The sequence below is a fragment of the Carassius carassius genome, chromosome 18, assembly GCF_963082965.1.
Source record: "Carassius carassius chromosome 18, fCarCar2.1, whole genome shotgun sequence".
Classification (NCBI taxonomy): domain Eukaryota; kingdom Metazoa; phylum Chordata; class Actinopteri; order Cypriniformes; family Cyprinidae; genus Carassius; species Carassius carassius.
In genome coordinates, this window is record NC_081772.1 from 2,594,780 (window position 1) to 2,655,727 (window position 60,948).

The 60,948-nt window shown below is 36.2% G+C and overlaps 3 protein-coding genes across 11 annotated transcripts in view; 2 read left to right on the forward strand and 1 right to left on the reverse strand.

Moving 5' to 3' along the window:
* Positions 1 to 7,242, forward strand: part of LOC132092102 (kinesin-like protein KIF13B) — a 29,161-nt gene extending 21,919 nt beyond the window's left edge. For 3 of the 5 annotated variants that reach the window (XM_059498180.1, XM_059498181.1, XM_059498182.1), the window contains exons 32-43: positions 366 to 484; positions 561 to 737; positions 807 to 899; positions 1,473 to 1,622; positions 1,759 to 1,836; positions 1,928 to 1,981; positions 2,235 to 2,331; positions 2,895 to 3,028; positions 3,354 to 3,413; positions 3,755 to 3,901; positions 4,041 to 5,421; positions 6,411 to 7,242. In XM_059498180.1, coding sequence (XP_059354163.1) covers positions 366 to 484; positions 561 to 737; positions 807 to 899; positions 1,473 to 1,622; positions 1,759 to 1,836; positions 1,928 to 1,981; positions 2,235 to 2,331; positions 2,895 to 3,028; positions 3,354 to 3,413; positions 3,755 to 3,901; positions 4,041 to 5,421; positions 6,411 to 6,643 — 2,723 coding nt within the window. In that variant the 3' untranslated portion in view covers positions 6,644 to 7,242. The remainder of the gene's footprint in view (positions 1 to 365; positions 485 to 560; positions 738 to 806; positions 900 to 1,472; positions 1,623 to 1,758; positions 1,837 to 1,927; positions 1,982 to 2,234; positions 2,332 to 2,894; positions 3,029 to 3,353; positions 3,414 to 3,754; positions 3,902 to 4,040; positions 5,422 to 6,410) is intronic. The other 2 variants (XM_059498183.1, XM_059498184.1) reach the window with 2 other exon arrangements.
* Positions 7,243 to 11,581: 4,339 nt separating this feature from the next.
* LOC132092103 (homeobox-containing protein 1-like) lies at positions 11,582 to 25,558 on the reverse strand. Of its 3 annotated transcripts, none has more exons than XM_059498187.1 (10): positions 25,418 to 25,558; positions 19,606 to 20,118; positions 18,500 to 18,585; positions 16,591 to 16,701; positions 15,932 to 16,085; positions 15,674 to 15,756; positions 15,463 to 15,558; positions 13,034 to 13,125; positions 12,833 to 12,916; positions 11,582 to 12,491 (listed from the first exon to the last, which is right to left on the reverse strand). In XM_059498187.1, the coding sequence occupies exons 2-10, from the start codon at positions 20,115 to 20,117 to the stop codon at positions 12,348 to 12,350; spliced, it is 1,362 nt and encodes a 453-aa protein (XP_059354170.1). In that variant the 5' UTR covers position 20,118; positions 25,418 to 25,558; the 3' UTR covers positions 11,582 to 12,347. The 3 variants fall into 3 exon arrangements, with proteins under 3 accessions (XP_059354170.1, XP_059354169.1, XP_059354168.1); XM_059498186.1 differs by having other exon boundaries at positions 13,034 to 13,128; XM_059498185.1 differs by having other exon boundaries at positions 13,034 to 13,143.
* A 6,110-nt stretch (positions 25,559 to 31,668) lies between these two features.
* LOC132092105 (filamin-A-interacting protein 1-like) lies at positions 31,669 to 60,620 on the forward strand. Of its 3 annotated transcripts, XM_059498189.1 has the most exons (8): positions 31,669 to 32,087; positions 44,844 to 45,119; positions 46,252 to 46,425; positions 46,529 to 46,707; positions 52,687 to 55,459; positions 55,640 to 55,704; positions 56,551 to 56,608; positions 59,824 to 60,620. In XM_059498189.1, exons 2-8 carry the CDS (start codon positions 44,850 to 44,852, stop codon positions 59,842 to 59,844), a joined length of 3,540 nt encoding a protein of 1,179 aa, XP_059354172.1. In that variant the 5' UTR covers positions 31,669 to 32,087; positions 44,844 to 44,849; the 3' UTR covers positions 59,845 to 60,620. The 3 variants fall into 3 exon arrangements, with proteins under 3 accessions (XP_059354172.1, XP_059354173.1, XP_059354171.1); XM_059498190.1 differs by lacking the exon at positions 55,640 to 55,704; XM_059498188.1 differs by lacking the exons at positions 55,640 to 55,704; positions 59,824 to 60,620 and having other exon boundaries at positions 31,670 to 32,087; positions 56,551 to 56,967.
* Positions 60,621 to 60,948: the final 328 nt, after the last annotated feature.

Below are 60,948 nucleotides of genomic sequence, written 5' to 3' on the forward strand. Positions count from 1 at the left end.
TTTTAGTTATTTTAATGCTACAATTGATTGCTTCTGTTGTCCACGTTTGTAAGTCGCTTTGGATAAAAGCGTCTGATAAATGACTAAATAAATTTTATTTCAGCTTTATTAAGATAAATCTGATTTATTTATACCGCCATCTAATATACAGTATATAAAATACATACTTAAAATAAAACCAATCCAAAAATGTTTTTCATCTGAAATAATTGTTGCTAAATTATTGAAATACTAACTTAAAATCTTAGTGGGACTTTGAATAAATGTTACATTGGGTTCAGCTGATGAAAAAAAAGAAAAAGGTTGGGAATCCCTGTCGTATGAATAATTTCTGATCAACATTACTCTCTTCTGTCTGTCTGCAGCTGATGATTTCTATGATCATCTGTCCGCTCCTCTCGCTGGAGGTCTGGATGCTGCGCTCGACAGAGAAGATAAAGATGATTTCATGGACTTACAGATCGTCAAACACTATCAGAATCAGGTGAGGAGACTATCGGTAAAAACAAACAAATAACCAGGATATTCCATGTTACATGAAGTTGTCTCCCTTCCCACAGGTGAAGGCAGAGGCATCATGGGACTGCACCGTTCATGACAGCCCTGAGCTGAATCGAGCGACGGGGCCGGATCACAGGATTTACCTCACCATCCGTGCCATCGTTCTGCTCAGTCATCCCGCGCACATGCAGCTGGTGCTACGCAAGCGCATCTGTGTGAACCTCACCGGACGACAGGTGTGACTGGTGAAGATACCTCTTGTTTCTTATCGACTGCTCTTTTATTGATCGGATCTCTTCCTGCAGGGTTTTGCTCAAAGTCTGCTGAGGAGAATGTCTCACCGCAGCTCTGTTCACAGCTGTGGACTCACGTTTGAGATCGTCTCAAATATCCCAGGGGTACGTGAAAGAGCAACATGATCTATTCTTGTTTAGGCATGCGGTTCTTGTGTCGCAATGTGAGTTAGATAATATACACTAGTGTTCAGAAGTTTGGGGTTTGCAAGATGATTTGAAAGAAGTCTCTAATGCACACCAGGACTGCATTTATTTGATTAAAAATGTGATAAAATAAGAGTAAAATTGTGAAATATTATTACCATTTAAAATATTTGTTTTCATTTAAATATATCTTAAAATTAATTTTATTCCTGTGACGCAAAGCTGTATTTTCAGCATCATTACTCCAGTCTTGAGTGTCACATGATCTTCAGAAATCATTCTAATATGCTGATTTTCTGGTCAAGAAACATTGATGGTTCTTTGACGAGTACAAAGTTCAAAAGATCAGCATTCGTTTGAAATCGAAATGCATTGTAAAATTATAAATATCTTTAACTTTTGATAAATTGAATGCATCCTTGCTGAATAAAAGTACTAACTTCTTCTGAAAAGACCCTACAGTTTGTATGTCACTGTACATAAGTCTATGAGAAGCAGGTAACAGAAACAGGTGTGTGCATTTGTTGACAGGACATTCAGAGCTCTGAAGACCGAGAGATGCTCGCCCGACTGGCTGCCAGCACCGAAAACCCAGGAGCCGAGAGTGAAGCCGCCATCGAGAAATACCTGCGGAGTGTGTTAGCGGTGGACAACATCCTCACGCTGGACCGTCTCAGACAGGTCTGACATACCCCATGAGCTCCTGTAGATATGCAGTGTTGTATCTATTTTACATGTGCCAAATAATAATATAAATGCTTTGTTTTTTGCTATATGCACTAACATGTGTCATCTTTGTATTTTTTTGTGAATTCAGGAGGTTTCGGTGAGGGAGCATTTGAAAGATAAAGGAAAGCTTCCCAAACGCTGCCTCAGTTCATCCAGTGTACACCGGGTAAGACCCGAACAACATCTCTAAGCAAAAAATGCATCTAAATCAGCTTAAACTTAAACTAGAAATGAAATATAAGCTGTTTATTTTTCAGCTCTCTGGCAGTAGGAAAGATCTGTCCAGCAGCCAAGACTCAGAAGACAACAAAGTGAGAGAAAAAACACCTTAATTAGTGGCATAACAGTTCAGATTTCCAATAGTTTGGTTTGTGTTACTGTTCAGGACATACTTAGTATGTCACTGTTTTGGGAAACTATTAATAACAAGCAGTGATTTATTGCTGTGATACTCTGATTTGTACAGTATTTGTGTCTTTGTTTCATTTTATTACTTATTTGCTGTCCATCCAGATGTTGAGCTTGTTAACTGATGGTTTGTGTCCATGCTTTGACTTTCTGTAGAGTGGCTGGGACAGTCGGCAGGACATTTCTACACTAACATCAGCCACAAAGAGTCCATCTCACTCAGCGTCAGTAGAAAATCAAAAACCAGAGCCAGGTAACTGTCCTCATCCTCTTCTGCTGTCCACGTTTCCCTTCACAGGTGAGACAGAGCTTGCATTACCTGTTTGACTTTACTCCAGAGTTTTACATGCCAACAGCAACAAACCAGAAAAAACAACAGAACACCTTAGCAAACATACAAAACACTATAGCAACTTGTTAAAAGCACTGAGAACAACTTAGCAATACCCTAGCAAGCAAGTGGCACTTTACTTCAGATATCTTCAGATAAGTAGTTGAAAGTTGTTACTATATTTGACCCACTGGCCTATCCATTCACCAGCACTGCATGGCGCTTATTAAAGTTTGTGTTTGTTTGGTGCATGTCATCAAAATGCAAAATAGCTAATGCTAAATATAGTAAAACGGGTTGGTAAAAAGTGTTTGCGCTTCATTTGGCCACTGTGCTTTCATTGAAGGTGCTGATCTGTTTTTGCTTTATTCATGCTTTGTACTATGTTTTTACTCTCATGGGTTCCCTGCTCATTTCTCCTCTGCTTTTCTTCTGACTTTGCATCTTTCTCTCTTCTGTTGCTCCTAAAACCCATGTTCCTGCAGGTCTCTCAGGATTTGCTGCATCTTATTTCTCCCCAGTGAAAGCTATAGTATCTCCAGTACCCAAGATGTTCAAGACTCTGTTATCCAAAAAAGAGGAGAAGAAAGAGACGCCGCCTCCTGGTGTCTTTGAGCAGGTAGCAACACCTGCTGAGGCTCATACTTTAGGAAACATTTCTAGATTTAGAAGCAGTGATTACCACACAATGTCCTGTATTTTTTTAAAATATGCATTTTGAGTTCAGGGTTATGTTTCATTTGTATTTAAATGATGTAGCTTTTTATAAGTAATAATGAAAATAATATATAAAATATATTATTATATAATATATAAAATATATTATTATATATTATATATATATATATATATATATATATATATATATATATATATATATTACTAAACCAGTAAAATAATATTCATCGAGTTGGATAATATTTTCCCCCTTTAATTTCACCTAGAACGTGCCACGTATTATTGTGCAGTCTGCCAGTCTTGAAGACATCAACAGCTATGAACTGGTAAGTCTGTTCAGTTAGAACCTGAAAAATAAAATGTATATTTGATTGGTATGATATGTGTTTTTTTAAATAGTAATAATATTTTTATATTTTGTATTTATATAAACAATTTGTGTCTGAACTTGTGTAGTTGAAAACATTTGGATGCATTTTATGGTAGCACTTTTCGTTTCATGTGTACGTACTATGTACTTACTAAACCAATTACAATAACTGGGTAATAACTAACCCTTAATCTCCCCCTAACCTTTCTTTAACCCATTTGGTTATTTTATACTGCCCAGAATGGTACTGTAAAATACACGTATAGTAAAATAAAGTAAACCCATTTCATTTTGAAGGCTCCACAGGGTCCATCAAAAGAAACCACTCAAGACAGCCAATCAGAATCTGCTTCCTTTGTGCCCATTTTTCCGGTTATTCCTGATAAAGTAAAGACCACTAAAGCATCCACCATATCCTCAGAAAACCTGTCTGACATCCAGATAGTAAGTCTACATGTATTCAATGCAGCTGCTTATTAGTATGGTGAACAGTATCTGGTGATGTAGTATTGTGGGAAACTTAAAAGTTGCTTTTATTACTGTGTTATATTATTAATTAGCTTGATCTGTATGATCTCCTCAGAGCCATGCTATGGAAACTCCAAATTCAGAAAATGATGATGAGATTCTACTTCATCAAGAAGTTGAGGTTACACCTCTTTCTGTTCCTCCAGTGGTTGAGGAAGTTCTACCTTCTAATCTTTCTCCAGAGGTTGAGGTTCCACCTCTTAATTCTCCTTCAGATGCTGAGGAGGTTCTACCTCGATCTGTTCCTCCAGTAGATGAGGTTGAGTTTCTACTTACATCTGTTCCTCCAGAGGTTGAGGTTCCCCCTCCTAATTCTACCTTGGATGCTGAGGAGGTTCTACCTGCATTTGTTCCTCCAGTAGATGAGGAAGTTCCAGCTCCTAATCCTCCTTTAGAGGCTGAGGAGGTTCTACCGTTATCTGTTTCTCCAGAGGATGAGGAAGTTTTATCTCCACCTGTTTCTACAGAGGTCAGAGATGCTCCACCTCTTTCTGTTTCTCCAGGACTCAAAGAGTCTCTATCTCCTATTCCTCCATTGGAGATTAAGGAGATTTCACCTCCTGCTCCTATAGAGGTTGAAGAACCCAAGCAAAGTCCAGTTGGTGATTCAACAAACAGCTCCCTCAGCGATGTCTCAAGTGGATACATCTCCACAAGTCTCTCCATAGTGACTCTCTCAGAGGCCTTGAATGTTGATCCTCCTCTCATCGACAGCACAGAGGCCAAAATAGTCTCTTCTTCCAAAAAGAGTGAACCAAAAACAGAGTTTGTGCCAACAAGCAGCACATCCCCAGAGCATCAGTCAAAACTTGAACCAGTCGACCTAGAACTTGGAGAACAGCCACCTACAGAATCCCAGACATCAGAAGAACATGGTCAAGTGTCTCTTCTAGATACATCTCCTGAAAAACTCCTCAGTGTTTCTGATTCCTTACCTCAAGAAGCCTCTGGAGCCAACGTCTCTTCATCTGGCCAATCATCTTGTTCAGCCCCATTAGTACTATCTACACCATTAGCACCACCAGTTGCCTCAAAAACAGCTGATCCATCAGTACCAGTAAAGCAAGCTAAGCCATTAGTGCCTACCCAGCAATCAAGACCTGAACAAAATGTCAAACTCACTCCTGCTCCAACCTCCAACCCTTTCCAAATACACAGAGTCAAGACCTCTGGCTTAAAGTCTTTCAAAGGGATCCTGAATGAAGAAGATGAAGAGGGTAAAACTAAACAAATTAACTTTTCATCTGCACTGAGCGAGTCTCAAGAAAGACTGGAGATCATTTCTGATTCAGAGGAAAGCCTTGAGACTCCCGACTGGCTGAAGGAGGGGGAATACGTCACCGTGGGCACCAATAAAACTGGAACAGTCCGTTACGTAGGACCAACTGACTTTGCAAAGGGTGTTTGGGTTGGAGTGGAACTTGATGTTCCAGCAGGTTGGTAATGCTTTTTCACTTCAGTAGATCAATACATCAGTAGTCTGCAATAATACCGGCATGCATATCAGATTCCAGTCATTGGAAAGAACTTGCAACCCCTTGACCTGTGTTTCCTGGAGAATGGAATTGCAAATATTGTTTGTAAGGAGCTTTTGCATGCATAACTATAGTAGATCTAGAGAATAGTGTGTGCATTACCGCCTCCTTGCAGTACTTGCCAGGGATACATATCCCAAAAGCATCATTGGTGCCAATAGCTGCGTTTCCATTACAGATGTGCGAAATTTTATAAATATTATCCAAGCACTAATGGCAAGGAAAGCCCCTTATATCTTGGAGTGGCCTCATATGAAGTGTTTCTTGGAGGTTATATTACATTAAAGAATGATCATGTGTTTTAACATACGCTGGGTGACCTGTAAATTGCAAAAATGGTTTCCATTGCAGTTTTGTGAAATATTCCTTTTTCAAATTGCCTGAAAAATAACCTCATGTGAGCGTGTTTCCATTGCAGCTAATGTCTTCTACGATCTGCTTAAGCTTATTATGGTTTTGGGAAATGCAGCTCTGGTGCAAGGTATTATATGTTGTGGACTTGGGGTTTTGTAGGACTTAAAATGGTGCTCACTAGTGCCTAGTTTACACTTGCATAGACAGCGGTCCACTAACTAACTATTCCAGTTATTAGAAATGACTTCTAATTGTATGATCAAAGGACCAGTGATTCGCATGGTTATCTTCTCGTATCCACCACCAAACATTTCTAGGTGAAAATGATGGTTTTGACTCGTAGTTGTGTATGATTGAAAATGGTGCTCGCTAGTGCTTTCTTACGAAATTTACACTTGCATAAACTACACAGTGGTCCACTTACCAACTTTTCCAAGTATTAGAAATGATGTCTAATGGCAAGATCATTGGACTGTTAATTTTCAGATGTTCTTCTCTTGTATGCACGAAATAATTATGCTTTTCTTCATGTCCAGGTAAAAACGATGGTTCGGTTGGGGGTCGCCATTACTTCCACTGCAACCCTGGTTATGGTGTTCTTGTGAGAGCAAATCGGGTCGTAAAAGCGTCTGGTACCGCTAAACGGTTGAGGCAGAAACACAAGCAGAACCTCTCGGGATCTAGTCCCAATCTGGCAGCCCTTACAGCGATGGCCAAAGGAGAAGCTGGAGCACGCAAGGGTGAAAACAGGAAGTCTTGGGTTAGCTGAGGGAAATGCATCATTGTTGATGGACGTGTACGGAGGACAGTATTGGTATGGCACTAAAACACTACACTGATACTTGCAGGGATGTAACTGCCACCTGATTTACTCAAATCTACACTACATAGTGCCTTCCTAGTGTTCGAAAAGCCCATTTTAGAGATGTATTTTCAGCCTCGGTAAGCAGTATTTTTGGTATTATTCGTTTTTTTATGGTTTTAATATCACAAAGTGCCCTGTTTATCTGAACCCAATGTCAGGGAGTATGTGCATGTGGTTGTTCCTTAGAAAAATCAGGACACTGATGGATTCATTTCATGATTTTATATACGGTAGGAAGGCGAGATGGGTTTTACTCATGGAGATTAAAAGCTCCAGACTGTTTTATTCATAAAGGATTGTTTTTAGTGTTATTATGGTGAGTTAGTTCTGTATTTTCTCTTGGTTTGGTACCTTTGTATTATTATTCTTTTCTTCTTTTTGCAACGAGTAATTTATGATCAAATTGTTATTTGTTTATTTATTTTGCAGATCAAAGTAATGACAAAAATGAATGATGAAGATTTTATATTGCAATGGTGAGAGTAATAAACTTTATTATTTTATTATCTTGCCCTTTAAATGTCTGCATGAAATCGTAGAAGATCTTGTATACAATCTTCAAACTCTTTGAAGAATAAAATCACATGGCTGGTCATCAATATACCTTTATTTTCCAGAAGATAAAATACTAAAATAAACACAAGTTTTAAAAAAAAGTCATTTTAAACAAAGAAACTGTACAAAAAGTTATATATACTATAATATACTTACAGAACAGTCTACTGTCCAAAAAAGGCACTAAATTCTTAAATGGGAGATACAGATGATTCACAACAGAATGCTTTGAAATCATGGAATTATTTGATTCAAACAATCTTTAAATTCATAGTTACTGTCTTCTGTTTATTTATACAGTTGCTTTTATAGGCCTATAGATTTTTTGTTTATAGACATATGAAAATGCATTCTGGGGAACTAAATGAAAAACACCCCTTTTAAACCAGCAGTGTTACCGTTCGTTGCTCTGGAATAAAATACTTGAGGCAACAGAACGAGTCATTGGTAGTACTGTATCTGTCTGTCACTGTGAGATCATGTAAATGTAAATACTTGACGTCATACTGCAGTTTGGCACATTCTGTCATTTTTACAAAGAGGCTCTAATGACACACAGACGAGTCGTTTCCTTAGTTTGAAATACAACTGTAAAAGCACATTTGAACATTATAGCATTAGAAAATGACCTGCAACAAACTTACAGTACAAAAAATGTGGCAAATAAAGTAGTGTTTCTTGAGAGAAGGGGGTGCTTGATCTGAATCAGACACGCTTCAGGAGACTGCTCGGAACATAAAACAAAAACAGTGTAAAACAATGAAATAAAAGAATCTTGAATTATTATTAAGCAAAATGTCATTTTATAAATATAAATTGTACACAATAGAGGAAGGATGCATAAAAAACTGGGCTTCATTATTCATGACACAAACAGAACTAATTTCTACTAGCTGTTTGTAAAACCATTCTCATGTAGTTTGTCGCGTTATGCAAGTGATGCTTTGAGTTTGTGATCGTTTATGTAAGAATGGCTCTACGAATGAGTCGTTCTGCTTGTTTCAATGAATGAAGCCCAGCGAGTGAATTGTTATTTTAGAACAATTTTGAATTAAAAAAAAGCTACATTTTGGAACCAAGCTTATGTTAGATGAGTTAGACTCTCAGAGCTGTGTGGCAGCAGAACAAACATTTGTCATTCAGTCTCTCGTGAAAGATTAACACAGTGAAATTCTGATATCATTTCATAATAATAATAATAAAGCTTCGTGGGAGTTTGCACGTTATAATTCTGACTGCTGTCGGCTTGAGCCAATATTTCACATTGACGTATTTAATTATAAACATCATACGAGCAGATGCTTCGGTCTTGACTCTTTGTGTGTGAGTAAAAACGTAAAAGCTAAATAAATACAAACATAAGAATAGCGCTTTAATGCATATTTACTTTGGGTAATGCTGGACACTTAAATGTGGGGTAAGTGATTTTTCAAAAATGCTTTAGAAAACAGGCCGAGTAGCAAAACAAACTTGTAGCCAATCAGCATTAAGGGGTGTGTCTACTCATGATGTGGAGGAGAGAGCGCTTTCCATTACAGCTGTTGTCAGGCTTCTTTGGTGATTTCAAATATGACATGTAATAGGAAGTTTAGTGAACAGTTTTGGAGCATTTGATATTTCCCCATTCAAAGAGATAGGAGTAGCACTTGCGCCCCCGAGAGGGGTTTTAAAGATGGCCGCCGAGTGACATGACTCATCTTAAAAGGACTTTGCATGGACATGACGCATAGGCGGAAATCACGGGGGGGTTGGGGGGGTCCGGACCCCCCCTATCTGAGGGTTGTCCCCCCCTAAAATATAATTGAAATATGTGTATTGTAAATAATATAATGATATATAGTTAAACTAATTGTGTAAGTAGTAAAACAATACAAATGCAAACAAGCAACAACAAAAAAAGTTTTAAACATCTCGAGTTCCCCCTGCTTTGCCTCACATTGCTTTGGTCCACTGCCTGCTCCCCTTTTACCTCACCACACACACACACACACACACACAGTCCGGTGCGAGAAAACAACGTGTCGTGTTTCAGTAGTTGTGGAGCTTACTTTATTCACATTAAACATCGGATGACGTGATTATTTTCTCTTTAATATAGATGATGCGTTCACTATGATTTAGTCGGTTTCAGTGGCGGCTCGTCGGGTGAGGCAGGGGGAAGCACAGTTTCCCCCAAATTTTGAGGTGAAAATGAGGAAGATTTAATGTTAATAAAATTCACTATTCATTTCAGTTCATGTCTCAGAATGTATATTTTTGTTTGTAATTTCACAGTTGTAATACCATTACATGAAAGCTCCGCTTTTCTATCGCGAATGTGCCGAATCTGCTGATGGAATTACAACCGCTAAGTGAAAGAGAAGGGGAGGGGGAGGCCAGGGGAACCAATCAGCATCGAGTATTCTCTTTCAGCGCTGAGGAGTGCTGAGAAAAGTAACATCATAGAGGAGGCTAGCCTCTCTTCTGGAATATCAACCAACCATCATAGAGACATAAATTAGGTGCTATTAGTTTGAACCTGTTTTTATACAGTCTATGGTTCGAACTTCTCCCGGAGCGGCTGGGCTGATAATTTACCAACTATTTATAATGAGTAGCGATATTGAATATATTTTCTTTACGGTTTCTGACTAAAAGCCCCCAAAAAAGTCATTTTAAAGTGGTTAAGCAAATAATAATAATAACAATCGGCAGGGATCCCCAGACCAATACAATTAGTTTGCCTCCTCTATTTTAAAATCCACGAGCCGCCACTGGTCGGTTTATTTCATTTTATATAGTTAATCTAATATAACATCATACTAAGAGTGCAGTTGTTCTCCAGATATTAGAATAACAAATGTGATTTTGATTTTTATAAAAATTGAATAAACGAGAAGTTAATATTAAGTGCATTTTAGGCACCATATTGCCTGTTAGCTCTATTTCACAGACGAAAAAAAAGTTGAAAACTAAGCTACAGCAGTAACAGCACTAATTGCGTCTTTGAGAAACACACTGAGAAGGTGTTTCCTAACTGAATGAATCCACTTTTTGAACAAATCAGTCATTGACGTAATAAATAATTATTTTTTGTTTTTCCCCCACTTTCACGTCTATACCGATCTCACTATACAGTTGTGTGAGGGTGTATGTCTAAGAGTGTGTATGCCTTCATTTTGCTAGGCATGGCAAATGTTTTTATATATGCATGTTTTAATTATAACTGTGAAGCAACAACATTGCTATTAAATGTGCTATATAAATAAATAAAAGTTGAAGTTAAGTTCAAATTCCATTGTATTTTGGTGGCTTGATTGTGTAAAAAACTTCAAAAACATTGCAACGAAAAAAAAAATGTTTTGAAGAATGTTTTGGTCAATTTAGTCAGCTTTTTCATTGAACCAGAAAGAAACTTTGAGAAGAATGATAATGGAACGGTCTCCATGCAATGGTAAGGCTTTCCTCTCTGTACACATATCCTTAACTACAATTTTGCCTGTTTTATTGGTGTCCCCTTCAAAACTTGCTCGTGAGAAATGTTATGTTTATTGTCCCCCCCAACATTTACATGAGATTTTCGCCCCTGAAAGCGACCATTGAAAACCATTTGAAATTTGTGTCAGTACATTATAAAAAGAACGCAGCAGAAGTTTTCTGTCGGGATTTGTGGTGTCATGTCGCATCCTGTGTATACCATAGATGTGTAGGCTATATACATCTAGGGTGTAGACAGCATCACTGATTATGATGAGTTCGCTCACATCTGGTGTACACATGGTGTAATATTGGTTTTGCTTTGTTTCACAGAAGTAATCGTTGCATGGGGTGTGTACATATGTGAGGGGCGGAGCTATCAAAATAGGGGCAAGACCCTTTTCGGGGGAGGGGTGTGTTTGTTTTGGTGATTTTAAGTGTCAACATTGGCTACCAGAAATCACTTACCCCACCTTTAACGTTTTAAAATAAAGAAAGCTAGCTGTCTGCCCACTGAAGCCTCACTTTGCAGGTTCATTAAGTGTCCTGGAGACTTGAGCTTTAACGCAGATTAACTTGCGCTTTGGCGGTTGTGTACTCACATCTTTCAAGTTTCACTACAGTTATATTTCACCCTCCCCCGCCCCATTTGAACATAATTCAAATCAAAGTACAGTGTAATGCAATTGAATGAATCTCTACAAAAAAAAAAAATTATATAAATATTCTGGTTTAATGTCTCCCGCAAACCGGAAAGAAATTATATTTTGCATTATGGCAATAATGCACATTTTCCGTTAAACAAACAAACAAACAAAAAAAAACGTTTTAATATTTTTTAATGATTCTTTTTCTAGTCAGCATAGGGTGTCAAATGCTTTAAAATTTAAATAAAGAACGTAAATTTATGCATTTAGCAGATGCTTTAATCCAAAGCGACTTACAGTGCATTCAGACTATCGATTTTAACCTATCATGTGTTCCCGGGGAATCGAACCCCCAACCTTGCGCTTCATAAAGCAATGCTCTACCAATTTAAAATTGTTTTTCTATTTAATTTATGCAAAATATATTTATCTCTCTTTCATTTTGTGTTGAGACACATTTTTGACAGTTTTCATGAGATTCACCCAATTGCAGTTTAACGAAATATCGTACAAAAAAGTAAAGTAGAGGCATTAAACCTGTTAACTGAGAGCATCTGTCATGGGAATGGAGGGGATCATGGATTCAAAGCAGAAATTTGCTATCAGACTCTCTCTTAAAATCTCTGCCTTTAGCTTATCTATGAGAATGAGGGTCACTGGAGCACACAGACAGGAAGCACACCAAGCATTATACAAGTTACTGGAATGAGGTACGAGGTTTGGGTCAGCCAGGGTTCAGGAGGCTTAAATAAGATCTGTTGGCCGAACATAGTCACACTTGTCAGTTCCTGTCGAGAGAGTGTGTCGTTGACTCTGGGCTTGTTTAGTAGTGTCGATAGCAGGTGGTATTAGATTCTAAAACCTTGAGACAGAGCGTTGATTTGGTCATTGAACACTTCTGGAGACATCCACACACACACTCATTGATCCTCTTTGTCCCGCAGTCTTCTTCAGTCATCATCCAGTGACTCTGTTTTGATTTCACTGGCCACGCCTCCCGGGCGGGACAGGGCGAGGATGCTGTGATTGACAGCTGCCATCTCCACAGCGAGAGAGATGGGGTCCTGGTGGTCTGCGTGATTACTGGTGTCATCCTTAATAAGACGTGTCAGTCAGTGAAACATTTGATATCAAGTCACAAAAAAGGGATTGTGAACTGCCTTTTTTATTATTTTGTACTGTTCTCTGAAGGCCAGTTACATGAATTATGTCATAAAGTGGCTCATTACACAAGTTTTGGCAGATTGGCTTCAATATAAGCTTGTTTTAGAAGAGTTCTGAAACTTATGTTTTTATAGTACAATGACCTGTTAAAAAAGGTCAAGAGAATAGTTTTCTCAGTTTATAACCCCTTTCACGTTAACTTCAGCTTGAGCTTGGATTATCTGCATGTATAAAGTGTGTGTGCTTTTTATTTTTGTTTTCCATGTGATACCTGTGTTGGTGAGGTGGGCTCCAGACGGTAGTAACCAAAAGGTCTGTTCATGCCTCTCTTTTCAAAATAGGAAACATCACAACCCTGTAATGAAATCACTGAGATCAGCTCTAGCAGTAGTGTTAAACGTCCCATGTTCAACAGATCTGAAAAATAAGACTAGGGATCATTTAGTTCGAATGAGTCATTGGATTCTCTCACCTGCTCGTTGTAGTCGTTCGTGTCGACGTCGTCACTGTTGGAGTGTCCTCCAGGACTCTGCACATCGATCCCGTGACTCTCCAAGATTGTGGCTTCTTGGAAAAAAGACCCTGTCATGAAACATCTGAAACCCTTAAAAAAACACTACCACAACAAACGAAAAATAGCAAATGATTTACTACTAGTCACCAAACCAGTAAAATCCTGACTGATTTTGAAAATGTTTCCTCATCAAGATAAAGTCATGACTATATATTAGAGGTCTACACGGGTCCAAAAATTCATGAACTACCCCAACCCGAAGAGACCTGTAAATGTACTACCCAGAAACGGAGCGGACCGTCAATAATTTGAAAGCTGGACCCGAACCCAGCCGGGAAGACACAGACTAGACTGGACCCGATCGGTACATATTCCACAGGAAATTGCTATTAACAATATCTTGTACCTGACTTTGATCAAACGGGTGCCCTAGCAGGATTGTATTGTTGTGCCCCCTTCCTCAAATATTATGATGAAAAAAAAAAACCTACTATATGGGTAAAAACAGAACTTTAATTAAAGTAAATTTAAAAAAAATATTGTTTACAAATTACAATTGTAGCTCTTGACAGTTACCTATGGATATGACTTTATTAATACAATTGTCGAATTGATTTTATAGTCTCAAGCATTCAGAAATCATGCAAAAGAGAATTAAGGAGTTTTACTATGATAAAACCATGGTTTATTTTTTTAAGTGTTGTGATGTCCACATGTTTTTTGTTAAAGAAACTATAGAGGCTGTGTCATCTATATCAAAAAGCTGGCCAAAAATGGAAGATTAAGTGAATATTTGAATTAAATGTTTAACCAACAGCCTAAACAAGGATTTGATCGTCCTGTAAGTGTAACAGCAGCAATTACATGGCCTTTGGCTCCCTTTGCAGGCATTTGTAATAACATGTAATGTACATAAATTGTTTATTTTGTATTTGCCTACATTATGTATTTTAACAGTGTAATTATTAACCAATCATTATTGCCTCATTGTTTTTTGTATAATGCATTTTAAGTCATTTTAAAGACTATTGATGGCTTAGGTCTGTCTTTATAACAAAAAAAAGATCTTAATACTTTTTTGTAAATTATTAATTGAAGAAACAAAGCCATGCTTAATTTGTGGTTACCATGGCTACAAGAACCCTGATTTTTGGTGTTATTCGTGTTAAAACATGGCTAATTTTTGAAAGGGAACATGGAAACTCAGAGAATATTAGATGACATTTCTGACATTTAAAACTTATTAACATCAACAGCCAAAAACATTTCAAAGGATTATGAATGTGCCTGAAAGTGATGCACGGGCTTCGTTTTCAACTTTAAAAAATGATTTACAATTTATTTAAAAAAATGTATAAGATGTGCATTGTAGTTGACACCTAGATGAACAGTTTACCGTTGTTTCTATGACTGTCAAGTCATTCTCAAATGCTACTGATGTTAGAAAAGTGTATACCAATATTTCATTCAACTTAAGAGACGGTCCCTAAATTTGCAAATATTGTACACCCAACGTAAAGCCAACTTTATGCCTGTTTTTTTACCGTCTTTTGTTTTCTTTTCTCTGCACCGGATTGCTGATGTCTTTTCATGGTCATTGATGTCCATCCATCAATTATGATAATTTGCATTCAGCCGAAAACATGAGGTGCTAGCGGTCGCAAGCACGGACGCAGGAATGGTGCGTTGTTTTTTTCTCGTTTTTTTCTCTTCACGATCCATAAGCATGTTGTTCGAAATGCTTAATCCACTCATTATTCCAGCTTCAAAAGTCCACTTGCTGTCACTGTGACGAATGACAAATGTGACTTTGCAGTTTAGCATTTTTTGTATCTGGAGTCGACTTGCATAATAACTTAGACTCTTTGCACATTTGGAATATAATAACGACTGCTCGTCTAGTGCTGACGTTAACTTTATGATTTGCCATCATCTCTGTGCTCTCTGAACAGAGTCTGAGCAAAAATGTTCGATATAACAACCAGACGGTTCAATCATAATATTATTATAAAAATTGGAGAAACTGCAAAGTGCGTTATGGTGGATAAGTCCCGCCTTGCAGCAGCTCTAGTAGCCATAGAAACATGCGTGTTCGCTACATGGAGCAAATAAATATAATTTTTTTTAATGCAATTTTTGAGCATCATGGAAAACATTTATGCAACAGTTCATCAGATTTTGTTGCTGCTTTGAAATATTTAATTTAAATGTTAGTGCAAGTCTGCAAGCAGTTTTTGAAATTGCAAGTTTGTTTGCATTTATTGTTGCACGCCCGCCCTGCTTCTGATGATGTCACTCGTGTTGTTTTTATTGCTGTTGTTTTTTTCAATTTTATCTCAAAGATAATAAAAAAATAACAGTGGTATAAATCAACTAAAATATAGTACCAATATTGGCCCTCCTCTTGATCTCTTTGCGTCGGTTGGCAAACCAATTGTAGACTTTCAAGGACGTGACTCTTTCCAAGTCAGACAACTTCTTTCCTAGGCAGAAAAAACAAGATTTAAAGGTCAAAGGCGTTTGCAAAAATGCAATTTGTTATTTGTAGTTCAACAGATAAATCTCACTGTGCAGATTCAGACACAGCAGCATTTCTACCTGGTTTCTGAATAACAGCATTGCAGGCGTTTGCGATCTCCTCTCGTCTGGCTTCATCTGGATATTGATTATCACTGAAATAGCTGAGGAGTGAACAAAGAATAAACACTGCACAATTAGCAGGACTAGTGTGCTTCTGGTATGATTTGAACTAAAAAAGTGCATTTTATGAGAACATTTTATTCCTGATTTGAAAGGTTATTGAGATGAGATTCAGACATTTAAGTTTTTTCAGAAGGGGTGTAATCTCCGTCTCACCTCTCCATCACAGCGAGACATTCCTTCCTCCAGGTGAATCGACTGCCTCTGCGCAAACGGAAGCTTCCGGGGGCGGAGCTTATGGGGGGTGGAGTCTGACGCCACTCTATCTCATCCAGAGATACAGGGGTGGGACGCATATTTAATGTGGCACCTGAAAATATATATATACACACTACTGTTCAAAATTTTACTTTCTTTTTACCATGTTTTTAGCCTCTTATGCTCACTGAGGCTACATTTATTTAATTAAAAATGCAATAAAACTAATATTGTGAAATATTACTGCAATTTAAAATAGCTGTTTTCAATGGGAATATATAGTAAAATGTAATTTATTGCTGTGATGCGCAGCTGAATTTCCAGCATCATTCCTCCAGTCTTCAGTGTCACATGATCCTTCAGAAATCATTCTTATATGCTGATTTACTGCTCAAGGAACATTTCTGATTTCTTATTACAGTTGTGCTGCATCATATTTTGTGTAGAAATGTGATGCATTGTTTTTCAGGATGAATAGAAAGTTCAAAAGAACTAGAAATGTGACATTATAAAACATTTGATTGACAGTGTATTTAAACATTTTGATCTGTAACTGGGTTCAACCTGATCTTTGTACATTTTATCAACCTACAGTAAAACAAGCAAAGTTGGTTAACCTGGCGTTGTCTTCTCCAGCTGGTACCAGCGATAGAAAGCTCGTTTCTTCTGTTCGCTGAGATCTGAGCCCTGCTGGAGAAGCCAGTGAGAGATTCTGCTCTGACTAATGCCTGACACACAGAAACAGAAAACAAATCAACAACAAACGCATGCACTGGTCCGAGTCAAAGTGACAGACAGAACAATAAAGAAACAACAACCCATCATACATTCAGAATTTAGTAATTACGGTTTAATCTATTGTTTAGTTTATTAGGTAATCAGAACATATTGTTTAATAAAAATCTATGTGAAACCGGATTGTGAATAATTAACTGTATTTAGTGGCAAATGGCAAAATTGGAAACCAAACGGCCAAAAAAATAATCTATACACTTGATGCGGTTGTGAACAACAATTTAGAGATTTATCACTTGTCTCAAGGAATATTCCAGTTTCAAAACAGCATCTGTGACATGCTTTCGAGACATTTTGACTCTTGTGTAAATGCAAAAGTTTATTCTTGACAGAATCATTTACTTAACCACAGGTAGTTCATCTATCACACTACAGGACATTATTAAAGACAGGACATATAACACTGCAGTCTTCACTTTAGATTAATACTTACTGAAGCTATAAAAGTTGTTCAGTCGAGCAGTTTTCTCAGTCTATTGTTGTTTGATTTGACATTTACATCACAGATCGCAGCAGGTATATTAGGCTGCTGTCACTTTAAGATCTAACGCACAGATCCAACATATTTGACATGCATCCAATTTTTAGTTTATGTACACTTAAGGCAAAAAAACTGAGACACTGGTCAATGTTTGAGATTTTAATTTATTTTGCTGACATGTCTTCTTTCAGACTAGAGGAAAGAAAACAAAGACATGTATTTTATTACACATTATGTATTTGAGTCTGTATTTTCAATATCAATACATTTTCTCAACACGCATACATTACAATACATTCTCAACAATAAGTTTTCTCAAAATTATTTTTTCCCCTGAAGTCAGAAATCTTCACTTCAGTAGCACTTTCACTAGATTTTACCATTTTGTTCATAACTATATTCTGAGGGGTTTGTTAATATATCATTTGATATATATATATATATGTATATATTGGTATATATGTGTATATGTGTGTATGTGTATATATGTGTGTATGTGTGTATATATGTGTATATGTATATGTGTGTATGTGTATATATATGTGTGTATATGTGTGTATGTATGTGTGTATATGTGTATATATGTATGTATATGTGTATATATGTGTGTATGTGTATATGTGTATATGTATATATGTATGTATATATTTATATATGTGTATATGTTTGTATGTGTGTATATGTGTGCATATGTGTATGTGAATATGTGTGTATATGTGTGTATATATATGTATATATATATATGTATGTATGTATGTGTGTGTGTATGTGTGTATTATCCGATTTATGTAGTGATAAAAACATTCCCTCTGTAATAACCTTTGACTATAATATATCCAAAAAAGTACCTGGCTTTATCTAATGTTCAGATTTCTGTTCTGGAAATGTATGCAAATTAATGGATTCAGTACTGAGCCATGTAAATGTACCATATTTTTTAAAAATGAAATAAAATATTGATTACATTACAACTTGATCACTCATGTTAGTTCATTAACTCATGTTAACAGATAAAACTTTACAATTTAAAAATGTATTAGTAAATGTTGAAATTAACCTTCACTGACACTCTAGTAACAGACGCAACCCTGAAAAACATCTGCACTAAGAATCTTTCATGCACTGTGTATTTTATTAAAGTACAATGTCTTGCCTCATAGACTTGTATTGTAAGTACTTTTCTGAAATGATTGCTGATGATTGATTGAACATGATAAATGTTTTATGGATTGGGGTAATGACGGACTGACCTGTGACCTGAGCCACCACGGCCTGTGAGATGCGTCTGTTGCCCAAAAAGGCTTTGATTTCCTCCTTCACCAGGATGCTGTCTCTCCTGCACACATCACAGGACGCAAACATGACCGCTGCAATTCAACACCACAACAACATGACGTCTGTGAAGATTCAGTTATCGAACTCCTCGCAGAATGTCTCAGAGAAAAATATCCCTGCTTACACCCGGTAAACACACTCGCACATCAACAGCGCTATATTCAGGACAGGTTTAGAGTGAGTTTGAATCTGCTTTGATTTTCCCTTTTCATTTCATCTTAGTTTTTTTTTTTCGTTTGTATAGTTGTTTATTAATTTTTGTCTTCAGTTGCAGTTTTAGTTATTACATTAAGTTAAAATACGGGGAAATGAGAAATGTTTTGAGACTTTACTTTTTTTATATATATATATCTGTATAGTTGTTTATTCATTTTTATTTTTGGTTGTAGTTTTAATTACATCAAGTTCAAATACGGGAAAATTTTAAATGTTTTGACGATTTCTTTCTTTTTTTTTTTTTGGTCCGTTAATTCATCTCAAGGCTCCAAACTGCTAAACTGAACAGATTGCAAATATAATTTGAAAAAAAGAAAGAATAAATACATACAAAAATATTATTACTATAAAAATACAAATAAGAAATCTAAAAATATGCATGTATTATTTAAAAATAAATACTGGTCAACCAATAGTAAAACAAAACAAACTTGCAATTATTACTACATTTTTGCAAGACTGTGTGGCATTCAATTATTATCTTAGTTATTGTTTTCTTTTAATCTCTATATAGGTTTTAATTCATTTTTTCTTGTAAATAAAGTAACAAGTTATCAAGTTATACTAAATAAAAAAGATAAATGTTGCTTTGACAGCTAGCTGAAATTTTGTAATATATTTTTTTATTTTATCATTATTTTTATATACTTTCTGTAGATTTTAATTTATTTTATATTATACACTTTTATATTTTTCATTATATATTTTTTTTTTATGTCAGTATTTATATTTCAAGTAATGCACATTTTCTAAAGGTGTTTATCATATTAGTTGTAGTAAACTATAAGAACCCTGAGTGACTGACCTCATGAGCTCCTCCACCTTGTCATCTATATCCAGGTCCTCCTCTGACCCGTCCAGTCCGTACGACCTCACAGCTGTCGCAGTGTTCACTGGGTAATGGCTGGGCGACAATTTCCCATTGGGTGTCATCACCAAAGCGTCCCGCCCGTTCTGTGCCATGGCGACCAGAGAGATGGGCGAGGGTAAGACTGCGGGTGGAGACGTGGCGTAACTGTTGTTGGGCGACGGCGATAAATTACCGTGGAACTGTGTTTGCGTTGCTGTGGAAGTGGTGGAGGAGGTCAACATGGTGGAGTTGCTAGTGCTATTTGAGGTGGGTGTAGTGCTTGAGGTGGTGGCGTTGGAGTCCGACGGGCCGCGCCGGCTGTATTTGTCCCCGTGCTCACGGTCGAGTCGCTCCAGGGTGTCCAGCGCATGCACGATCTCAGGTTTGGTCATACCTGTACGCCGCAGTCTCTGGAGCAGGTCGATCTGTTCGATGGTGAAGCGTGGCTCATCTGTGTAGTGAGACATTCTGACAGCACACACAAACAAACACAATGTACATCAATCACATGTGCATTAACAGCTGTTATAGGAGAGCGTTCATGAATGCTGACAGAAGAAATAAACAGATGCTTCATTCAGAACTGAAGGTTTTCATACCGTGCAGCAGGCCTACATACTGAATCCTGTCTATTAACCAAAAATTATGCAATCGATATTTTGAACATTAACATGCAACATTTTTGACACGTGACCTCAAAATGCTGAATGATTAGGTGAATGGTATCCAGTTATCATCTTGATAAATTATAAAAACAAAAAAATTGGTCATCCAGTAGTTAAATAAATCCTAAAAACGTAAAGCATTCTGAACAAACAGTTAATCAAAAAGTTGAATTGAATTTAGGCTCCAGAATGTAACTAAACTGTTCACAAACTTATTAAAAAAATACATCTATAAAATAATAATTACTATTAAATGATTTTAAATTTTACAACAAAAAATACATGTAAAAATATCTGCGATATTGGTCAATCACTAGTAAAAGAAAGAAAGAAACAGAAAGATACTGTGCAGTACTATGTACTCCCTACAATTTAAAAAAGAAAGTAGAACAACAATATGCACCAATACATATTTCAAACATTATGCAACATTTCAACTCAGGTTTACACTTGATATTAAATTGCCATGAAATAACTCATGCCTCGTATTGTGCAACAAGCAGTAAATAACAAAAGTTTTAAGCATAGTCAAGAAAGTATGAATAATGGGTTGTTTCAAGTTTGTTCATAAAATTAAAAAAGGAAAAATGTTGTTGTTATAAGATTTTTTACTTTATAATAATATTATATGAATGAATATTTAAAAAACAATTTTGATAAAGTTTATAATAAGTGCCAAAAAATAAAAATAAACTAGTAGAACAAAATCCTAAGAATTCCCAACAAACAGTAAATCAAGGTATTAATAATAATGGATGATGTTCCTTTTGATATTAATCCCAGGGTTTGTTGTTATTATTATATAAAATGTGCAACTTTATGGTAAATATAAGCATATTTTAGTATAAATAATCTTTAACATCTAATAGCCATGATTATAGCCATGAGTCATTCTTCAATTAAATCTTTAGAGTTTAAGTCAGTGCAATGCAACAACAAACACTTCCATTTTTTAAGACTGGTTCTCCTTAATAAAAGACCTGGGCCCGTATTCATAAAGATTCTAAGAATCCTCTCAGAAAACTCTTAATTTAGCTTAAAAACTTTTACGTAGGAGTCTTAGCTTAACTTTCATCTTAGTGAGGAGGCGTGAAAAAAAAAAAGAGTGATTTGATAAGTATAGGGTCTATTCTAATTCTCACTTTGAATTAACATGCTTAATTTTTCCTATTTGACTGTTCTCTCTCTCTCTCTCACACACACACACATTATATGTGTGTATATAAATCCTTTTTTTTATTTACCTTTCTTTTAATTTCCTATAAGGTATTTGATTGGCTTAGAATGATAAAAATTGTTCCACTCTTTCCAATTACAGTGATTGCTGTCCTATTTAAGTGGCGGTTTGAATGTTGGTTTTAATGTATCAAATATGGAATCTAAACCAAGAAGGGCGAGAAAGCCAAACTGGACAGAGGAACAGTGTTTACTGTTAGCCCAGTTAGTGGATGAACACAAGGCCATTCTTAAAGGAAAATTCGGGCCGGGTGTCACAGCAAGGGACAAGAAGCAGACATGGGAGCGTATAGCACAAACTATTAACGGTTCATTCCCCCTGCTTCTGCGCACCTATAAGCCTGCTATATTCATAAATGCAGTTTTTTTTGAGCCTGCAAGGTGGGAATGTCCAGTGGAAACGAAATGAACTGCGACACAATAAGATGTTCTGAAAGTGCTGTAATTGTTTGTGTGATCACTCTGCTTACAGAAGGTTGTGACAGACCCAAATCATCACTATTGCATTGTTGCATTTTCCCAGTTGCCAAATATCGTAATGTAGTGATTAATTTCTGGCGCTATGGCATTTCTGTGCTGTGTCGGAGATGTTAGCACGTCTCTAATAAGATGATCCCTGCACGATCTAATCTATGGCGTCTTATTAACTCACTGTCATCCATTGTCTGCAACACATTTCTTCTGCCTCTTCGTCTTTCTGCCATTTTCTCCTCTGCTAAAGAAACTCTTAAGCCTCTTAAAAGTCCTCGTCTGTGCTCCTAACAAGTTTGACCTTAAGACCTCTTTTAAGGGATGCTTTCTGAATTACTTTTTTCTTTACTAGGATTTTTTTCTTTAATTTTAAGAGTAAACGCCCACATTTCTTAGAATTTTATTATTTTGTCACTAGGAGCTACTTTTTGCATTAAGATTCTTTATGAATACGGGCCCTGTTCTCTTTCATAAAAACTGACTCTAAGACGCATTAGTTAATGTTTCTACGGTTTGAATCAATCCAATGACTTGCTCACTGAACTGTTCAGAGCTTCTACTAAGTTAACAGCTCAGTTTAACAGTCGTTTGTTTTTAGTCTGGAACTGTGTGTCAGATTGTAAACAGAAGGTGGAGCGCATTGCATTGTGGGTTACAGGTTGTACATTTCCTTACTGTGCACAGCTTTCGAACACATATTTTCTATAAGAATAGAAGGAAAGAAATACTGCCAGAATTCACTCCCAACATGTCAAGACTCAAGACAAACGAATGAATTATCATAATTTCAAGTGCGCCGCCATCTCATGGCAGTCGAGTTATGATGATAAAAGCAGGATTCATCTGACCTACTTAAAATTCTGTTTATCCAAGATGCCTTTCATTAAAAACCATGAGCAATAACTGTCGTTGTCATCAAGGAAACTATCCCACCCAATGACTGATGGGAGTTTATGTAACTCCAGATTAAAGCGCAAAATGCAAATACAGAGCATGCTTTGTTTAACCTTCGAATCTAGAGCACATCAGTTTTATATTAAGCTAATGGTTAGACATATTAATACCAGGCAGTAATAGATGACTAGCAAGTTAATAAGTGACTAGACAAGTTAACCGCTAACCTTACACCGCTGGAGCCAAAGCACTCGCCGCTAAAAAAGGGCTCAGTGGGCTTTTATACAGCTTAATTGCTTCCACTAAGATCTCAGATGATCCTTATAAAAGTCTGTGATAGGAGCGCTGAGGGTTTCTAAAAATATATCACTGTGAGGCGTTGACTGAAGCAGAAATTGTGTGTGCGATGAAAGATACAAAATGCTGTCGTCGTCATGAAGAAGCCCTTTTGTCATGCATGCAATCCTTCTCTGACATCATGCACAGAGGATCTCACCCATAAACCCTGATCATGAGGCATTAAATACTGCAGGCGTTCACTGCAGGGCTCTTTATGAGGGCACAGCTGCAGAGACTGCAAGTCCTGCACCGCATGCACACGTGCATCAACTCATCTGACTGCATCCAGACACATCAGATGAGTTCACTGAAAGCTTTAAATAATAATAATCCACATGAGAATCCATGCACCCTTCTTTTCATTTAATAAGCACTGGTTATGTAGACGTGGGCATTTTGGAAAACAAAATTAGACTGAATTAGGCAGGATGGAAAATGTCTTTTTTTTTTTTTGCATTATTTGGTCATTTTTACAATGTTCTCCATGTTTCTAAGATTTACAACGAATATTAGTACATGGCATGCTATAGCAAACTTTGTGTAAATAATGATTAGAGTTGTGGTCTGGCACAGGTTTTATGACATGAATGTGTACATTAAACTACGGAGCACCTCTGGTCCCACTTTGTCAAAAAAAATATATATAACTAACTCGTGGCCTCAAGATAAGTTAACTCGTGGCCTCATTCGTGCAATATTATCTGTTTTAATATTAAGTGTAATATAGTTTGCTGCAGTTCTGCTTCTATTTATTTACTAGTGCTGTTCATCACAATCAATTCAATTCTGTTAATACAGTAATGTAAATCTTGTATTTACCAACTTCTATTATTATTTCTATTCCTTTAAATGTCTTGATGTGCACATCAACTGTGACACAAGAAAGTCTTATTAACAGAATTGAATTGATTGTGATGAACAGTACTAGTAAATAAATAGAAGCAGAACTGCAGCAAACTATATTACCCTGAATATTAAAACAGAAAATATTGCACAGAATGTGAAGTATTACATTGCACTACAGTACAGGGTCCAGTTTAATAACAAAGGGTCCATGTGTCAGACACTTCACTATCTTGAGGCCACGAGTTAACTTATCTTGAGGCCACTAATTAGTATCTTGAGGCCACGAGTTAGTTATATATATATATATTTTTTTTTTTTGACAAAGTGGGACCAGAGGGGCTCCGTATTAAACCTTTAAACCCCAACATGTAAAAGATCACAAGTTAATATACACTGAAGAACAAGATGCATTTTAACAGCTTACATACTTAGGAGTTGCAACAAGCTTTTATAAATAGGAGCGTGCATAAAAAAAGATGTATCCCAAGGGGAAATAAATCTTTTTTTTTTTTTATGCATTTAAACGCTCCTCACATCCTCAGACAGATACTGGAATCTCAAGTTATGAAAGCAAAATCCAAGCATGCAAACTCGTGATCAATGAGGATCATTAGCAAAGCACTTTCATTTAACTTCATCTGTGCATTACATCTGAAGGGCTTCGGTCGACCGGTCAAAGCCCAGACTGGAATTAAAATCTGGATATTTTCTAAATGCATGTCATATGATAACAATAATAAAAACACAGATACACGCCCATCATCTTTGTGCATATAAAAACTAACAGCATATCCAGCGTTAGAAAAAGACCGCCTGCGTGCATACGAAACATAAACATACATATAATACACTTATAAAACACTTATTAAATAACAATTCCAATGAGATACATTGGGTTTTTCAACCTATATAAACAAAAATAAGTTTTGCATGACTCATCTGTGTCCTGACCTTTGCAAAAAAAACACCAAAAGGGCTTAAAATTAACAGCACATATGCAAAAATAAATATCAACGAGTTATTCACATGACTGTTTATTAGTAAATATGAATAATATGCACAAATAAATACATGGGTTCAGCACTTTCAAACTAGAAAAACTGTCTACATAACTCATTAACTGGCAATTGTATTACTGTATAAACTATCTAGACGTGTATAGATTTAAACTAGATGCATATGTCGATTAAAAGTTCAATCACGAAGCGAGTTTTACAAAGATAAACAAAACGAGCTGAATTATCCAGGCGGCTAGTTAGCTTAGCACGAACCAGCACAAAACTGACTTTCCTCAGGGACAAAATTACGTTTCTTACCTGGAATCAGGAAAATACACAAAATCTCAGTGCAGCAGATCATTTAATGCGCTCTGTCAGACGACGAAGATTATATTTTATGTGATGTTGTGAAGAAGACTCGCCCTGATTGACTGACTGATCGTCTTTGTCTGACTGACAGCAGACGCGCTGACGTCATGACGCACGCTTTCCATGACTCGGGAAATGTAGTTCCAACGCGCCTCGATAGTGAATGCGATTGTGAGAGATAGACGTGTTCCTTCTTTTTTTATTTCAATCAGACTACAGAAAAGAAGTGGAGGAGACGTGAGTGAGTGTTAAAGACTCAGGTTTCCTTAAGTTAACTTTATAACACGTAAAGGTGCATTTAAAGTTAATTTAATTGTGATGGCATCTCAGGAGGATAAACATAGCATGGACATGATATATTCGGGTAGCCTACTTCAGTAGAACTTCAGGTTCTTCTTTCATTAAATGAAAAGAAACAAGAGAGAGTGTTATAAAAAGTTAAGGGCGTAGAATTTAGTAGAGACATGTCAATAAATTATACTGCTATAGCAATAATTTTGATCAGACAAATAAATATGCATACGTAACCACTGTTGTTGTAATGTCGGCCGAATGTAAAATAGGTCATACCATTTATATTGCCTGAGAATTTCAAGTAAATGCGTTAGAAAGGACTTCATTGAAAATTAGCTTTTCGAACCCCCGGGCCGCGGACCGGTACCGGTGTAGCAGTCGATTCTGTTCCCCTCGGAATGTCTGTTCCCCTTTAGGCAAACATACTACGATTCTTGCGTAGTTGTGGAGTTACTATAAGTACGATCCATAGACAGTAAAAGAAATGGACACAGCGACCCCATTGGAACTCAATTGAGACAAGTGAAGTCCGTTTTTAGCTATTTTTAGCACTTCCGTTTCTGACGCGCAGACTCAAACTAAGCTTGATGACGTCAGCAACATGTCTGACATTTGTAAATCTTCTAGTAGCTGTGCGTGCAAACTGCCATCGTTAATCTTGCAGAGACGGCGAGCTTGAGCGGGGAGTTCTTTGGCGTGAGAAGGAGTAAGTATTCTGATTAATTATTTTGTATAATAATTTAAAATGTAACGACAGTACGCCATATTAAGTTAATTGCCTGCGAGCTTCTCCTCCTGTCTGTACGGTAATGCGACAGGGAGTCGAGTGGTTATGACGCAATCGTTAGCCTATTTTTACAAAAACTGTTTCTACAGGGCCATAATGTAACATAGAAGGTAATGGAGCCCTTTATACATTGTCGTGTATCTTTAGAAATAAATAATGGACAAACGGAGTCTTTAAACGCCTCAGATGTAAAGTTATTCGCTGTCAAAGTGACGCCAAAGTGAATGGGAGGTCAATGGGATGCTAACGCAAGTGAAGTTCTGCTACAAGATGGCGGCACCCGGCCGACTTCAACTTCCGGTCGACTTCCTTGCCGCCTGGTACGATCAGAACTAGCGTGCGCAAGAAGCACGACTGGATGTACGGCAAGTCAAATGGTTCAAAATACCGTCCTAAATCCTAAACTTGAAAATAGTTTTAAGACGAGAGGTTTTTCAACTTGAAATTTATTTCCTTTTTTTTTAATTTTATTTATTAATAAAATAAATCGTTTAATTTATTAATGATTACAATGTGGTGTTTGAGGCTTTGGCTATTCTGTTTTATACTGTCGTATACTTATTTATTTATGCTCATTTATTTTGACTTTTTTATTATATGCCTTGCTGTTGTTGTATTTATGTATGCACTTAAAATATTTGTGTGTGGTGTGTGCAAAACATACATTAGAATAAGTATACAATGAACCATAAATGTTGTGTATAAATCAGAACCCTATGCACACATTAACATTTTAATTCATAGTGATCTTTTTCCCATTTATTCAATAAACTATAAACCTGGTTAACAGACTCTGTTCCTTGGTTAGAAAGAATTATCTTTGTTGCCTTTTTTAACCATTTATCAACGTCCACCCCCATTCCAGGCCAGTAGAATCTAGCTTAAATGGCAAGCTTGCTTGTTTCTAATTCTAAAAGAAGAATTGATGTATTGATGTATAGCTGTATTGTTAAAATCTAAACAAATAACCTGCAATGAGGTTCTAAAGGTCCAATTGAAGGAATACACCATTTAAACTGAAATTAGAAAACAGGTCATTGTCAATGTGCTAGTTGCTTAAGTCAGTTAAGTATAGTCTTGACAAGAACTGACTTTTTGTTTTGGTGTATAGCTCACTTTACTATGAGAAAACATTTCAGTGTAGAGAAGTTTTCACTTAACGTAATTTGCTTACCATCAACTTGGAAACTGGAGGAACATCTGCAAATGAAATATTTCTGCTCTTTTTTTAAGACAAATAGATAAACACCTTGAGTTTTGTAATTTAGAATTTCCTCATATAGTTTTGACATATATGAGGAACTATATTCCACTGTTATCATTAAGAAGGTAAACAGATTAATCAAATAGTATATTAGTTCAAATGTATTGTTGCTCTATATGAAAACAGTAATATAATACCCTGAGTTTGGACGTTAGCACGGACAGATTACACTAATTTGCAATGGAAAAATTAAACTGCAAAAACTTGGACATAAGACAAAAATAAAGGAACAATTGCAAGATGAATAAAAAACAATAGAACATAAACGGGATTGTGAGAATCATTTCACTATGTTGAAGTGTAAGAGATTTGTCCCTTTTTGCTTTCCTTACATCCAGGTGTGTTTGGTGTATTTGCATGCGCCAGTGTTGCCTAATTTAGTCTACTTTTGGGAAATGTTTGATTAACTATTTGGTTGGGTTTATTACACGGACCTGGCAACCCGAGGGGAAACAGTAATTCCAGAGGGGAACCGAATCGACTGCTACACCGGTCCGTGCGTCATTTAGTACCACACCAGAAGGGGCCACACAAGAAGGAATAAATAATTTAAATGAAGCTGCAGTTGGTAACTTTTGGCGCTAGCGTCTGGCGGAAGAACTTTGTAGCCGGAGCTACTTTACATCTATGGCGAGTCACGCAGGTACTGTGCTACTCTGCAGCGTTGCCGACCCCAACCAGAATAAAATAGTCTGAATATAAACACTTATTAGTGTGCCGTAGTGATTCAGGATAAGACAAAAACACGGTTTGGAAAATGGATTCATGATGTACTCGCTCATTATATATATATATTTTACATTTTCAACATAAAACAACACTGGCACAGCCCTGCGCTGACTGGACGAGCCGTGAGTGGTGGATTTTTGTAAAACAATAACAGAGGTGAAGGTAGAAGCAAGTGTGCTGAGCCATAAAGACCTTTTATTTTGAAAAAAGGCCGGATGCTCTTATTTTCATGGATTTTATATTCGTTTTTGTGGTGTATCTTATTTTTAAGGCATGTTTAAACGTCACCATAGCGACCAGAATCAGTGAAAAAAAGTGGGTTGGGGGCAGAGAGGATGTTATTCATGTTATGTTGTTGGCACGATATTACGAGGACGCTAATAAAGTTGCATACGTATACACAGTGGATTAATGTTTATTATTTTTACAATATGCCACAGTTTTTGTGCCAGTCGTATAATTTTTTTTGTTGTATTTATCCGTCACACCTTAAAGCCCGGCCCGTGAAAATATTGTCTGACATTAAACCGGTCCTTGGTGCTAAAAATTGCGGACCACTTTGTCGCAAAATGATTCAATGATTCGAACGCTCCAATCACATTGCGTTCCGCGAATCATTTGATTCAGATCGCGACTTCTGAATCGTATCGCGAATCTTTTTTTCTGCTTTTCATTTTTTCTTTCTTTTTTTTTTATAAAACAGTAAAAAACATCAAACCATCCAGGTAATACATTTATAAAAACAAAACAAAAAAAGGAAGAATACACGAATAAAAAAATGGTGGTTAAGAAAATTAACCTTGGTTTTAATATAGTAACAGTGCAGTAACCATGGTTTAGGATGAACAGAACTTTGGATAGTTTCCATATACTGTTCTAGATCATCTCTGAGTAAAGAAAAGTGATGTTTCGAGGCAGATTTTGTGAAATTTAGCTAGCAGGTCGCACAAATTAAGTTATATTTTATTCTGTTTTGAGTAGTTAAACAAGAAAAGAATAAAACTTCTTTAAAACTGCTGCTGTGATGTTTTTAGTTTTACATAATAAAAATGTTTTAATTATTGCCTGAATATGCTAACATAAAAAGCTATCTTTGTGAATTATGAGTATGTTAGTTACTATAGCTATAAATAAAGACTTTACACGGCATGAAACTGTGGTTAGAAGTCTATCATAAATGCAAAAAAAAAACCAAACAAAAAAAAACCTATGATCTATGTATTTAATAACCCCAAAATAACAATCATGACCTTTTTGTGTTTCATTTGTTAAAGCAGGAGGTAGAGTGCGCTGTTTTACACTGTTAACTATAAATGGATGGTCAAACAAATGACAATGACATCTCTGTCCAGATGAGCTCTGTATCTGATGGAGTCTTCTGTGTCCTTGCCACACATTTAATCTACATATTATATTTCTGTAAAATGAAATAATATGCAGGAATGTTTCAGTGCCGCCCACATTCAGAGCAGAACGTGATGTAAACTAGCATTGTGTTGTTGTTGTTGTTTATGATGTCTTGTTTTCTAGGTTAACAAAAAAAAGACATTATGTGACCAAGATTGAGAGATTTACATATGTGGGTGACACTGTGCATATTCTGAAGGTTTGTTGTAAATATATCACACCTTTTCTTGACAGTTTATGACGGTTCATTCAGGTTACACACACTCATGCATCACAGTTCACTCAGACATGGTTTCTGTACCTTTACTTACAGAAAAAGTACTGTGACCGTAATGATGATGGTAATACCAAGGGTTTTTCCAATTACCAGTGATTACTTTAGTCATGTACCATTTGGTATTTACCCTGCACTCAAATTTCCATTTGGTATTCACATGGTTCTTTGAAGAATAGCATAGTATTAACATAAGCAAGACAACAAGTGTTGTTTCCAAGCAGCTTTATAGAGACAGGACTGTAAACACAAGTGACATTTCTGACACTTCTATGTCAGTGTTTGTCATGACATGCTGTCGCGCTTGTGGCTAGAGTTTGCCAAAAGAAAGGCAATAACTTTGGCCTAGTTCTGCTGGCTTTGTCATTAAAGATGTTTGATTATTTTTATTTTGTTCACATGCTTCAGGTTAGGGGGTTTATCTCATAAAAACATGTATTGGTCACAGTTTACCCCTATTTTAAGATCAGGACCCCCTAAATTCTCATGATCATAAATCATAAAAATCTCACTCTGATTTCTTCAGAATATTTTATTGAGAATTATTTAATTTCCAATGCAAATACAAAAATACAAAAAAATATCAATATTTATATAAAAAAATATATCGGTCAATTTTTTAAATAATTTTATAATATATAATATAATATAATTTTTTAAATATTATACAATATTTAAATTGGCATGAATTCATTGAGAGCAGTGCTTAAATTAAGCTAAGCATGATCACTTTACAAAAATTAGCATTTTGCATTAAGTATATTTTTACAGTTTACATTTTTTAGATATATATAATATTTATATATATTATATATATATATATATATTAAGAATAAGTTAAATGCTGTACAGTACATTTTTCCAGGATGTATAAATATTTTATTCTGCATTATAGCAATGTATAGTAAGGTAAATTTTGTTTTATCCATATATATCCATACGTACATGTATGTATGCACAATGTATATATATATATATATATATATATATATATATATATATATATATATATATATAATTTTGTTTGGGACTACCATGGTGTACGTATATTCAAAAGAATGTGGTTATACACCACCTTTCAAAAGTTTGGAGTCAGTAAGGATCCTAAAGTTTATATTTTTTATTGAGCAAGGATGCATTTAATTGAAAAATGACAGTAAAGACATTTATAATGTTACAAAAGATAGGGTGAAATGTGACCTGGATATGTTCTTTGTCAGATTAATCCTGATATGCTCTCAGATATTAGTTTTCTTCCCTACACTGTTTCCCCTTCAGCTACTAATGTCTGATCTACCTGACACAGAAAGTTGATTTGAAGTTATGACAGTCTTTTCCTGATTTGGCAGAATACTGTGGTCCAGCTGTCAACAGGGGTCACAGACATCTGTTTCAACCCCCTCAGCTGCTAAACGCTATGAGAGACTGAGCGCATGAGTTAAAATTAGCTCTTAGTCGACACAGAGCTTCACGTCAGGACATAAAGGAGTGTGGGATCTCTTCAGACACACTAAACTGTTTCTTTACCTTGCCCAGGACGTTAAATAGGCATATCCAGATTGATATTAACCTGATCTGGCCGTCTCTACCTCCCTTCTTATTGGTCTCTCTCTCTCTCTCTCTCTCTCTCTCTCTCAGACTTGCATTGAGGACAGTACAGTTCTCACAGACCGCTAGTGCTCGGACAGTCTCAGTAGAAACAGAAGACCGAACCGCAAGAAGGAGCGCTTTTGTCATGCTTCATTCCAGGAACAGATGGACATTGAAGTGGACATTTCTTTTGACACATTTTTGAAGTCTTTGCTGACTTTGACACAAAGTCATCTGTGAACGGATACCCGTAACTTGGGACCATATCAAAAGGGTATGTTGTGCACTTCAAAAAAAAAAAAAAAAAAAAATCATATTATGTTTTTAATATTTTAAAGGAGAAACTGAGTGTTTTTGTAAACCTGTTGCTATATTGTATATGTAAAGTGATTGGTTTATGTGTGTGTGTGTGTGTGTGTGTGTATGTATTCAAACACACAAACATACATATATTTAAATGTATAATTAGTATACAATTTAAATATATATAAAATTGGACACATACACACATGTATATTGTAATTAATAAACTAAATTACATATACAGTAATAATTTTATAAATCTATATACATCTATATATGTAATTTGATAATTTTTAATTTATTAATTATAATTAAGTGATACTTTATTTTTGAATTTTTCTTCTTACATGTTTGGTTTATTATTTTGCTATAACCCGTTTAAAATTAGCTGAGAAGCTTATAATCGACAGGTTCCTTTTGTGCCAACTTACCCCATATAGTGTGATGACATCAGATTTATGATTTTTGCCTGGCGGATGATAGTATGGATAAAAACAATAATAATAAAAAAAAAACTTTGGATTTACATTGCAAGAGGCACTTGAGCCATATCTAGAGACTTGGGGGAGGGACTTGAGCCATATTTAACTTGGTCCAGTAAAAACCACCTGGCAAATACATAAATCAATTAAAACCAGACAGCAATGCCCACTCGCAAGTTATTTTTGCAGGAAGTATGACAATGTAGTTTTATTTCTGTTTATGTGCACGGTGTCCATGTAACTGAGATATTTCTCTGAATCACTGAGTAAGGGCAGCTTTCAGGAAGCGCTTCATCAGATTGCACTTAGCGATACTATTTCCTACTGAAGGAGTTCCTCTGAACGGGCTCACGGGAGACGGCTGGCAGCATTACAGCACTTTGAAGTCCTCAGTGACAGAGTTGATGTCTTAAATCAGCCTGTGTGACTCAATATTCTCTCTGGATTTAGGCTCTGTCTGAACAGTTCAGCTTTCTGGAGGAAGTCCACATGTGGATGAGTAGAAAGAGAAAAGCTGCTTGTGTTTAGGCTCACATTGCATTTTGCTAATAATGTTGGAATCTGAGCATGTGCATTGTCATATTGATGAGGCACCACACAGTAATGTTGTTCGTTATCATGGTCACTTGGAAACGGTATGGCCCAGTATAGAATCATCGGCTGGAGTTAGCAGCTGAACTAATGACCTGACGCGATGCGATAAGACACGGTACATGACATCAGCGCTCTAATTCTGCACCGCCATCTCAGAAACAACAAAGAGCTCGCACTCATACCATCAGTTCTCGCTGTCGTCATGACAACAAAACAGAGGCCGTTTGTTTAGATGGTTTGTTTAGTTCATTCAAATGTGTTTAGTTTATTTTTAACAAAAAGCACGTAGGTTCTAAATGTCAACTTACATCACTGTTTATTGAGTTTACTAAAACATGCACTTACCAAAAAGTACACGCTTAGGACATTTTTTTTTTGTGCTATGGCATATATTAACTGTGGTACTACCATAGTTTTGGACATGGAGGTACCATGGTATTCTTTGAAGTATGATATAAGTATGTGTATGGCACCATGGCATGACCAATGCACATTGTAATACCATGCTAATTGAAAAAAGCAATAACTGAGAAATATAGTATATATCAAAGTAAATGTGTTTGGGCTTGTACTCTATAACATGGTATTCTCTGCAGTTCCCTTGAGTACTATTTACTGTAGTTTGAGTATGATACACTACTGTTCAGTTTATTTCAAATATATTATTTTAAAGAAATTAATACTTTTCGTCAAGGATTCATTAAATTGATCAAAATTGACAGTAAAGATATTTATAATAATTATAATATTACAAAATATTTCTGTTTCAAATCAATGCTGTTATTTAAAAAAAAAAAAAAAAAAAAAAAAAAATATATATATATATATATATATATATATGTATGTATATGTATATATCATGGTTTCCACAAAAATATGCAGCAGCACAACTGTTTCCAACAATAATAAGAAATGTATTTGAGCAGCAAATCATCATATAAGAATGATTTCTGAAGATCATGTGACACTAAAGACTGGTGGAATGATGCTGAAATAATATTATTAATATTAATATTAATAATATTTCACAATCTCACAGTTTTTTGCTGTATTTTTGATCAAATAAATGCGTGTGTGTTTGTTTTTAAAGGAGCTGTTGCATCTGAGCTGTGACATCGGGTATGTGCCAAATGTTAAACTCTTCACCTGTTAGTACTCAAGGCTGTATAGCGTCAGTCTTCACTTCTTCGGGAATGGTGTGTGTCTCTAAAAATGACACAGACATAGAATTAACATTATATCACTTCAGTCAAAGCAGGCTCTGTGGTGAGGTCATCTCTCTGCGGCAGCCCACAGCTATTGTCAGGAAAAAAACAAGGCGGTGAGCCAAAAGCATTACTGCAGACGCTGAGAGATCTGGGGTCACTCGTGGCTTTGTGCTTTTCTGCAAAACTCTTCCAAAGCAGCAATCTTGGATATTATTATTTTTCTGATGGATTAGTTGTGACATAGTATTAATTACAAATTTGATGTTTAGTTTATTCTTTAATCCAAAGTGATTTGAGTACACTTAAAGAAACAGTTCACCCAAAAATGAAAATGTTGAAAATGTTGACGCCATCCAAGATGTAGATGATATGTTTCTTTATCAGATCTGGAGAAATGCAGCATTGCATTACTTGCTCACCAATGTATCCTCTGCAGTGAATGGGTGCCGTCAGAATGAGAGTCAGAACAGCTGATAAAAACATCACAATAATCCACACCACTCCAGTTCATCAGTTAATGTCTTGTGGAGCGAAAACCTGCGTTTGTAAGAAACAAATCAATCATTAAAAACTTCAAACAAGTCCTCTATCCATAGTATTACTTCCTCCAGTGAAAAATTAATTTTGTCTGAATCAGAATTGAATCACAGGTCAAGCACCCGTTTCCAAGTGTAAGCACTCCAAAATGATTCTAAACAAATATGTTGGTGGATTTTGATGTGAGAAACAACAGGGAAAGGACTTTTCACTGGAGGAAGTGTTATTATGAATTATGCATGGATATTTTGGCCAGTTTTTATCAGCTGTTTAAACTCTTAATCTGATGGCACCCATTCACTGCAGAGGATCCATTGGTGAGCAAGTGATGCAATGCTACATTTCTCCAAATCTGTTCCCATGAAAAACAAACTCATCTACATTTTGGATGGAATGAGGGTAAGAACATTAAAATTTTTGGGTGATCTGTTCCTTTAAATCTCCCAAATGCTATTAACTTTTGTCTTTCTGGTCTTTTTGTGGACAGTCATATATTATTTTTCCAGCATAAAAAAAACTATAGTACCATTATAAATTCTGTTAGTGTGATACGAGAGTTTAATCACTTCAACTTATTTCCTCCGTCCTCTCATTTACTGTATGAGGGAAATGACATCATCTTCCTTCCATCAGAAAGGCATCTGTTCATCTGGTCTTTTGTCCACTGTGACCGACGATCGGAGCAGATCCATGCAGCCATATAAAAACATGTTTATCAGGACCATTTGCTCATCAATCACATCCGTGCAGGACAAAGGAGATCGCTGTGATATAAATGACTCCCAAAGCGTGTATGAAGCTAACACTGAAGTCATTACACGTCGAGTGTTTCTCATTCTGGGTCAGCAGATGTCTTTCTGAAGGAGGTGATGTTGAAGGATTCGTTTGTGCAATGGAAAGGTAGCAGATAGCAGAGCTATTCCTGAGAAAAGGCAGGTAATTTTGCATCACAGCAGTCTTTGCTGACGGTAGGTCTTTCTTTCAGGATTTTTTGCTTTTATTATTATGATATTGACTTGACATGTTATTCCACAAATTTGGATTAGTATTCATTTCCAAATCCCTTTCCCGAGACCATTTCCAACTCTAAACCCCTCGTGGAGAGTTCAAGATATTTTCACTTAACTCAGCACATTTCTTTTCTTTTTTTTGCTGTCTGGACTGTTTTTTTTTGTTTTTTGTTTTTTTTTGTAGCAGATTGCAAAATATACAAATATTCCAAAAGTTCATGATTGCATCTTATCTATACATTTATATCTAGCCATCCATCCAGTATTCTATTGGTTCACCCATCTATCGATTCATCCATCTGTTGTTCTTCCATTCTGTCGTTCCATCCATCCACCCATCCATTCATCCATTGGATCCAGATTAGCGGTCAACAAATATGGGTTTTTGATGGTCAATTGTAAAACTATTGCCCCATAGATAAAGGGTGATACAGTTTTTCAAAGTAGCATAACTTAACATTACTAACCCCAAATTACTCTGAATTATTGTTCTGCATCTACCACTGAACGTTATATATTGCTGGACAGCGTTCTGGATACTTGATTCTGATTGGTCAGCTGCTGCATTCCGTTACATGTATTAATTGAATAAAGACCGTTCATATATATGATTATTATGAGATAATGACTGGCTGTATTTTACCTCTTAAGTGGTATTTAGGAGAGTGGGCTCTCTAATGTAAATCAGAGCGGCACAGAGGTGATGCAGATGAGAAAAGAGGCAAATTTCAATACAGTAGTACTGTGTGAACATCATAAAGTCCTCTTGAACTCTCACCTAAAGCACATCTCCACATTTTCATCATGTGCCATTTTAAACTAGGCTGTAGTTTATGATTCCTATTTTTATATGCTCTCTTCAACCTATCGGTGTCTCTCTCACTCTGTCCTTCCCCTGTGTGACATCAGGTCACATTTATTAGATTAAGGCTGTGGTCCTCATCATGCCAGCGCTGGACGGCTCATCATACACATGCTTGTTGAATGACAGTTTGTGCTCTGAATTAGTCTGAGCACTTACAATAGTCAGATGTGTTGTTTCATTTTTTTCATTTATGTTTTTATAGGACTATAAACAACTTAAAATGCATTTATGTATTTGTCAGATGCTTTATCAGCAACTGCATTGCATTCAAGGTGCACTTTTTTTTATCATATTCAATAGCCAGTTGAATAACGTGCACTCATGAATCATTCAGTCAGAACAGGAATGTGTGTTTAGATAGTGAATATAGTTAACTTGTTTTTTTATGCTGACTTTGACTTAAAGTGCATTCAGGCACAAATAGCTGGTGTGCACTTGTGATATGGCTATTTTTAGCGGCTCACACTACGGGAAGGTACAGGAGGAAATGGCAGATGGTCAGAGCTCGGTCTGATGCACGAATGTTGTAGGTAGTGTTGTATTTCTGATGAGAACATGACTGGAGCTGTATAAGGAAGATTGCATGGTGAACATGTTACAGAGGAGAATTCTCTGATGTTGGTCAAATTGCATTCTGCTACTCATTTCACTATCAACTTTTTCTCATGCATTAAGAGCAATGGACACCCTTAACAAGAATTTAGTCTAATTTTCCATTAGAACATCCAAAAATCCTTAACATAATTATGTTGCATTCAGTATTAAGACTTATTTTCAGCTATTTTTGTTACTGTACTTTTTGTTTTAAGTGTAAACTAAATCTGTCATCCAATCCAATCCAATCCAATCCAATCCACTTTATTTATATAGCACAATTTAAACAAACAAAGCACTACCAAAGTGCTACCAAAGTGCTTTACAGAGATGAAAATATAAAACAAACATCAACAGTAACAGCGATAACGAAGACCACAACAGCTCTTATGCTGAGTCAAAAGCCAGGGAATAAAAATGTGTTTTTAAACGAGATTTAAAAGTGTTTATCTGCTTGTCAAGCTTAAATTCACTATCAATTTTAATGCCTAAATTGGTCACTACTGGCTTTACATATTTCTGCAAGGACCCAAGGTTTATGGGAGTGGAGTCACAAACCCAGCTGGGTCCAAACACAATGATCTCAGGTTTTTCTTCGTTTAAATTAAAAAAATTAAAAGACATCCAGGTTTTAATATCCTTGAGACATTCAAGTAACGGAGTCAGAGAACCGTTTGCATCTCTTCTCAGTGGTAAATAGATTTGCGAGTCATGAGCATAAAAATGGTAAGAAATACCATGTCATATTTAAGATGCATTCCTAAAAAAACAAAAAATCTTAATGTGCATGCTACTTTTATTATTTTTAGACATTTTAGCTTAAAAAGGAGTCAAGATGATACATTTAAAATTAATGTAGCAATGTAAAGTTTTAAAATGAATTCCTTGTTTGGGAGCAATAAAAACACAGAAATTTGACTGTTGGTATACAACAAGTACAAATCCTATTTTAACAAGCATTTTAATCTAACGTGACGAGAAAATGAAAAACAAATCCTCAAAATGTAATTACACTGTACAATATTAAGGCATCAGAGCATTTATTTATTCTTACTGCACTGCAAAAAAAAAAAAAAATTCCACTCGTTTTAAGTATAAAATCTGCCATGTTTAAGATGCATTAGTCCTATTGTACTGGTATCTTGTTTTAAGGATTTGTGGACATTTCATCTGGAAAACAAATCCAAACAACTCATTAAAAATGAATTGCAGCATATATTGAAATGCATTAATGTGGACAGCAGTCTCAAAGTGCTCTGAGCTGCTACTGATCTGTGATCTGTACAGGAGACACATCTCGTTTTCTCTCCCTCAGAAGAAACATTTGAGAAGAAGGATGCACACGTTTTTAGCATTCAGCTGTAGATGTCACTGAGAAACAAATAAGATATTTAAGACATTGGTTTTCAATTCATCTGGGTTAATTTCAACTTTCCAGGAATTATTTCAGACATTTTCTAAAAAAAAAAGCAAGGTAAATCCTTCATAATAATAATGAATACAAACATATGCACCTAATTCTCTCTCACACAGAGGGCAGGAACAAACAGTTCTGTGTCTGATGTGATAAAATAATGACCCTGACCTTAATTCTGGCAATCATATGATCAACTCAAACACAGCGCGTCAGTTTGTGCCAGACAGATCGTCAGTGTGAGAGTTTGTCTGCCCTTATTTAGTCACAGTCCTCCAGCTTTCACACGGCTGAGACGAACTCGGACGTTTCCCTCAAGATCTGGAGATGTCTGTGTGTCTGAGTGGGTTCAGGACTGTCTCTCTGTTTGGTGGAGGATGGGGAGGAAATATTTGCACAAATGTCATCAACTTCCATTATGTCATGTAACTCTGGTTATCTAGTTGAGGTTGATGTTAGAAGTGGGTTGAAACCAATGCATGTATGTGTGTTTGCATTTCTATTTAATTCACTGTCGGTTTTACTAATGCATGCCAGTGTTGTTATGGTTAAAAAATAAATAAATAAATAATAGACAGATAGATAAATATTTTTTAAATTCAAAATCAAATAAAATATTCAATGAAAACCTAAATATTATGTGTTAAAACATAAAACCAAAATTAGAAATGATGCCTCGGCATTTAATTGAAATAAGTTTAAGTTAAAATATTACTAACTGAAATGGAGCTACAACTATAGTTGAAACTACAACTAAAAAAAAGAATTATAACTATAAAAAAATTAAATGAATAAAAATGACAAAAGCATTGTTGTTACTTTAGTGGCAGTTCCACTAGTGCAGGTCAGTTTTGTTATAGTTAACTAAAACTATGAAAAATATTTCTATTTAAAATAAAGCATGAAAAATGTAATGTAAATATTAGATGAAAAATGTAAACTAAAAAAAATTACAAGTGTTGCCTTGCCGTGTAACTGAAAGAAGTTTAAATTAAAATGTTAAAATCACTAACTGAAATAAAAATCAATAAAGTTGAAAAGTTGACAAAATCATATAACCAAAATTAAAATGAAAACAAAATAAGAATACAAACAAGTATATAAATAATACTTCAAAACCTTTATTTTTTTTTTTTGTCCCCTTGGAATTATAAGGTTCTATCTGATTTTTGTCAAAATTGATTTATTCCCATATTGTTATTCTGTGACAATTTATTTACATTATGTGTTAGATTCTTTTTATGTTGTATACATTATGGGATTTTTATTTAAAAAACAATAAGGTTCTATCTACACAGTCGAATGGAATGCAAAAACTTTGAAGCTCAATATCTCAAAACTACTCGGAATGCAGATAGAACCCTATAATTCCAAGGGGACGATTTGTAATAGATTATTTTTTATAGATAAATAGTTAATTTTATTCATTTATTGTGTTTAATCTTGTGAAATATGCATGCACCTAATAATATGCATGAGCCGGTTTTCATGAACCCAGATTAGCCGTACTGTTATACCAACAAAGAATGTGCCGGTGTTTGAGTGTGTATCCGTGTGCATCGAGCTCCAGCAGTATCCATTACTAAATATAAAGGAAGTGCCACAGATGCTTGCCCACCTCAGATGAATCTGAGCAATTAATTATCACCGGCGCTCATTCAGTTTAAATTTCCCAGGAGGCATGTGTGTAACAAAACCGATAGCTGTGATGTTAAACGGCCTCGAACAGACTGATGTTTCTGGTGTCTCCTGAGCACAAGTGTGTCTCTCGCTATAAATACTGCTCAATTTCAGCAAGGAGCAGCTGCGTGAAGCTCTTCAGGAGCGAGGTGCATATTCTCAGAGTAAATATAAGACAAACTCTCATTTATATCTCCCAGCTGCCTCCGTCTCCAATAATAACACAGCTAAGGTCACCCTGAAGCTCTCAAGCATAATCCAAGTTAAAAATATACCCGTCTCGAGTCAGAGAATAGAGGTTTGGGAAAAACTCCAGTAGTTTGAACTCTCATCTGAATTGCTGTTTGGGACGGCATCAGTCAACTCCCTGTCAACAGCTTCTGTACATTTTTTTGGATTCCATTATAGAGGGCATAATGAACGTCTGTGTGTATACAAGTTCTGTCAGTGCTATTTTGGACAGCGATTGAATGTCATAACAGAAGCACAACAAATCAAAGTCACCATTGAAATGAAAACACTCCCATGGCCACAACACGCTTCTATTAATAACACAAATACTTTCTGCAACAATTAGTCTGCCAGGAATTTCCCGTCTTTTCATCAGATTCACTTTGTCCAAAAGCCTGAGATCAACATATTGATTAGTAATGTTTATACAGTTTTTTTATTGGAATAATATAATATATATATATATTTATATAAGGAAATGTAAAAACATTTTCTTTTCTTTTTTTCTTCTCTTTTAGATAATTAAACACCGCATCACCAGAGTTGGTATTGTGGCTTTATATATGATCAGACACTTGCATGTGTTATTATTAACATTTTATGAAAATCAAGCTCAAATGAAGTTACAAGGTTTTTAACCAGCAAATGACAGTAGTATATGTTTTGTCATTAACGGCCGCATCAGAGGAAGTAAGTGCATTGCATTAAGTTTTTGTGAACTTACATGTTATAAAAAGTTTACAGTATCTACATGGGTGCTCAGTTTTTTGTTGTTAACTTATTTGGCCAAAATCTTGTGATTTAAAACATGATGTGCAATGCACAGGATGTATAAAACAGTATATTAACTACTCAGCAAATACTAAGACTCTTCTCCACTCTTCAAGCACAAAAAAACATGAACCTTTATTTATATATAAATATATATATATAAATATAGTGTTTCTTGAGTAAAGAAAACGCTATAATTTTTCAAACATCATTCCCCCCCCCCATCATTAATGAGTATTATTATAAAACACTTTATATTTAAAAATTATATAATAATAAAATACAAAAAATATTATAGAATTATATTTTTCATTTAATACTGTTAAAAGCTATACATAGTCAATGTGAAATAATTTTATATATTATATATATATATATATATATATATATATATATATATATATATATATATAAACAATAGAGATAGTATACATTATTAATTGTAAAACTGCAAAATATTTTATAATGTATAATACTATTTAAAATGTACTACCCGAATTCCGGAAAAGTTGGGACGTTTTTCAAATTTTAATAAAATGAAAACTAAAGGAATTTCAAATCACATGAGCCAATATTTTATTCACAATAGAACATAGATAACATAGCAAATGTTTAAACTGAGAAATTTTACACTTTTATCCACTTAATTAGCTCATTTAAAATTTAATGCCTGCTACAGGTCTCAAAAAAGTTGGCACGGGGGCAACAAATGGCTAAAAAAGCAAGCAGTTTTGAAAAGATTCAGCTGGGAGAACATCTAGTGATTAATTAAGTTAATTGATATCAGGTCTGTAACATGATTAGCTATAAAAGCTTTGTCTTAGAGAAGCAGAGTCTCTCAGAAGTAAAGATGGGCAGAGGCTCTCCAATCTGTGAAAGACTGCGTAAAAAAATTGTGGAAAACTTTAAAAACAATGTTCCTCAACGTCAAATTGCAAAGGCTTTGCAAATCTCATCATCTACAGTGCATAACATCATCAAAAGATTCAGAGAAACTGGAGAAATCTCTGTGCGTAAGGGACAAGGCCGGAGACCTTTATTGGATGCCCGTGGTCTTCGGGCTCTCAGACGACACTGCATCACTCATCGGCATGATTGTGTCAATGACATTACTAAATGGGCCCAGGAATACTTTCAGAAACCACTGTCGGTAAACACAATCCGCCGTGCCATCAGCAGATGCCAACTAAAGCTCTATCATGCAAAAAGGAAGCCATATGTGAACATGGTCCAGAAGCGCCGTCGTGTCCTGTGGGCCAAGGCTCATTTAAAATGGACTATTTCAAAGTGGAATAGTGTTTTATGGTCAGACGAGTCCAAATTTGACATTCTTGTTGGAAATCACGGACGCCGTGTCCTCCGGGCTAAAGAGGAGGGAGACCTTCCAGCATGTTATCAGCGTTCAGTTCAAAAGCCAGCATCTCTGATGGTATGGGGGTGCATAAGTGCATACGGTATGGGCAGCTTGCATGTTTTGGAAGGCTCTGTGAATGCTGAAAGGTATATAAAGGTTTTAGAGCAACATATGCTTCCCTCCAAACAACGTCTATTTCAGGGAAGGCCTTGTTTATTTCAGCAGGACAATGCAAAACCACATACTGCAGCTATAACAACAGCATGGCTTCGTCGTAGAAGAGTCCGGGTGCTAACCTGGCCTGCCTGCAGTCCAGATCTTTCACCTATAGAGAACATTTGGCGCATCATTAAACGAAAAATACGTCAAAGACGACCACGAACTCTTCAGCAGCTGGAAATCTATATAAGGCAAGAATGGGACCAAATTCCATCAGCAAAACTCCAGCAACTCATAGCCTCAATGCCCAGACGTCTTCAAACTGTTTTGAAAAGAAAAGGAGATGCTACACCATGGTAAACATGCCCCGTCCCAAATATTTTGAGACCTGTAGCAGAAATCAAAATTGAAATGAGCTCATTTTGTGCATAAAATTGTAAACTTTCTCAGTTTAAACATTTGCTATGTTATCTATGTTCTATTGTGAATAAAATATTGGCTCATGTGATTTGAAAGTCTTTTAGTTTTCATTTTATTAAAATTTAAAAAACGTCCCAACTTTTCCGGAATTCAAATAATAATTAATGTAGTTTTAAAAAAAGCTTGATTGTGATTAGACTAGTTCTCATACCGTTGCTCAAATGTGAGGCCATTATTATCTAATTCAGCTCCCTGAACGGAACATCTTGTTTTAATAAGACGTTTCAGTAAGTGCTCTTTCACAGCCTTTTGATGCAGACGCAGTTCTGATATAGGGAACGTGGAGGGTGTGCGATGTGTGGGATCTTTTAGAGATCTTCGGGGGGCAGTGCTGGATCAGGCCAGACATGAGGCAGCGCGTACACAGTTGATCAAAAATCCTGATGTCATAGTTGAGCCCAGCACTCATAACATCCATCTCTCTCTCTCTCTCTCTCTCTCTCTCTCTCTCTCTCTCTGCACACGGGAACGTGAGAAATGAGGCTGTTGCAGATTAGCTACAAGGACAAACTACATATTAAAATATCAAGAGTGGGCTCCAGACATTTGATAAGAGACTTGTAGAAAAAGGTCCAGTGGGTTGCTTTTTACTTCACTTGAAACATACTCTGTAAAAAGGTGTTAGCTGTTTAGCATTTCATCCCTTGCTCACCAATAGATCCTCTATAGTGAATGGGTGCCGAATGAGAGTCCAAACAGCTGATAAAAACATCACAATAATCCTCAAGTAATCCACAGCACTCCAGTCCATCAGTTAATGACTTGAGAAGTGAAAAGCTGTGTGCTTGTAAGAAACAAATCCATCATTGAGATGTTCTTAACTTCAAACTGTTGCTTCAAGCTAAAATTAGAGTCCATAATCTATAACAACAGCAGTGAAAAAGTCATCTGGTCTGAATCAGGAGAGAAATCTGCACAGACCAAGCACCATTTCAAGCCAAAACAGTCCAGAACAGCTTTAAATAAATGTGTGGGTGCATTTTGATGTGAAAGAGGAAGTGTTATTATGGAATATAGACTTATATTTTGGCCAGAAGGAATGGTTTAAAGTTAAAAAAATATTTTTTTTCTTATAACAAGTAGTTTTTGGTTCATAAGATGTTAACTGATGGACTGGAGTGATGTGGTTTATTGTGATGTTTTTATCAGCTGTTTGGACTCTCATTCTGACGGCACCCATTCACTGCAGAGCATCCATTGATGAGCAACTGATGCAAAGATCTTGGTTGACCTGAGAGTGAGTACATTTTCAGCAACTGAAACTTTGAGTGAACTGTTTTCAAAACATTTTCAGGAGATTGTCTCTGGTGTATCTGTGGATGATGTTCATCTTTGTTTGCACCTGCAGGTGAAGATGAGGTCCAGGACCAGCGATATGGAGGGGCCAGAGAACAGACCACTGAAGCCACTCGCTAAAATACTCAACACTGAGAAAGAGGGAAGCAAACAAGAGCTGATGAGGACGAACACCAGAGCTCGGGAGGAAAAAGAGAGCAGTGAGGAGAAGGCTGTTTCTGGGACTTTGAAAAAGCCTTGTGAGATGCAGCAGAGGAGAGCCAGACTGATGGACCTCTCCAAAGAAGATCTCATCCGTCTGCTGGGAGTCATGGAGGGAGAAGTTCAGGTGAGGTTTCACTGCATAATGCCAATCAGTTTTTCCATGGTACAGTAAGTTAGACTGTATTTTTTTTTCTGTTTCCAACATTGATAATAATCAGAAATGTTTCTTGAGCAGCAAATCATCATATTACAATGATTTCTGAAGATCATGTGACACTGAAGACTGTAGGAATGATGCTGAAAATACAGCTTTACATCACAGGAATAAATTACAGTTTACAATATATTCAAAGGGAAAACAGTTATTTAAAATTGTAATAATGTTTCACAATATTACTGTATTATTGATGGGGAAAATGCAGGCTTTGTGAGCAGAAGAGACTTATTTTAAAAACATTTAAACATTTTACCAACCCCAGACTCTTGAACAGTAGTGTAAGTAATTAGGAGATTGTGTGCATGCAGAAAATGTGCATACAGCACACAGTATAGGCTACATACGATACAGTGAAGACACTGTAAAAGAAGTACGATGTTCTTTACACAGATGATGTCATATGGGTTTATGGAAGCGTACAGCTCTCTCTGCTGGTGCACAAGGAGAATGGAACAGTTTGCTCCATGAGACATGATACAAAACCTTGGAAATTCCTTTAAAAGACTTCATTTTCATTTATATATATATATATATATATATATATATATATATTTTTTTTTTTATCCAAGCCAGTTATTTTTATCATGTTTTTAAACAGATTGAAAATTGATTCAGTAAACGACAAATGCTTAGGGAAGATTTTTTTTTTTTCTAAAGTTGTCAGTAAAACATTATTACTGACTGAGAAATTTAGATTGACAAGATTATTGAAGAATATTTTACAACAAAATATTTATAATTTAGTTTAATTCAATGTGTTCCAATTTTCTTTAATTGTGTTCTAAAATGTCTAAAATAGCTTCTACAGCAAAATTCTTCATTGCAGTATATATTCTTAAAACATAGGATACTATGCCATGCCTTGATTTTTTTTAAACGTGCTATGTTAGAACCAAAGTATTCTTAGTTTGTGGTTTCATGGAAATACTGTGGTATTTGAATATGATGAACATTCAGTACCGTGGTATGCTTTATATCTATGGTATATAAAGTTCTATGTACTATGGTACCACAGTAAAGCAGTGATCGTGTCCTTTAGGCCCGTGAAGACATTATCCACATGCTGCAGTCTGAGAGAACACGACCCGAGGTTCTGGAGGCTCATTACGGATCTGCGGTTCCGGTCAAACCTCTACAAGCTCTGCAGAGAGACAGTCTGATGACCAGTGGAGACTTGATCAGAGACGACGTCTATGAGATCCCGATGATAGAGGTGCCATATTCATCTCTAAACCTGAATTAACAATGCAGATTTGAACATATTGTTGTGCTAGTGCAAGCAGTTTATGATGGTGATAATCATTCTGTCTCTACAGCTGGACCGTTTGGAGGAGAAGCACCAGGAGACGTACAGACGGATGTTAGAGCAGCTGCTCTTAGCTGAGAAATGCCACCGACGCACCGTCACCGAACTGGACAATGAAAAGCGCAAACATGTCGACTTCATGAACAAAAGCGATGAATTCACCAACCTGCTGGAGCAGGAGAGAGAGAGGTGAGGAGACAAGCTTTACAATGGAATGAATCATGGTTTTCAGTAAAATGTGCTCAAAAAGTGGAAAAAAAATGCTAGAATAATTTTCTTACAGTGGCTAGAATGAAGTGTGACATTATAATTTTTTTCAATTTTTCTTTTACATATTTTATTTCTGAAAGTTTTAGTGTCATTGGGATAGTATTTTATTTTTTATTAAGATTTAGATTTTCATTTTAATGAGATTTTTGTTTTGTTATTTTGTAGCATTTTTGTAATTTTTATCTTGTAATTCTTTTTATATATATATACACACACACACACACACACACACACACACACACACATTTTTGTTTTATTTGTATTTATTTCAAGTAATAACAACAACAACTTTTTTATGGATTCAGTTTTAATTAAATATAATAACCATACTCTGAAATTGTTAAACTAAACATTAATGAGATTAAATACTCCATGGTATTTGGAGGATCATAATAGAAAACATAATTAAAAAATATATATTTTAACTGGTTTTATCACATTTTTAAACATTGACAATTTATTGAGCAAATGACGAATTAGTTTTTAAAAGGTAGTTTTCCACACCTTAAACATTTTTTTTCTTTGAAAGTTGTAAATAAAACAAAGATTATTGGAGAGCGTTTTAAAAGAAAATACTATTTCAGATTTTTTGCTTTTTAACTCAATATGTTACTTGCTGTTTCCTTGTATTTGGGAAATTTTAATTTTTTTATTTATTTGTTTTTATGTTGCATTTTAAACACACACACACACACACACACACACACACAAAGGGTATTGATTATATATATATATTTATATATATATATATATATATATATATTGATTCTAAAGAACATTTTTCTATTTGAATATAATTTCAAATGTTTTTTTGTGAGTCAAAGTTTTAGCATCATTACTCCATCAGTTGTGCTTCTTCATATATTTTAGATATCTTAAAGTGATAGTTCATCCATAAATAAAAAATTACCTCATGATTTACTCACCCTCCAACCATTCTAGGTGTATGAGTTTCTTCTTTCAGATGAATACAATCTGAATAATATTAAAAGATCCAGGCTTTTCCAAGCTTTAAACTAGCAATGAATGGTAGAGGAGTTTTTGAAGCCAAATAAAGTGCGTCCATCCATCATAAAAAGTGTCCCATATGGCTCCGGTGGGTTAATAAAGGCCTTCTGAAGTGAACTGATGCATTTGTGTGAGAAAATATACATATTTAAAACTTTATAAACCGTTATCTATTAAGTAGCTTTACAAGCTTCATCATCATGAGAGAGTGGCATTCCAGCAGATGATGTAGCACTTTATTTTGCTCAATTTAATGTGTCCTTGCTGAATAAAAGTATTTATTTAAAATAGATGTAAATCAACTGGCCCCAAGCTTTTGAATGGTAGTGTGTTTTATTTCTTGTTTAATATTATGAAAAGCTCTCATATGCTACATTCAGATTATTTATTTAAAAATATATTTATCTTTGGAAAATCAGGTGACTCATAACTGCAAATCCCAAACAATTCCTGACAGAGACAATGAGTTCATTCATATTCTGATAAGACCCCTATAGTGGTCGACCACAGTCACGGTCCCCTGACTTCCTGTTTACCATCCTGAGCTTGACTAGCAAATGATATTTAGTTTAAAACTTGGAACTTGGAAGCTTATTAAAACCTGGAAAATGCTCTGTTGTCTCCAAATGTAATTTTTTTTAATCTGGACTCTATGGTTCTGTGGACACGCATTTTAAAAGATTGTAAATATACTGTAAATATAGATTGAATCTTTTGTTTTGCATTTTAATTGCACTGCATTTTTAAAAAGTAGCTCATTTGTGTGATGCTTCATCAAAAAAGTCATGGCAAATCTATAAAAACGCAAATTCTAGTTGGTTGCAGTGGCACTGTTCAGTCACACTCAAATCCTTCCACATATCACGCTTATCTCCAGCCCGTGTGTTTGGACATTCCTTCATAATTCTCTCGTTTCAGAGATTGATAGCAGGTGAGGTCATGCCAGCGCCGCGCCAGCTGGGACTGAGGAATATAAAACTACTGTGTGCTGAGCATCTAGAGGCATCTGCAATGCCGTTCCTCCTCAAATTACACCTCTTTCTTTCACATGACAAAAACATTTTTTTTCTCTTGAAGTCCCATATTCAAGAAAGACCGTAATCTGATGAGGACAGCTAGTATTGTCCTTTGATTGGCGTATAGTTACTAATTATTTTACCATCAACAATATTGTTTCATCATGTCAAGTCAATATATATATACTGTATGTGTGTGTGTGTGTGTGTGTGTGTATTTAAAACTGTGGGCCACTTTTAATGATCCAGTCAATTTCTGATGGATACATTTCCTTTGTTAAAATTTAGTTTAAATTGCTAATGTCACATTATAGAAGGAAAATGCATTGTGAATGCTGTTTCATGTTTAATGCAAAATCCAGCATTTAAGTAAAACTTAAAATAAAGTGTGTGTGGTATTTATTAGGGTTTTCTAGATGGTTGCAAGGTGGATGCTAAGATAGTTGGGATCAATTAACACATCTAGGGGATTTTTTTCACCCGTTTTATCGTCTTCCAGGAAAATATAATGTCTGATCGCTTGAAGCAATTGTTGCACATCAAAGTCTTATTCTTACTGTAGGTGTGTTAGCAAACATCTCCAATTAAAAATACATCTGGAAGTTTCATGTGCTTTTGATATTAAGGCTGTAATTTAAATCACAAGCACATTTATACTAGACACCAAAAGATACTATTCACATGATTTATGATTTATAAATCTCTCAGTGCACATGTTTCAGTGGATCTGATGATTTCAGTAGATTTTCCCAAATGTTATCTTAAACCTTTGCCAGAAAATTACCAACTATCACTATAAACTTCCTGCAATGATTGAACCTTTTTCCTAATATTATTTGCTGAATAATGATCTTTTTACTTTTCATTCATTTAGTGTGTCAAATTTGCATTCTTGTTGCATTTCTGAGTGACAAGGTTTCATCTGACCTGAAACTGAGAGTGCAACATTGTTCTCTTATGAAACAAATCTTTTCCCTTGCATTGTTGTCTGTTCCCATGGGAACTATTGGTTGCATGTGAGAAACAAAATAATTGGGTCATTTTATTGTTTATATGAGATGGAAAGTGAACCCTAAAAATGATACAGAGGATTTAGTGCATTGACCACTGCTCTAATTTACTGTTTCTTAAAACAATGTTCGGTAAGACTTTATTTCGATAGTACACTTTAGACATTCTACTAACAGTAAGTAACTTTGCAACTACATGTCAACTAGCAATTAGTAGAGTATTAGTAGACTGTCTAAAGTGGATTATCGAAATAAAGTGTAACCCAATATTCTGACTTCAATCTCAGGGAAGAGAATAAGAGAGGAAACCTGAGAAAAGAGTGCAAGAAAAGCTCTCTGATGGCTCCGCCTCCTTTGCCCAAAAAAGGGCAGAACAGCTCTGTGTAAGTGGGATGATATCAGCAGCAAGTGGGGCAATGCCGTTTCACACAACATTCACCTTTCATTGCGTTCATGACATGGTTGGAATGTGATGGCTAATTCAGGGAACCGTTCAGTGATGCTTTGAGCAGAGTAACTTTAAAAACATATTAGGCAGGACCTACCTGGACTCCTTTTCAGCTAGATGGTGAGTTCAAAAACAGTTTGAAATGAATGCAAGTGGGCTGACAGTATTCATTCATGGATCTGTTTGGATATGTTATGTTGTCTAACTGCTGTAAAATTCTCAAAAATGCATAGTCTGGAAATTTAGATCATGGAATAATGAATGAAATTTAAATGAATTTTATGACGATTTCTTTTAATCGCACAGCCCTAGAATGGACTGGAAATGAACAGAAAATAATTGGCAGGCCCACCTGCAATACCACCGCGACCCACTAGGGGGCCGCGGACCACAGGTTGAAAACCACTGGACTAGAGCAATCAAATAGTGAGAGAGTGATCTGCTCACCTGGTTATGTTGGTGGATGTTTCGACGTGGAAAGCAGTTCGGAATTGAAATACTGATATTTTATTTGTTAACAACATACTTTTCATACCTTAATTTCGGGAGTTCGGAGCGGGTTCGCGAATCATTTGAGTCAGTTTGGGAGTCCGGAGCATGAATCATTTGAGTCAGTTTGGCAGTTCGGAGCGTGAATCATTTTAATCAGTTCGGGAGTTCGGAGCGGGTTTGCGAATCATTTGAGTCTGTTTGGGGATCGCGAATCATTTGAATCAGTTCGGGAGTTCGTAGCCGGATCGCGAATCATTTGAGTAAGTTTGGGGATTGCGAATCATTTGAATCAGTTCGGGAGTTCGGAGCGGGTTCGCGAATCATTTGAGTCAGTTTGGGAGTTCGGAGCGTGAATCATTTGAGTCAGTTCGGGAGTTCGGAGCAGGTTCGCGAATCATTTGAGTCCGTTTGGGGTACGCGAATCATTTGAGTCAGTTTGGGGATCGCGAATCATTTGAGTCAGTTTGGGAGTTCGGAGCGGCTTCGCGGATCAATTGAATCAGTTCGAGAGTTTGGAGCGGGATCGCGAATCATTTTAATCAGTTTGGGAGTTCGAAGCGGGTTCGCGAATCATTTGAGTCAGTTCGGGAGTTCAAAGCGGGTTCGCGAATTATTTGATTCAGTTTGGGAGTTCGGAAATCATTTGAATCAGATCGGGAGTTCGTAGCGGGTTCGCGAATCATTTGAGTCAGTTCGGGAGTTCAAAGCGGGTTCGCGAATCATTTGAGTCAGTTTGGAAGTTTGGAGCAGGTTCGCGAATCATTTGAGTCAGTTTGGGGTTCGCGAATCATATCTGTATATGGATAGGCATTTTTAACTAATTTAGTAGCTAGTTCTAATTACGTTTTCCACGTGTGTTTAGGTGTGATATGTGAACTCTTATTTTTTTTTAATTATGTGCCTTTTAACAGTGTCAAGTATATTCAAAAACTAAACAAATCTTGCCTAAAAAGTGCACGCATCTAGGCTAATGTATAGTTACATGATGAAGTCTTGTGCGCGTGGTGAGTTTTGAGTGCGTACTTTCACTGCATTATTCGGTGTATTTAAATGCATTTATGAATGCATGTGAATGATCACAAAATTCAATATATGGGGATTAGAAAATGTATATATTTATATCATTTTATGCAGTTAATCAATATCGCACGAAGAGTGCCATTTCAGTTTTTCTCCAAAAATCAGCATGATTAAAATGTGATATTAAGTTACTACAAACAATAATTGAATTACAAATACAAAATGTTGCAGAATAATGTAATATATGAATGAATAATAGCCTAAAGAACCTTTGTTCCAAAAGGGTTTTTTCTTGTCATTATAGAACCTTTTTAGCATAAAAGGTTCTTTGGAGTTGAGTAAAGAACTCTATGGTTCTATATAGAACCCCAGTGAACCCTTTTTTCTAAGAGTGTAGACTTTTCTTCAGGTTTCCTTGTTGGCACAAATTCCTGTTGTGATGTGCTAGTTCACTTTTTGTCAGGTTGGAATTTATTCCCGTTGACGTGCAAAGCTGCACATGAGCTGTTTCGATTCTGTGATCATGCAAGCATGAAATGTTCAGTAACTACTGTCAGAAAAAATCACTAAAGTATTCATACACTGTTCCTTTTCTCACAACGGTCATTTTTGTCTTCTTCACACATAGTTTTTCAGTCAATTCACACAATATTTTTATTATGATATTTCTCAATAATGTAATATATATATATGTATATGTGTGTGTGTGTGTGTGTGTGTGTGTGTGCGTGTGTGTGTGTGTGGATAAACAAATACATATTTTGTAAATAAAATATACACGATGGTTGACTCTCTCTTTGCTCTCGCTTTGTTGTTTCTGATTAACTTTAATAAAAAGGACTGTATAATTGGACCTTTATATGAATTATTAATTATGAATCTCTTTCTCTTTGATTTTCACCAGACTTAAGACACTGTTGGAGCAAGAGAAGGCATACCACGCTCGCAAGGACAAGGATCACAGCAAACGTCTTGAGAAAGTTCAGGAGGAGCTGGTAAAGTTGAAATCATTTGCCCTGATGCTGGTGGATGAAAGGCAGCTTCACGTTGAACATATTGAGCAGCAAATACAGAAGGTTAAGGATCTCAGCAAGAAGCTACATGAAAGAGAGCAGCAGTTGGAGCTCATCAACAGCAAAGCTAAAGAAGACAGTCAGAGGATGCAAAGGCTGGAGCTCGACCTAGAACATAAGACCTCCAGATTTTCACAGGAACATGAGGAGATGACCACCAAGCTGGCCAAGCAGGAGTTTGAAAGTCGACAGCTGCGTCTAAAGCTGGCCAGCCTGTCACGCAGGATTGAGGAGTTGGAGGAGGCCAATCGTATGTTGCAGAAGTCTGAGGGGGACCTTCAGGACCTGCGGGACAAAATAAGCAGAGGGGAGTGCGGGAACTCAGGCCTCATGGCTGAGCTGGAGAACCTTCGCAAGAGAGTTCTGGAAATTGAGGGCAAGGATGAGGAGATCACGAAAACAGAAGCGCAGTGCAAGGAGCTAAAGAGGAGGCTCCAAGATGAGGAAAATCACAGCCGTGAGCTGAAACTAGAGGTTGAAAAACTGCAAAAGAGGATGGTGGACCTGGAGAAACTGGAAGGAGCTTTCAATGTGAGCAAATCTGAATGTGCCCAGCTTCACAACAACCTGGAGAAAGAAAGAACCTTGACAAAGAGCTTGGTATGTGAGCTGGAAACAGTTAAACACCATATCAAAGAACTTGAGTGCTCAGAATCGAGGCTGGAAAATGCTGAGACAGGTTTAAAGGATGACTTGACCAAACTAAAGTCATTCACGGTGATCCTAATGGATGAGAGGAAGAACATGGCTGAACGAATAAAACAGGAAGAGCAGAAAAGTGAGGAGACTAACAAACTGTTTAAAGCTGAGCAATGCAAAGTCATGGAGGTCACAGAAAAGCTGATTGAGGAAAGTAAAAAGCTTCTTAAACTAAAGTCCGAAATGGAGATGAAAGTGTCCGCTCTTACCAAGGAAAAAGAAGACCTGAAATCTAAACTTGTAAGTGAAGAAGAGAAACGAAAGGATCTCAGTATAAAGCTATGTCAGATACAAAGTAAAGTGGATGAGCAGGAGGAAGCTGAGTGGGAATCTTCAAGAAACAGAGCTAATGTAGACAAAGTTGGGTATCCTGATGAGGACAACAAGGTTAAGGAGCTTACTATGGAGATTGAGAGACTAAGGAACCGACTTAAACAGCTTGAGGTTGTGGAGGGCGATTTGTTGAAGACAGAGGATGAGTACGACATGCTTGATAAGAAGTTCAGAACCGAGCAAGACAAAGCCAATGCCCTTTCCCAGCTCCTGGAGGAGATGAAGACGCAGATCACCAAGAACAAGGCCATAGAAAAAGGAGAGTTGGTATGCCAAGAAGCTGAGCTGAGACTACGCTGCAAGAAGGAAGAGGCCAAAACAAGAGATCTTCAGGTTGATGTCCAAGCTCTAAAGGAGAAGATTCATGAGCTCATGAACAAGGAGGATCAATTATCTCAGCTTCAGGTGAACTACACAGTTCTCCAGCAGCGGTTCATCGAAGAGGAGGATAAAAAGAAAAACATGAGTCAAGAAGTTCTCCAACTAACTAAAGAGTTAGAAGCTACTAAGCGTTACAGCCGTGCCCTTAGACCCAGCATGAATGGAAGGAGGATTGTGGACGTTCCTCTTGCTTCCACTGCAGTACAGACCGATGCAGACATGAACAAACGCATCGAAGACGAGACTCCGGCTGTGTTCATCCAGAAGTCTGTTCTAGAGGAAAATCAGATCATGAGTAATCTGAGGCAGAAAGGTCTCAAGAAGCCGACTGTGTTGGACCGTTACCCGCCGGCCGCTGCAGAGTTGGGGACGAGGAAGTCTTGGAACCCTTGGATGAAGAAGAAAGAAGCGGTTACTATCACTCATGGAGTTCCATCAACCAAGGAGGTCAATGGAACAACATCACGCTCATCACCAGAACTAATAATGTCTCAGAAACCCGGTCAGCCCCTTCATATTAAGGTGACTCCAGACCATCAGAGCAGCACTGCCACGTTGGAGATCACCAGTCCACGTGCTGAAGACTTCTTCTCCAGTACCACCATCATCCCAACTCTTGGGCTGCAGAAACCACGCATAACAATCGTTCCGACTTCTATGCTGCCAAAGTCCAAAACCAATGAAGGGCCAGCTGAACGGACAAAGTCTCCAGTCACTATAACGGCCATCTCCAGAGCTAAATCTCCAGAGAAGGGTAAGGGCTCTGAGCATCCTGCTTCTCCTCTGTCCATCATAACCGTAAGCGCAACTCCAGTCTCCCAGGCGTCCATCTCCCCAGAGCCCCATGAGATGACCATGGGCAGGGCCGTGTTCAAGTTGACCCCTGAAAAGCAGACGGTTCCAACGCCCATCCGGAAATACAACTCCAATATTATAACCACAGAGGACAACAAGATCCACATCCACCTTGGGTCACCAGGGTTCAAGAAACCTCAGGATGACCGAAGTGGTTCAGTTATGGTTTGGCCTAACGGTGTAAATTCAGACAGCAAAGAGATGCAAACGGGGAAAGTTTTGCGCGCTCCCAGACAGACGTCAGCTAATGTCGGAAACATGATCCAAGGAAAGATGACCAGCAGCATCACAATAACCCCCATCACCTCGGCCCCATCCAGACCTACTCATTCTGTGGTGAGTACCAGATTCATTACGTTGTCCCACTGTTTGGATTGTAGAAGATGCGAAACATTGCGATAGAAAATTGAGTGTGCATTTATGCCATAAAATGACAAGAATAGTCATTTAACAATAAATACTTTGTGATATTCTGTCCCTAAAAACAAAATGATCATTCAATCTTTTATATTTCAGTTGCTTCTGAAATGTTTCAAAATGATATCAGGGGGTGTCTGCTCCCTAGATAGCTCTCTTTCAAGGTATAGATAAATCAAATTCAATCTCCCTATCCATTATCATTAACTAACACTGGAATGTACTGATGTGCTTGTCACACAAAAAAGCTTGTCAAGAAAATGCATTAAATAGTGACACAAACTGACCTGTCCCCTCATGTTTAACCTGTTATAAAATTGAATAATGTGAGACCAGAACTCGGCTAACCTTCCTATCCTTGCCTAGCAAACCTACTAAATCAAGCACCAATTGTAATTAATAAAATATAATTTACATGTGCAAATATTGAAAAGTATTTAATATTAGATAAAAATAAATAATAAATTAAAAATAATATAATATGACTTTCATTTACTTGCAGGAAGTGATATATATAATATATCACTATATAGTGATATATATAATATATCACTATATATATAATATATATATATATATATAATTTATTTAATTTAGTTTTATTGATTAGTATAAAGAAAAAATATATATAGTAAATAATTAAAAAATAATAAAAATAAAAAACAAGAAGAATACTTTGTTAAGACTTAGACTTAACATTCCAGGATAACATATTTTGTGAATCGCCACCCTATTTATTTTATTTATTATAATATATTCCTTTAAACGATATATTTGTTTGAATTTAAATATATTTACTTTTACTTTTGGCATTTTTTTTTCTTTTTGCATAAATAAATGACCAGTTAAGACCCCTTTATAAACAGGTTTAAACTTTAATTTTCAGCAACAGAAAGTTAGCCTGCATAATTACAAACACAAAATGCACTTGCTTTGGCAAAAACATGGTCAGTGAAAACTGAAAAACTTCCTAAAATGTGTTCTCATATTTCGCTTTTCCTTTCTCTCAGCACGGAACGGACGTGCAGTCATCTCGCTCCACGGCAACACGAATCCCCATGTCAAAAGGTATGAAAACAGGGAAAGCGGTCTTGTCCACAACGACACAAACTGAGAGCCAGTCTATGAAAATTGAACTGAGGAAATCTGCAGTTTGCAGCTCTGCAGCCGGAGCCGGAGGACAGAGCTGAGATTAGCTTATGTTAATGTGGCACTGGAATTTAATCTGAGCACTACCGAACTCAATGAAATCTGAACAAAAACGTTGCAGTGTAAAACAAAGCAATTATTGGCACTGGGGCCTTCATATCCAGATTGAGATACATTACTGTAATATTGTAAATACTGTATGTTAAATCAGCCTTCATGTATAGACACTTATAGTTGGATCTCAGACAAATGGAATGTGTGCATGTGTGTTGTTGTTTTTTTGTGCTAAAACACTTTAGCTAACCCTTCACTGTTTCTTTTTTTCCCATTAAGTATTTATTTTTCCATTTACCACTTCACTAAGGTTTTACCCCTTAAAACTACTTGTGGAGGTTTCCAGAGGAATGGAAATTAATTGTATTAAATGTCACTGAATGAATTTTGTGATTCCACTAAATAAATACATTATTTTGTTGTTGAGAACACATAGAAACATTTTGTTTTATTTTATATTTTGGGTTTATTGATTATTTATATATTGAGACTGTATAGGAAATATTATTTATTTCTGTCTTAATGAATGTATCTACAGTATGTACAGTATAAGGGCATTGATCTAAGGTCAGGAAACCTCCATGAAATGGGAATAACATTCTAAACCATATAGATATTAGTTAAGCATGATAAGTTTACAAACTGATTCTCATGATTTACCCAATTTTAGAGACTAAATGTTCTGACGGTGAAGGAATTTGATATTATTTCTAAAATTATACCAATGCCTTTTGTTTTCTTTCAATTCAATAACACATTCTGAATCAACTTTGATCAATTTTGTTTTGTACGTAAAAGTCGATAAATATATTTATAAACATAAGCATCACATTTCTGCTTCTAAACTTTCCCAAATATCTCACCCCATAGGTGTCCACTACTGTAAACATAAATTGTATTTATTTGTATAATCTGAGGAAGGAGTCTAAATTCCTGGCGAACAACATTATTTTACAGATTTAACCTCCACTGAACCCAGAATATTCCTATAATGAAGGATTTGACACACATTTGTGACATGTATTGCAAAAGAGAAAAGGTTTCTAAGCAAGTTTAGTGCCCTTCATTTTAATGAGAAAATGGTCAGTTAATGTTTTAGCCTCCTATAAGAATAGTTCAGTCAAAAAAAAAAAGAAAAGAAAAAAGCTTGTATTTGTTTCTCCATCCGATTTGGAGAAATGTAGCATTGTATCACTTGCTCACCAGTGGATCCTCTGCAGTGAATGGGTGCCGTCAGAATGAGAGTCCTAACAGCTGATTAAAACATCACAATAATACACACCACTCCAGTCCATCAGTTAACATCTAGTGAACCAATAATCTGCTTGTTATAAGAAAAAAATCCTTAATTTAGGTTTTTTAACTTCAAACTGTCGGTTTATAATCCATAACGCTTCCTCCAGTGAAAAATCCACTGTCTGTTGTCTGCTCACATCAAAATCAAAACGATGCTTGGTCTGTGCAGATTTCTCTCCTGATTTAGACTTTTTTTCACTGGAGAAGTGTCATAATGGATTATGGACTTGTATTTTAGCTGGATTTCTCTCCTGATTCAGACCAGATGATTTTTTCACTGGTGTTGTTATGGATTATGGACTCGAATTTTAGCTGGAAGCAACAGTTTGAAGTTAAGAACATATCGATGATGGATTTGTTTCTTACAAACTCACAGTTTTTCACTTCACAAGTCATTAACTGATGGACTGGAGTGCTGTGGATTACTTGTGGATTATTGTGATGTTTTTATCAGCTGTTTGAATTCCCTTTCTGACGGCACCCATTCACTGCAGAGAATCCACTGGCGAACAAGTGATGCAATGCTACAAAAAATAAAAAAAAACTTTTTAGATGAAGAAACAAATTCTTGGATCTTGGATTGCCTGAGGGTAATTACATTTTCAGATAATTTTTTATTATTGGGTGAACTTCTCCTTTAAGACATTTCTATGTAGTGTTCTTCTGCTGATGTTACTGTGCGATCAGAGTTTAGTGCTCTGTCCAGGCCATATGGGAGCCAGAGAACACTGTTATGAGAAATAAGAAACAACAGCTGGAGTTCTGGAGTCCCGTTTAAGATCCTGATTGTGTCCTTCTGCCTGATGATACAAACATGGCAATTACACAAATAAAGACCGGCCTTTTAATTGATCCGTTTACCATTAAAGGAACAGTTCGCCCAAAAACGAAAATCATGTCATCTTTCACTCACCCTCATGCCGTGTGACTTTCTTTCCTCCGTGATGTTTTGCAGAACGTCCAGAACTATCTTTTTTTATATGAGGCCTGGTTCTGTCGAGCTCCCAAAAAGCTCTCAAATCGCTTTCAAATATGCTTCCAATTCATTTAAACAACATTAGCAACAGAAGAATGAAAGTCAGATGGGTTTGGAATGACACAAGGGTGAGTGAACAATGACAAAGTTTTTATTGTTAGGTGAACTTTAAAGCTTTTGTCTTTCTCATAATAAGCTGCTGTTTTGTGTGTCACTATCAAAGGCTTTTTAAATCAATTATTTCCATTTTCACAGACTGACAGTGTTCATTTTCTAATCCATCCATGCGCAATAACAGGCTTTGGCAGCTCACTGGATTCAACGGCGTGCTGCGATTCCCAGAAAACAATCGGAAAATTGCTCTGATATTTTCACCATCCATAAACTTGGCTGCTCAAAAGCTTTTAACATGAATATGTGCAACTGATTCTTTCCATGCAGTGGTTAAACCGTGGGCTGTAGTGTTTTCTCCTGGAGCGTAGGTTTGATTTTGACATTGCTGAGGACATACAGTAACAGACAACACCCCTTCATCATCCAACTGTCCCAACATTTTTGCACTTATGATAGATTATTGACCACAGTTTCATACCATCTAAGTCTCTAAACATGCTCATAATAAATAAAGAGAGCTTTTTATTTTTATTATTATTTTTTTTTTGCAGCCAAAATTACGACAACAGTGATTACATATGCATACGTGTATATTTAATTGTTTTAGTAGTCACTGGATATTGTCTCGAGCATCCCTAATAAATTCTACACCCTTGGTTTTCACAATAACTCACTTTCCCTGTTTTATCCACAGAGAATGTTGTGCTCCATGTGAATCGAGAGCCATGCTGAGGTTGTTTCAGATCCGTAATATGCCTGACAGAAAGGTCTCTACATTTGCTTTGCATCCAAATGTAGCAATAGAACGAGGTTTGAATCAGTCAAAGCTGGTTCAAGCACAAGGATCTGAAGTGTTGCTCCATATCTACTTGCATACAGCCTATATCATCAATTCAAGACTACAAGAAAGTCAGTCAGACGGCAGATTACTGAACACTGGATGTTTACCAGACAGTAAAGAAAGAGATCAAAGTTGTACAGAACATGGAAAGTTGTGGCATGTCAGAAGAAGAGAAACAGATACGTATTTTGAGAGTAAAACATGGAAAAGTCTACATGCAATCAAAACTGACCCCATTTACTGCCATTTTTTTTTAGGTCATTTTGACCCAGAGAGGATTTGATTTTTCCCAAAAATGCTTGTTAATGTTACAGCATTAAGACTACAACCTACTGACACAGGCTATACAATAGCAGCTTTCCAAATAAACTGGATAACTTTTGCACTTGGATTCAATCTTTTCATCAACATGTTTTCTTTCATTTAGCACAGCTTCATGCACTTCAGTTTCTGAGTGAACATTGCCAAAATTATCCACAAATTATGCTTTTTTTCCCCTCAAAAACTGAGGTGCTTAAGCTCAAATCAATGAGAGATGATCAATTCAGTTTCTAAAAGAATACAAAAACCTCTGCGCATTGAAAGCAAGCAAGTTGTCAAAAATACTGAATCCAAAGATCTTGTAAAAGTATAGCATAATAAGAGATTTACAAGCACTTTTTTTTATTATTGTCATTTTTGACCAGGAACACCAAATCTCGTTAAATATTCTGTTTCACCCGGAAATGTATTGCATTATGCATAAATTGGACTATGTAAGCAAGTTCATGTTGACTTTAGATATGCAGTGGTCTAATGTTAAATCATATGTTGTTTGTTTTGAAAATGATCGGTTAAAGTGTCATATACTGCTGGGAACAGTTTATTGATCATTTATCAATCTCTGCTAGTATTTAATGGTGGCATTGATGTGTTAAAAGAATGAGAGAGGGTCAGTTGGGAAAAAGGTGCATGATAATGTATGTTTAGTTAAGTCTG

Excerpts from the sequence above, each read along its gene's own strand:
- LOC132092103 (XM_059498185.1), bottom strand. The coding sequence starts at position 20,117 with ATGTCTCACTACACAGATGAGCCACGCTTCACCATCGAACAGATCGAC. Across the intron at positions 18,586-19,605 it reads AAGGTGGAGGAGCTCATGAG|GAGAGACAGCATCCTGGTGA; the intron begins GTCAGTCACTCA and ends TGATGTGTGCAG. Across the intron at positions 12,492-12,832 it reads AGCCCACCTCACCAACACAG|GATGACACCAGTAATCACGC; the intron begins GTATCACATGGA and ends CGTCTTATTAAG.
- LOC132092105 (XM_059498188.1), top strand. The coding sequence starts at position 44,850 with ATGAGGTCCAGGACCAGCGATATGGAGGGGCCAGAGAACAGACCACTG. Across the intron at positions 45,120-46,251 it reads TCATGGAGGGAGAAGTTCAG|GCCCGTGAAGACATTATCCA; the intron begins GTGAGGTTTCAC and ends CGTGTCCTTTAG. Across the intron at positions 46,426-46,528 it reads ATGAGATCCCGATGATAGAG|CTGGACCGTTTGGAGGAGAA; the intron begins GTGCCATATTCA and ends CTGTCTCTACAG.